The sequence below is a fragment of the Emys orbicularis genome, chromosome 6 (assembly GCF_028017835.1).
Source record: "Emys orbicularis isolate rEmyOrb1 chromosome 6, rEmyOrb1.hap1, whole genome shotgun sequence".
Taxonomy (NCBI): Eukaryota; Metazoa; Chordata; order Testudines; family Emydidae; genus Emys; species Emys orbicularis.
This window is the reverse complement of record NC_088688.1, coordinates 50,300,051-50,367,466: the sequence shown is the minus strand read 5'-3', so window position 1 is coordinate 50,367,466 and position 67,416 is coordinate 50,300,051. Positions and strand designations below refer to the sequence as shown.

The 67,416-nt window shown below is 42.2% G+C and overlaps 3 protein-coding genes across 4 annotated transcripts; 2 read left to right on the top strand and 1 right to left on the bottom strand.

The window, feature by feature from the left end:
* Positions 1–8,802: 8,802 nt before the first annotated feature.
* AK6 (adenylate kinase 6) lies at positions 8,803–14,439 on the bottom strand. Its single transcript, XM_065406689.1, has 5 exons — positions 14,335–14,439; positions 13,333–13,425; positions 10,015–10,073; positions 9,226–9,371; positions 8,803–9,075 (listed from the first exon to the last, which is right to left on the bottom strand). Exons 1-5 carry the CDS (start codon positions 14,360–14,362, stop codon positions 8,886–8,888), a joined length of 516 nt encoding a protein of 171 aa, XP_065262761.1. The 5' UTR covers positions 14,363–14,439; the 3' UTR covers positions 8,803–8,885.
* Positions 14,440–14,580: 141 nt separating this feature from the next.
* RAD17 (RAD17 checkpoint clamp loader component) lies at positions 14,581–52,965 on the top strand. 2 transcript variants are annotated; one of them, XM_065406143.1, is made up of 17 exons: positions 14,581–14,732; positions 15,357–15,464; positions 17,440–17,709; positions 18,388–18,471; positions 21,506–21,662; positions 22,182–22,315; positions 24,679–24,731; positions 24,827–24,952; positions 25,043–25,112; positions 25,507–25,618; positions 32,129–32,323; positions 35,203–35,288; positions 35,488–35,634; positions 36,139–36,285; positions 37,219–37,339; positions 48,084–48,141; positions 51,957–52,965. In XM_065406143.1, exons 2-17 carry the CDS (start codon positions 15,420–15,422, stop codon positions 52,222–52,224), a joined length of 2,073 nt encoding a protein of 690 aa, XP_065262215.1. In that variant the 5' UTR covers positions 14,581–14,732; positions 15,357–15,419; the 3' UTR covers positions 52,225–52,965. The 2 variants fall into 2 exon arrangements, with proteins under 2 accessions (XP_065262215.1, XP_065262216.1); XM_065406144.1 differs by lacking the exon at positions 14,581–14,732 and having other exon boundaries at positions 15,033–15,464.
* Positions 52,966–55,331: 2,366 nt separating this feature from the next.
* On the top strand, positions 55,332–66,369 carry MARVELD2 (MARVEL domain containing 2). The gene is made up of 6 exons (XM_065406750.1): positions 55,332–56,477; positions 60,762–60,794; positions 62,933–63,069; positions 63,700–63,871; positions 64,317–64,367; positions 66,253–66,369. Exons 1-6 carry the CDS (start codon positions 55,332–55,334, stop codon positions 66,367–66,369), a joined length of 1,656 nt encoding a protein of 551 aa, XP_065262822.1.
* The last annotated feature ends 1,047 nt before the right edge of the window (positions 66,370–67,416 follow it).

Sequence of the window (67,416 nt, the reverse complement as noted above, 5' to 3'; positions counted from 1 at the left end):
TTAGTCATAGATCACCTTCATTCTGTGTATATTATTTTTAGCATGTTGAAATGTCAACACCAGCTGATTGGTAACATTTTCAACACTACAATAGTTGCAAGCTGATGTAAACATTTCTAAATCATATCCCACTAATTTGGACTTTACCTCTCTTAATTTTCAATATGATGTAATAATAATTTGATAGCTGTTGGAACCACTAATCCCAGGATTTTTTTCTAAGAAAGGGGAGGTCACCATTTATCTTTTAGGCATTTCCATTGTGCCCATCGCCATAATGTCTAGCACTAGAAATTAAGAATCGAAAAACAATTTATCTCCAACCTTCCAAACTCAACTGCTGCTACTTATTTGGTTTACAAACTCAATTCTTCCTGCCAACCCTGTCTCCTTATCTTCTCTCATGGAAGAAACACAGTGATAGATAGTCCTGGATTATTGTAATTAACAAAAGTGTGTAAACTCCAGTCACATTTTAAATATATTTTGAATTCCTCCCAGCTGAAACAGAGCATCCTGAAGCCAGGAAACACAGAAGATCATGCTGAGACTGCAAGGCAAGAAAATCAAAGGCCAAATTCTGCCTCCAGGTATACTGGTAGTGCAGAGCTTCATCCTTCCTTGTGAGCAGAAAATAGCAACACAGACCAAAACAGATACTCTAGAACAGCAGTTCTCAAACTGTGGGTTGGAACCCCAAAGTGGGTCGCAACCCCGTTTCAATGGGGTTGCCAGGGCTGGCGTTAAGACTTGCTGGGGCCCAGGGCCGAAGTCAAAGTCTGAGTCCCACCGCCCAGGACCAAAGCTGAAGCCTGAGCTCTGCTTCAGTTTTGGCCCGCCTGCCTGGTTTGGCAGGGCTTGGGCTCTGTCTTTGGACCCCCACCTGGGATAGCGGGGCTTGGGCGGGCTCAGGCTTCAGTCCCTACTCCTGGGGTCATGTAATAATTTTTGTTATTAGAAGTGGGTCATGGTGCAATGAACTTTGAGAATCACTGCTCTAGAATCAATAATTCAGACGGACAGCCTACTGGATAGTGTGCATACTGGATAGTGTATGAATATTGACTCAAATGTTTATTCATTAGCAAACCTAATTAAATTTCTATTCACAGTAATTTTTTGACAGACTAATGGATTATTTTTTTCAGTAATGTTAGTTGAGTGGCCCACTAAACAAATATGTAAAGTTTAAAATTGCACCACGCTGCTTAGAAACTCATCTATGTGTTGAAAAATAAACACTCAACATACACCTGGCTGTTTGAAAGAGGGTAATCAGCAAAGTCTGTGTCTAATCAGTTACTTATTAGACTCAAATTTATAAGACTAGAACAGATACACTATATAGGGTAAATTCCTACTCTTTACACAAGGACACCTAGAAAGATAAAATGATACTTAGATATTATGGTGAAGGGCACATTAGAAATACCACAGTGAATAAACTGTTGTGACAGTGCTGTGATGAGATCCAGTACAGCATGTATCACAGAGCTGAAACTGCCCAGTAATCACAATTGAATACTTTAGCTGGTTACAAACCATGATTTATACCTATTGTGAAAGAGGCTTATTTAGAATGTAAAAACAACCTCTGAGAGCCATCCGTAAGCAGCCCTCTGTATATAAGCAGCTATGTTAAGAACATGATAGCTCATTTTTCTACTATCAGACTGAATAAAAATATTAAAGCTCTCAGGTCATTGTAAGTCAGTTGTAGCCAGTTACTGTTCAGTTAGTGCTTATGTGCTGTAGGAAGTTTCACAAGAGGTGCACAGACAACTAAAGATTTTTTTAAAACCAGGTGTGTGCACTTTTTTGCACTTTATAATTTATAAAGGTCAAAAGGCATTTTTAAAAATTCTTTTTCCTCTGCCTGTTTTTACACTAAAAATTCAAGTCATGTCTAGCCTAAAGGACTATATGGCTTTGTTTACATTGGGAATTAAAGGTCTGAAAAATCCTAGCTGTGTAGCTCCATCACCAGTGGAATGGATGGAGGCTACAGCATAGACAAGGCTCAGGCATTTTTACAGTAAGCCCATTTTTAATGTCTGAGCCTACCTAAACTTTGTCTACACTACTGCTTTCTCTGCTGCTCCTGAGGGAAACCACTGGTATAAAAAAAAAATCCAGCTAGATACAAGGAGAGAGAGTCTTCCAGTCTAAACATGTCCCGATTTCTAATTTTAAAATATAGACAACTGTTAACCTTTTCAAGTCTTCTTTATACATCCTAACACCTAAAAAAGGATTACAAGACCAGTGTTTCTCCTTTTGCAGGATACTTTTGAATAGCAGTAAGATATTGAAAGTCAGGGCCAAAAAGGTATTCTGGTCAACCTGCAGGAGTGAAAAAAGTAGATGGCTCTAGTGATGAAGCACCTAATTCCAGGAAGTGGGCGATGCCATTAACTAACACTCAAGAAATCAAACCGTTTGCTCTCCCCTGTGCACACGTGTGATTTCTCCTAGGGAGCGAGGAAAGAAATCACACCTGTGTACAGAACGCAGTCCCCGCACTCAAGCTCTGCAGCATCCCCCTAGGCTACCCATCAGCCCTGACCCCAGAGCGCCTGGCAGCACCTGAACCCTGTGCGCGTACACACTCTACCCACAGCACCCAGTGAGTATTGCTGCTTCAAGTTGTGCAAACCTTGTTTTATTACCAAACCCACCCGCCTGCACCCCACCCCCAACAAGACCTCTGGCCTTCCTCCTCCTGTCCCCAGTTCCCCAATCTTTCCCCTCAGCAGCCTCCCTGGAGCGCCCAACCCTGCAGCCCAGCCGCACCCCTCGCAGGCTCCCGTGTGCTGCATTCCCAGCCCGGGGGAACCGCCCCAGGCGGCGCCGCTGCTGCTGCCCCTTCCAGCCAGGATGCGAGGGCCCGTCCGAGCCCGGCGGCGGGAAACCCCGCGGAGCTCCCCGCACCCGTCGGGACAGGCCCGTCAGCAGCCACCGGGAGGCTGCGACCACCCCGCGGCCCACGAACCTGGGTCTGTAGGCTCCGCAGCCGCCCGCGTTTCCTCGTCCCCCGCCTGCGAGTACCTGCAGCGCGGTCCCTCCCTCGGGGGCAGGGCCTCAGTTAGGGCCGCCCCCCAGCCGGCGCTCTGCATGGGTGCGCTACAAGCTTTCCGTGTGGGGCCTCAGCCAGAGTAGGAGTGGGACAGGGCGGGAGAGAGAAAGCACCGGGGGAGGGCAGGTCGTGATGCTTCCCACCCCGCCCCCTAGCCCTGGGTAAGCCCACAGGCAGAAAGCAACCAGGTGGCAGTGAGTGCATGGGCACAGCTCAGCCTGGCACCCAACTGCCCTCTTAATGTAAGGGGCAGGGCTGGCTCTATGTATTTTGCCACCCAAAGCACGGCAGTCAGGTGGCTTTCGGCGGTGCGCCTGCGGGAGGTCCGCTGCGGATTCGGCGGCGTGCCTGCGGGAGGTCCACCGGTCCTGCGCCTTTGGCGTACCCGCCGCCGAATTGCTGCAGAAACCGCGGGACCGGCGGACCTCCTGCAGGCATGCCGCCGAAGGCAGCCTGACTGCCGCCCTCACGACAACTTGCAGGCCGCCCCCCGCATGTGCTTGGTGCACTGGTGCCGCCCCTGGTAAGGGGACTGTTGTCCCCTTACTAACATTCAGTGGGGGTGTTTTGGTTGGCTAGCTCCCAGCACTAAAAGAATGGGGAGAGGCTAATGCTCCAGGTCAGCCTCAGCCTCTGAGCCTGATTGACAGGGCAGGCAGGCTAAACAGGGAATCAGGAGGCCAGTGGGGTCCTGTCCTCTGTGTGAGCTGGAATTGCCTGGGTCAGACAGAGAGAGGCCGAGCTAAGGAGAAAGCAGGAGGCTGAGCTGGGGAGCAGAGCCATGCCAGATCCAGAGGGTCCAGAAAAGCAGAGTTGGGAGCAGAGTCACAGAAGCAGCCCAGGGAGAGAGCATATCCTGTGCTGGGAGCAGAGCTGCAGCCACAGAGCCAGGTTGGTGAGCAACTGGGGCTGGTACAGGGCCCAGCGCAGAAAGATACCCCCAGCCAAGGGTCCTTGCAGGCCAGACTGGGAGGGGGATCTTAACCCGACGAGGGGGCTGATGCGGGGAAGGGTCCCACCACCCAAAGCCCGGAGGTATGTGGCCACCACCATTGCAAGTGTCCAACCCACAGCATCCCTGCAGCACAGGCAGGGCCTGAGAAGGAGACCTGGGACCTACAAGGAACAGACTGTAAAGTGCCCTGATGTCCAGAGACACTGTTTGTAATGTTCCCTGCCACCAAGCAGGGTAATGTGTTTTCCTTTAACTTTTCCCATTTTTTCTTATTTTTTTAAAATTGTTAATTAAACAACTTGTATTTGCTTTAAATTGTATGAAATGATCAGTGGGTCAGGGAGGTGCCCAGTTCAGAGAGAGTACCCCAGAGTGAGGACACCCTAGCCCCTGTCCTAGGTGACCACAGCAGGGTTGGGGGTTGAGCCCCCCAGGAATCCTGGGCCCAGCCTTGTCTGGGTTATGAGGACTCTGCCAGACAGGAGAGTGGAAGGGCAGGGAGGCCTCTGGGTAAAGGAAGTGGTAGTGAGGACTCAGATCCTTTCACTAGGGTAGTGCAGAAGCCAGGAAAGTTCCCTACAATACCGGGACCATTCCCCTGCCTACATTAGCATTTATTACCTTCTGTGCCGTAGAAGAGACGATGAGCTTTATACACAGAGATGGGGTATATGCAATTGCTGATACTTCAGCTCAGAGCCGAAAGGGGGTTAAAAGTTCCCCCTGCAGAGTGGATTCCCTAACTGACTATTGTATATATGGCTTCTTATAACTTCTAATGCATGTGGAGCTGGCCCCTTTCAGAGACTGGATTCAACACTGGGTGAACCATTGGCCTGATGTCCTATGACAATTCTTATAGGGCAGGAGACATTGATGGAGCATCCCACTGAGTTCAAAATATTCAATGAGCTATTAATGGTTAGTGATGTTTGCACAGAAGATAAAAGGCTAAACTAGATGTAGAGGTATATAAGTTACATGTTTGTACCAATCCACTCTTTTCCTGAGACTATAGTTCTAGATGTTACATTCCACAAATCTAATACAAGTAAAATAGACCAATTAACACTTTTTATATTAATGTACTTTAATTTTCATGTTCAGAAAAATACTTTACCAAAAATACTTTACCAAAAAAAAAAAAAAAAAAAGCCAAAATTTGCTTTATGGAAGTACACACAGAACTTGTTTGCATTATAGTCCTTCAAATCAATCTGAACAACCAGTTAAGACATTTTTCCTCTTCCAGCAGGTGATAAGTTTAAGCAACTCTGGCAGTTTCTTACTCTTCTAAGATTCTGTAGTCTTTATTCAAGCAACACTCCCATTGTGTTCAGTGGGAATGTAACTTGCAGGATCTGGCTCAGAGAGCTCACAACCCACCATGAACAAACAAGATAAACCCATCCAAATTAAACGCTATCCTTTCACACAGATCTTTGTCAACAGAGTCCAATCACATCATTTCCATGCACCCAGGCCACTCAAACAGTTACAGTGAAACCTATAAATAATGACGAGCAAGGAGCCTGCTAGTATTGTAGCTGTAATAACAGCTGGATGCATAATGTAGTACAATTAATAAAGAGGGATTCTTGCAGGGACTGACATTTAACTCGCCATTATGACAGGTGACCACAGGCACTGAAGCTCAGGTTTCACTGTAGTCACTTACATCTGTCTTCAAACAATAATTCACATTCCCCTTTCCACAAAATGATATAGTGCTGCTTCTTTAAACTTTCCATTCACAAAAACTTTAAAATTCACCCAAAGTGAATAAAATAATCAACATAAAATGAGCAATGGTTTACGTTAGGGAGAAATATTTGATGATATGCTGCTATGAAGAAGCTTCTGCTGTTTTAAAATATCTTAGTATTTGAAAACAGCTCACAAAAGTCATGCATTTCACATACCTACCATGAACATAAGCTTTCAAATATATACTCACTCCATTGTAGCCTGGAGCTTTCTCTAATGTAAGAACAGCCTGTGTGTGCTCCTGATTTCCCTCTATAACCATTTTATAATATAGATGCCAGCTCCTCTCAGTACAAAATCCATCCTTCAGTGGTTGGCATTATTTTAATTTAACCATATCAGATTCATCAGTATGATCAATCATTATTATAATTCCTCAGTTTTTCTCAGATTAAAAAGTTACACTGGTTTACAATTTTTGAGAAGTCGTCTGCTTCAGAGATAAAATGTGCTATTTATTATGTATTTTGATGTGCTGAATTCAAATATGACAATTAAAACAACTGATTGGCTACTGTTTCTAAGATATTTAAGTTTTTACATTTTATGTCTATGTATATTGTGTAGATAGTAGAGTTTTAATCATAAATTGTAAACCTAGGTCTTTTCCTGTGTTTATGGTTGCTTTACATGATAATATTTCACCTGTCCTGTTTATGTAACACTTTAAAAATCAGCAAAAGGGTTATATAAATAAAATTTATTATGAAACAAAAGGCAAAAAACTATTCTGTACATAGTTTAGTCCTATTCAGTGTCTACTCGGCGCTTCTTGGCTTGTCTCTTGTATTCATTAAATGGAGCATCTCTTGTCACTGTCCAGCAATAGTCTGCAAGCATTGATGGGCTCCATTTGCCCTGATAGCATTTCTCCATTGTTGCAATGTCCTGGTGAAATCGCTCGCCGTGCTCGTCGCTCACTGCTCCGCAGTTCGGTGGAAAAAAATCTAGATGAGAGTGCAAAAAATGTATCTTTAGTGACATGTTGCAACCAAGGCTTTTGTATGCCTTGAGGAGGTTTTCCACCAACAACCTGTAGTTGTCTGCCTTGTTGTTTCCGAGAAAATTTATTGCCACTAACTGGAAGGCTTTCCATGCCGTCTTTTCCTTGCCATGCAGTGCATGGTCAAATGCATCATCTCGAAGAAGTTCACGAATCTGAGGACCAACAAAGACACCTTCCTTTATCTTAGCTTCACTTAACCTTGGAAATTTTCCACGGAGGTACTTGAAAGCTGCTTGTGTTTTGTCAATGGCCTTGACAAAGTTCTTCATCAGACCCAGCTTGATGTGTAAGGGTGGTAACAAAATCTTCCTTGATTCAACAAGTGGTGGATGCTGAACACTTTTCCTCCCAGGCTCCAATGACTGTCGGAGTGGCCAATCTTTCTTGATGTAGTGGGAATCTCTTGCACGACTATCCCATTCGCAGAGAAAACAGCAGTACTTTGTGTATCCAGTCTGCAGACCAAGCAAGAGAGCAACAACCTTCAAATCGCCACAAAGCTGCCACTGATGTTGGTCATAGTTTATGCACCTCAAAAGTTGTTTCATGTTGTCATAGGTTTCCTTCATATGGACTGCATGACCAACTGGAATTGATGGCAAAACATTGCCATTATGCAGTAAAACAGCTTTAAGTCTCGTCTTCGATGAATCAATGAACAGTCTCCACTCATCTGGATCGTGAACGATGTTGAGGGCTGCCATCACACCATCGATGTTGTTGCAGGCTACAAGATCACCTTCCATGAAGAAGAATGGGACAAGATCCTTTTGATGGTCACGGAACATGGAAACCCTAACATCACCTGCCAGGAGATTCCACTGCTGTAGTCTGGAGTCCAACAGCTCTGCCTTACTCTTGGGTAGTTCCAAATCCCTGACAAGGTCATTCAGTTCACCTTGTGTTATGAGGTGTGGTTCAGAGGAGGAGGATGGGAGAAAATGTGGGTCCTGTGACATTGATGGTTCAGGACCAGAAGTTTCATCCTCTTCCTCTTCCTCGTCTGACTCAAGTGAGAATGATTCTGGTGCATCAGGAACCGGCAGTCCTTCTCCGTGGGGTACTGGGCCTATAGCTGATGGAATGTTTGGATAATGCATAGTCCACTTTTTCTTCTTTGACACACCTTTCCCAACTGGAGGCACCATGCAGAAGTAACAATTGCTGGTATGATCTGTTTGCTCTCTCCAAATCATTGGCACTGCAAAAGGCATAGATTTCCTTTTCCTGTTCAACCACTGGCGAAGCTTTGTTGCACAAGTGTTGCAGCATATGTGTGGGGCCCACCTCTTATCCTGATCTCCAATTTCGCAGCTAAAATAAAGGTGATAGGCTTTCTTAACCATAGTGGTTATACTGCGCTTTTGTGATGCAAAAGTTACTTCACCACAAACATAGCAGAAGTTATCTGCACTGTTCACACAAGTACGAGGCATCTCTGCTCACTTTGGCTAAACAGAAATGTGTCCCTTTGCAAAATCAAACACTGACAAATAAGAGAGCACGACACTGTATGATTTCTAGAGCTGATATAGGGCAATTTGTTCAGCAGAGTGATGTAAGCTTCGTTATTATTGCATCATCCATGACTTCTAGGAATAACATGATGCAATTCATATCATATATGATGCAATACCAGCTTCAGATTGCATCATTCATTGTTTTGCCTAAAAAGCAAGTACTGTCCAAACCCAGTCATAGATTTATTCATAGATCCAGTCAAAGATGTATTTTAGTCATTTCTGGTTTAAATTGAGATCCCTTCCCTTTATAACTCACTTCCTCCGCCATTCCCAAGTCAAGGGTCGTATATACTGACCCAATAGCATATCTTGAAAACTAGAGCCAATCAACAATTTTAAGCATCATTTTCGTTCTCAGTGACCCAGAATTAGTAAAGTTTGACTACATTTATTTCAGAAGCATTTTGGCTGTAGAGCAGTGTTATCATTGTTCAATTGCACTTCAGTGACTAAAAAAGGTTAGTTTACCATGCCACAATTACAAATTTCATTTATTGAATGGCCAGAATAACCTGGAAAAAAAAAAAAAAGTCCAACATGTTCCTTTTTCCTCAGAATTCAGTTGTTGTCTTTCATCCACTGCTCAATCCACTGTATAATCTGATCTAAATTCCGCTCCAGGTCCTCTGGCGTGTTACTAGGCAGCTGGTGTACAATTTCTTCCTTATAAGATGACATTGCCTCTTCATAAATAGTCTGGAAAATCTCACATTGAATGTTGTCCTGTAGTTTTTTCCCTTTGTACCCTCTAAACACAAAAACAAAAAACACACACACATTTAAAAAAAAAATAAGAGGACTTTATATCCTTATTTTATACAAAACCCTGAATTTATACTCTTGAAAGGCTCCTGTGAATCTGCATGACAATTCACCTTCATTTACTCCACTGATTTACCTGCTTTCAAGTCTGTCGTACAGAAATGAGTTTTCAGTGCGAAGTACAAATACTATATGAAACCAGCGTTCTGGGAAGAAGTCACAGCCATGATAATCAACAATAACTCCACCTTCATTCATTTTGTCTTCTAGTTCATCAATTACCTACAGAAAAGTCAGACAAAGGCGCAAGAAAACTAGATGCAGCTTCTTTGTACAGTAAAAGCTTTGTTATCTGGCAATGTTGGGGGAAATGAGGGACTGCTGATAAGTAAAAAATTCTGATTAACTAAGAGGGAGGGAGTTTGGGGCTGGGGGTTGGGGCCTGGGAGGGGGTGCAGGGCATGGGCTCTGGGAGCGAGTTTGGGTGTGGGAGGGGCCTTCGGGCAGGGGTGCTGGATCTGGGCGGCGCTCACCTTGGGCAGCTCCCCGCAAGCAGCGATGTGTACCTGCTGCTCCTAGGTGGAGGCATGGCTAGGTGGCTCTGCACGCTGCCTCCCCCTGCAGGCACCGCCCCCACAGCTCCTAGAGCCCGCGCCCTGCACCCCCTCCCACACTCCGAACCCTTCGTGGCCGTTCCTCTGCCTAGGAGCAGCAGGGACATGTCGCTGCCTCCGGGGAACCACGCAAAGCCAGATAGGAAGCCTGCTGGCCCCACACCAACCAGACTATAAACCAGACTTTCAATGAAGATCAGAAATGCCGGTTTACAGAGCTTTCCAGTTGGTAAAGTGCCAGATAACACAGCTTTTACTGTAATTAACCCCACCCCCATCTTCAATATGCTAGATTTTTAAGTTGGACTCACTCGGTCTTCATCCAAAATTGGGCATTCATATTCCTCATCAAAGCCTTCATATAATTCCCCTATAGAAAAAAAAAAAAAGAGTCCACATTATTTTGTGAGATAATGGTAGTACAATTAAACACATTTATGTTAATCTGACACTGACAGTCAAAAGAAATTGTTTATTTTTCAAATTCTTTAAAATCTATTGTATAGGATTTTTTCAATAAAACAAATGCCATGGATAAAAGCATTAGCTTGAACATTAAAGCCGGGTGGATTGATTTAAATCAGCAAACAGGAAACCTGGATTTAAATAACTGATTTTAATCATGTTTTGCATTTGAACTTTTTAGTTATTTTCCTAAAGAAAAAAGTTGATTCTTCTTGGTTAGTACCAATTAACATACTGATTTTCAACTAAATATGGCCTTTACACTAAATTTGGTGCTTCTTTTTGCTAACCAGGAGGACACTACATCTATACAAATGTATTTAAGCAATTATATAGCTTAATTTACATTTATACAAATTCTTGATTTTTACAGTTATTATTTTAGAATATGGTTAATGATGCATTTCTTATTTACTAGATGATTAATTTATTTGTGATTTATGTTAGGCTCTCTTTAGATTAATATTTATTTAATAAAAATTCTGTTATTATGCATTTTTAATTGAAGTACCTTAAGATACATAAGAAAAAGGTTTATCAAAACATGTTTTGCACTTAAAACTAACTAATATATTAAACAAAGGATTACTCTCTGCACTTAGTGAATCAAAATGATTATTTCTGGCCTCCATGTCCTTCAAGATTTTAGAACTAGTAGATATCATCCTGTTGCAGCTAGTTTTTGATTCATAGATTGGAAGAGGAAAACAAGTGCTCCTTCTTTTTCAACTTCCAATTGGTTTCCTAATTTTGTATGAACTAGTTGAATAAACTGAAAAGAAGAAAATATTCTCTCTGCACCTCAGAAGAGGCTACAGCTGTCAAAAGCTGCAACAAACCCCGGTGCCAACTCTGCCCACATATCTATTCAAGGGACACAGTCATAGAACCTAACCACATCAGCCGCACATCTACCAATGTGATATATGCCATCATGTGCCAGCAATGCCCCTCTGCCATGTACATTGGCCAAACCAGACAGTCTCTACGCAAAAGAATAAATGGACACAAATCTGACATCAGGAATTATAACATTCAAAAACCAGTAGGAGAACACTTCAGTCTCCCTGGACACTCAACAACAGACTTAAAAGTGGTAATTCTTCAACAACAAAAACTTGAGAAACTGCAGAACTGAAATTAATTTGCAAACTGGACACCATCAAATTAGGCCTGAATAAAGATTGGGAGTGGATGGGTCACTACAAAAACTCATTTCCCCCTGCTGATACTCACACCTTCTTGTCAACTGTTTGAAATGGGCCACCTTGTTTACACTGGCCTCATTAGCACCACAAAAGTGATTTCCACCCCTTCTTGTCAACTGTTGAGAATAGCCCACTTCCACCTTAATTGAATTGGCTCATTAGCACTGACCCCCCCACTTGGTAAGGCAACTCCCATCTTTTCATATGCTGTGTATTTATACCTCCCTACTGTATGTTCCACTCCATGCATCTGATGAAGTGGGTTTTAGCCCACAAAAGCTTATGCCCAAATAAATTTGTTAGTCTCTAAGGTGCCACAAGGACTCTTTGTTGTAAAAGCCGGTTTAGCACTTCAGAGAATTCTGGTTCTAGGTGCATAGCCATTGACTTCCACCAGTTCAGTGGTCTGGGGTTTCTTTAAAACTTGTCTGCAAATATGTACTGCTTCATATTATTTCTGGTATTTAATTTAAATGACTAACAAATTATCATAAGTGTAGACCTTTACATTGACAACCTATTTCAAGTTTAAAGTTTATTTTTTAAAAATCCTGTTTTTAATTTAAATAAAAAATCCAATTCATTTTAAAAATATCAATTTTTATCCACACTTTATTAAAAAAATCTGTCATACCACAAGCCTCTTAGTACCGAATTATGCCTCCATATGGCAAAGCTGCTCAGGGAAACGAGGACACGAGGTGCAATTGTATAAGGGTGGGAAGTATGGTGAGCAGCTGGTCGTGCTACACCTTTAAAAAGGCACAGTTAACACTTTTCCAAGTGTTTATCTTTCAGCTGTCTCAGGGCTTCATCCTGCAACCCTCATGCCTGTAAGCAGTCCTCACTGATGCAAATAGTCCAACTGATTACAAAGGCCTGATCTTGCACCTGAATCTACACAAGCAGACCCCCATGGGCGGTGGGTATCATAGGCTGGGGAGGCTGTGCCTCTCCAAACAGCCAGGTGTGGCCCTGCCCCCATTCCGCCCCATGCCCTCCCTGCTTCAGGGTTCCCCCTGTGCAGTGGCCCTGGCTTGGCCTGGGACCACGCCACCCAGCACGCTGGGGGAACTAGCCTAGGCGAGGGCCAGCGGCCACAGTGTAGGAGCTCTAGGTTCCAGCAGTTGTGGAAGAGGCAAGACCTTGTGTGGAAGGGGCAGGGCTGGGGGATAGCCTTCCTCAACCAGCAATTCACATGTCAGCCATGCAGACTCCTGTATCCACATGGGTCCACTTGAAGGAGAGGGGCCAGAGGGGCTGTTTGCATGAATGAGGATTGCAAGACAGAGCCCGGAGTTTGTAGAAAAAAAAAAATCTTTTATTTGAGAAATGGCATATCACATAATTAGACTGGAATGTAATGCCTATGCTCAAGGGAGCAGAGTTAAGGTTATGCACGAGACTTTGACTTTAGCATCTCCTGAGTGCCTTATTGTGCAACCTTAATTTTTCTCATAATGTAGTTCTTTAGATGGAACAAATAAATACAGTACTGAGCACTAAATCACGCTCTTGCTTTTATACTGGTGAGGAAGATAAATAAAAAGGAAGGGGAGGGGTGTAGGCTGCCAAAAAAGAAGTCATTTGCTAATATCCCTATTATTCTAACCTGGCTTGTCAGCACTAAGGTAGGACTTTGCCTTAAAATATAATCAAATCACATTTGGAGAGATTGAGAAAAGAAAGAAAACAGGGCAAAGTGTAAGAAAAAATGTGTATAGTGGACATCGGTCTGAACTGTAGTTTGTAAATGCACTCAGTATGAAGGACAGATACATGGTCAATATGGTGGCATCCTATTAGATGATTCATTTAACAAGGAATACTTATTATTTTAACAGGATTTACATGAACATAAGTCTAGTATTTATCTCAAAAGAAATTATTACAAGCTCTCCTAAGAGTATCACGCCCATCAACCCACCAAAAAAATATATAATTTATACAACATACCTTCTTTTGCCAAATCACCCACATTAACGTATGTTGCTCCTACTCTTGCTGCAAGCTCTTTGCCCAGTGTAGTCTTCCCTACACCAGGAGTACCTATAAAACAAATTATATAAAGTGATATGTTATTTAAATCAATGCCATTCATATAATGTATTTGTATCATACCTAACGTAAGTACTTTAGCAAATAAATACATTATGGTACATCACAACCATAAACTCACTGATAAACAAACACAATTATGTTAAAATGACTTAAAAATAAAGTTTAGATTTAAAGAAACCAAGTCAGCTGTGCAGATCTTAAAGGCCACAAATGTTTCTTTAAATAAGTCAGCCAGATAAGTGCACCAGAAGACCCCACAACAAAATAAGCACCACCAAACACCCGACTCCCACAGAATAACAGAGGAGAAGGGGGAGAAGAAAGTTCGGCAAGAAAATACAAATCTGAATGGCATCAACAAATAAAAGTGAAATCTGCTCTACACTATGCAACTTAAAACTGACCCAAACTGACTCTGGTATCATATGGTCATGGTAAAGTCCTAGCAACACTCTGCCGAAACCCTAAGTTTGAAAGCCAGTTGTCAGACTACTTGTGTGAATGCATCACTGCCATTCACGGCAAAGAACTGATGGGAAAAAATTCCTCCGTCAGACCGTGACGTATCGAAAGCTGATAATGGATCTAACAAAATTAATGAAACATGCAATGGGATCACTAGCCTTTGCAATCGTTAAGCCACTTAACCCAAAGCAGTTCCCTAGTTTCACGACCACTCCCAGATCCCCACTGGCAGGGACAAAGGAAACGAACATTTGCAGACTCGGCTGCAGTGTCGCTATGAATCTCGTACTGATCGCTCAGGCCAGCAGCGAACCCCTCTTCGCTCAGTAACCATGTGCAACGTGGGGACCAGCGGCTCAGCCAGCCCAGGGCAGGCGGCGGGGCGGCCCCGCAATGCTCCGGCGCACGGGCACGGCTCTCACGGTCTCTTACCCGTAAGCAGGATGTTGGGCCGCCGCATGTCTGGCGTCTCGTCGGCTGTTGGGACTAAAGCAGCAACTAGTCACCTAGGAGACACGTGAGCACCTTGCCGGGGCCTTCCCTAGCCTCCAGGCTCGGCGCACACTAAGGTCGTCAGCAGCTGCCCCACCGCCGCTTGATTTGTTTGTGGTGGCTCCCTTTGGCGAGGGTGCGGGGCAGGCGCTGTGCGGGCAGCTAAGTGCCGCGGAGCGCGGGAGGTCCCTGCGGTAGTAGAAGGCTGGGTCGGTCTTCCCTGCGCTGCTCTTCTCTGCTACGGAGAGGCCTCGGCGGCTGCGCGCCCCTGGCCTGGCCGGTACCTCCCCCTCGCCGGAAGCGGGTGGCCCAGCGGCTGAAACGCGCTGTGCCCAGGTGTTAGTGCTGTAGGGTCCCGCGAGCTCGATCTCCGCCCGAGCCCCGCGACGGGTCCGAACTACAGGGGGAGAGAGCAACTCTGTCCGCTCGCCCGCCCCAGCACCCGTCTGGGACCGTGACAGCAGCGGGGAGGGGGCTCTGAGTTTACCGGGACTGGGCCCCTCGCCTGGTGCAGGCGGGGCTCCTGATTAGCCACGGATGGGCCCGTGTACACTGCAGCAACAAGCGAGTCAGGGGAGCTGGTATCGACAGCCAGACTGTGCCCGGACACGGTTACAGCCAGTGCCAGGGAAAGCTTTACGCTGAGTGTCTCTGTAACCGGGTCACTGCCCTTGGGCAGGGTAGGGCATAACCCAATTACAGGAATGTAGCTCAGTCCCGCCCACGCTACAGCTGGGTTGTAACCGCCCTCGGCCCCCCACCCCCCGCTCAGTCTCCTTTGTAGAGCAGATAGGATGTATTTTTAACCTTGTATTTGCATATACATTTGTTTAAATATCACTTAGTAATTCACATAGGTTTCAGTTAGATGACTAGTTAATCTTGAATGGTTATAAATGCTTTAGATTCTTTTCCTCAAGAAGGAAAGGGTTATTCTAAAGGTCTGTTCCCCCACTTTTCAGTTTCAGGTCACTTTCTTTAATGTGCTACTGGTCGTACACTGTGGCTGGGAATGATAAAGGCTGATGATGTCAAAAAATTCTTCTAGAAGAAAGATAGTGCCAACTAAAGTAGGTGCTAGATAATAAAAAATATTTAAAAAAATTAATTGTTTTGGATTATGTGTGTAAAGTGGAGCTTTACTCTTGCTACAGCACAAGCACATCTTGATACAAGTGTGTGTAATTAAATATAATTTTATGATATAGCAACAAGCCATTCCTACCCGTATATCTTAATCAGAAACCTAAGTGAAGGCAAGAAAGGGGGGGGGTGAGGCAAAAAATTATTTGCACTATATTCCTTGTTTTTATGCTGAGTTTATTTCAGTGTTCTCTTGGAATGGCTTAATTTGTTTTTTATACTATATGACAGTTTGTGTTAAATCTGAGGTTAATTTAAGTACTGATAGCTTTGTACCATCTTTCTTATACCTGAATATTGTTTTTGCCATCAATGTGGCTTAAAGTGAGCCATTTAAAGGAAGCCAATTTGAAAGCTAGCCTTAAAATACTACTGCTACTGCTAATAATAATAATGTAAAGTACTTCCAAGTACTGCAGGTGTTCCTTAATCTCTGTGCCACTATTTGTTATCCAGACACATTTTCCGATACAAAAAGTTTTTTTCCTCTCACTGATGCAGAGTGAAAAATCCACATGAATCAAAGAGATTACTGACTATTAATTCACACTATGCTGACAAGTGCACAAATTTATCTGAAAAAAAAATCAGTTTTGGTAATCTTAGATGTTACTTGTCTTTATTTTAAGCTTCAAGTAGTTTTTAATTGCACAAGTCTGATTTTCTTTTTCCAGTTGATATCCCTTTCACTCAGTGGAACATTTTTAAGCCCTCTGCAAATATGTGTTGGTTTTGTAAAAATCGTGTAGAGTACTGAGTATGCAGGAACCCTCTTGATGGGGATAATATTGATTTAATTAATTCTTATTAGGTTCTTTCAGGCAGGGCTCTGTATTGTGCAGCTATAGAACATGTGATGGATTTCACCCGCGTCCATGGAATTGTTCTTTAGAATCTAAGTTTTCATTTTAAAAAACGGTTCTAGCCCAGTGGCTGTGAAGATAACCTTGAAAATGTGGACAGAATGTAAACTGTGCAGTGTTGTCATTGAGTGTACATACAGTTTGAAAAAGAGCTCTGAGTTATGTAAACTTCCCCACCTGTGTCAATGGGCTATTAAATCTAAAACCTAAAGATAAACATTTTAATGTTAGCTTTCTTAGCTATTTCATTGCTGATCATCACTGTAGGAGAAACTTCTGGTAAATGTGCTTGACCCATAATCTCAAATTAGTTTCCATATCTCTCCATTTAACAAAGCCCAACTGTTTTCTACTTAGTTGCCAAAACCTTCTGTTTCCCCTGCCCTCACCCCCCCACACACACACACTTAAATTTGTAAATACAAAAACGTGCAGCATATCAAACATTGAAAATATAGAGGCAATGTAAAATAAATTGAATAATATAAAAATACTAAAGAGGCTATTGCATTTTTTTTTTATTTCATTTCATATTTAACTCATTCTAAACCTTGGCTCTTTAATAAAGGAAGCTGCCCCAGAATTTCCCGTGTGCTGCACCAGAGTGCTGTGATACAATGTCCTTGCGATGGAATTAAGGTTCAGCTTCTTGTGGTGCATAAGAGGCTTTTATCGTAGAACTTAAGTAAGGGTGAGCAAGCCAATATTTGTTTATAATTATCAGTACCTACTGAGGACTTCTAAGAGCTTCTTTTCAAATATTAAATGGACATGTTGAATGAGATATCTTTTGGACCAACTTCTGTTAGTAAAAGGGACAAGCATTCAAGCTTACTCTTCAAATATTTTTCAAATACGGCATTTCATTATATTTTCATAAGGGAAAATGATTGGTTGTTACTGAAAATATTCGAGATGTAAATGTATATATTTGATAGATAATGCCAAGTTATTCAGCATCAACTGCAGCTGAATATAGAGCACACAAAAAAAAGTGAAATTCTGTTTGGCATTAACCTTCACAAATTTGTTTTGTCAGGTAACCGATTGGGTGGCACCTTCATTTGAGGATTTCTTTGGGAATACAAATATCTTATCTAGTACCCTTCTTGTGAAGTCATCTGGGGAGACTAATCAGCATCAGAAGAGAAAAGATCATTCCTCTGTGCCAGAAAGTAGCAAGAACAAGGTTCTGGCCAGAATCAAAGGAAAGTCATCTTCAATAGATCACATTTGTGAACACTCTAAACAAAATCAAAGCCAGTCTCAAAATGAACCATGGGTGGATAAATACAAACCAGGAACACAGGTACAAGAAGTATTCTAAGTGTTAGATGTGGTAAGGGATACAAAATTTTTGTGTAACTTATGAATTATTCTATTTCTGCAGATTAGTCCTACCCAGAGTGTAGCTTCTAAATGTTAGATTGTCTTGCACCAGTGCAAAATTTGAATGATTAGTTGACTGTGCCAACTATCTGTAGAGAAGATCCTGAACAAACTCCGGTTTCCACAGCTATTTATCCACAGAACTTGCATTTTTAGTGGTGCATTTCAAATATGTTAGTGTGTGTATTAACTTATTACCCTCACAATGAGGAACCTTGTGGTATGAACTACTGTGGAGTAGTAAATTAACATTCTTATGCTTTTAAAATAATCCACCTCTGAAATAGCTTTGTTGGTATGTATGTAAATAATAAACAACTCTACTTCAGGGATTGTTTCAGGGCTCATCTTTGATTCTTGGCATTTGGAAAATTGGTGGGGAATTGGAGTTGTTAAAGGAGGAGATTTGTGATGGATTACTTTTAATTGCTGTGCTTAGGATATATTTAAATTATGTTAAGGGTGGCTAGGTCATTCTAATATACAAGCACCTTGTTTGGCATTTTTACAAACATAAATACTATTCTTGAACTGTATCAATAAAAGCTCATAAATTAGAGCTTATATGCATTTCTTGTATCCTTTCTCCTCATTCTAGAATGAGCTTGCTGTACATAAGAAGAAGATTGAAGAAGTTGAAAGCTGGTTAAAAGCTCAAATATTTCAAAGGCAGCCAAAGCAGGTAGTCCCATAAATTCTTTTTTTTAATTTTTTGATTTAATTAAGTTGTAAGAAGTTAAACTTGCAAGTAATCATACAAATGACACTACAGACCTTTTTTAGCTTATATACAGTAGACTCCACGTCACTGAAATAGAATGAATTATGTAAGGTTCATGGGGTTCATTTGGATAAACAGGATGTTAATGCACAGCTGAAGACAAAACCAAAATTGGCTTAATGGGGTTTGAAGTAAGAGAGAGCCTCTGTATTTTGTTTGGGAGACACCGTGTTTACACATTTAATGAAAAAATGGATCCATGTGACTGACCACTGCAATTTGAAGGAGCTCCTTGTGAGAAGGTCATTACACCATAAACAACGACACACATTTGAAAATATAACTTCTAATTTAAACTGCTGTGTACAGATGCTCAGAAATGCTCATCTTGTTGAAAATTGAATATCTCGGGAGTTTAATATAATGCACAAGGTAGTTCGCATTCTATTTTAATATTGAAAGGATTGTGTTGACGTTATAATATTGGTATAAAATTATTCTAACAATGTAGGTGGGAGCTTTACTTTTCAAATTTATCTATTCTTATATCCCTTCAGAGTCTGTATACATCAGAGAAACAGAACTGGATTCTATTTCTCCTTTACCAACAGAATTATTTACTAACTTCTGGTCAGTTTACACCTGTGCAATCCCATTGAAGGTAATGGGGTTGCACAGGTGTCATTGAAATCCTAATTTATTCAGCAGAACTTTTGTTATTGACGATATGTTAGTGTGCAGGAACTAAGCTTGAATTGTATAATGGCAGATTGATTTTGTAGAACTGGTGCTTGTAAAAGGATGGCTTTTCTTCATAAACTGAGAACACTTATGAAGAATCATTTGAGACACAATTAACATGTAACCTCGGATGTTGTTTCTGGTCACTTTTCAAAAAAGAACCAAACTATAAATGTTCTACCATTTCCTTAGAGGAAATCTCAAAATGAAATGTTTAATACTAAACTGGATGAAGCCCTAGACACACATACAGCTGGGGAACAATTTGACGTGGTCAAGGGGGATGGTCTAGAGAACCTGAAAAAGGCGCTATCCTGTTTTCCTTGTACACCCAACATTCCCATTGAAGCCAAAAGGGAGTTTTGGTAGTTCATGGAATGGAGGACTGGGCCTCTACTAGGTAATTTTCTATCTCATTTTTAAGATTTTTCTGTGAAGGCCCATTTTAAAGCAGGACTGATGTGTAGCATCCTATTGTGGGGGTCTCAAATTGTATCTCCTGTTAGCAAAATCTCATTGCAAACAATGGGTTCTATAATGTAGATTAATACTTTTATTTTTCAGAATTATTTCACATTTTATCTATGGTGAAGTGCTACAAGGCATGTGAACTTTCAGATTCCCTAACTATGGGTCATTTTGCTCAGTGTTTTAAAACGTCAAATCCACACCTCCTTTCTTACCGTCACAGTCCAGAGAAAAATACATAGAATATATTTATGATAAACTGTCATTTCTCCTCTGTCCACTAATTATGTAGTGTGGTGAATATACAAAGTGTGAGTCAGATCATTGAGAGAGAACAGAAACGTGCATACAAATGCTTACTGATAGTCTTCACAAGGTGGAAACTGAGTGCCTGAGTCTTCAGTTCACTAGATCAGTGCTGTACCAATATATTATTAGAACATTAACTTGACCAATATTTTTAACACTGAAAATAGGACTATAAAACTTGTCATATCAGACCAGACCAGTGGTTCAACTAGTCTGGTAACCTACCTTTGCCAGTTATAAATACTTTAGATGAAGGCAAAATAAAACCCCTTCTAAAGCACCTACTCAACTTGTTCCAGCAAAGTGTTAAAACTCAGTCTACTTTGAATTTATCTAAAATGTAAGGTGTTGAAATTATTTATTAATATGGGAAATCACCAAACATCAATTTAACAATAAATTCCTTTATTAAATCCAAAGGCCAAATGTTACTTTATGTAGTTGCTTTAAACGTGCCTAAAAAGCCTAAATAATAAGGCTTACTACATCCAAACAGTAACAAAACATTTATATGCAGTTGATCAAGATATTTACAAATGGGCTAAACGCAGGGGTCTTAGACCCATATTGGTTGGCTCCAATATAGGGAAGCAGGTATTAGCAATGAACTCTTAAAGAGTTTACTTTTTATACTCTCTAACAAACGAGTGATGTCATTGCCAATTACTGACTTCAGCTAAAAACCAACTGGAGACAGTTCACCCTTATTTCTAGTATTAATCCAGATAAGATATACAATCTCCTTTTTCCCCAAGGCCTTTCCTCCCCTCCTTCTTGGTGTGAAACAGTTTTTCCATTGCACCTGGGATTACATGGGCTTTAACACTGGTGTGAGAGTTGGGTAAAGGCCGTGTTGGCTCATTTTAAGACACATTCTCTTTGTGATTTTAAAATCATCTGCAGTCACCCCTGGTGGTCAGAGGCCTTCTTTTTATAAATTTCCCCTTATCTCATTAGTTATTTGTTGAACCAGAGATGTCCTCCCTATTTTATTCCTTCTGGCCTCATCACTTTTTTATTTTCAAGGCATTCCTTCTACTTGCTAATCAGGGCCTTTCTTTACATCACACACATTTCCTTAACCAAACTTCAGCTAACTTTAATTCTTTAATTTTATACTTATCCTACATAAGGTAAAACAATTTAAAATTGTTGTGTTGGTGTGTTGTGTTGGTTTTTTTGTCATTCATGTTAGAACCTTTACTACGCGGCCAGATCTACTTAGGCTCTGCATTGGGATCCTTTAGCATCCCTGGTGTACCCATGAGGAGTCCTTTTGACTTAGAGTGGATCTCAAATGTAGAATTGAGGCTTAAATATTGCATGCAGTATGTATAAAACTAACATATTTTCCCATTTTAAAAATCAGGTTTTTAATAAAGCAGTGATACAATACTCCAAAATAACAGAAACCTTAACCCAGCATTTCTCCTCTATCACATTTGAGTCTTGGCTTATAGTGCTCTTTTTGTTATAGGGTGGCTCTGTTTTAGTGTTAACTGGACCCCCCGGTTGTGGAAAGTCTGCAACTATACAAATATTAGCTAAGGAACTTCATGTTCAGGTGCAAGAATGGACCAATCCAATATCTCTAGACTTTAGGAAAGAAGATTTCAAGGATGCTATTAACTATGGTAATTTTCCCCCAGTTATTTTTAAAGTTTCTTAACTGTAAAGTTTTTTAACATCTAAAAACCATTAAATAAGGAATAACTAAATTTCTTTCTGAGAGATTTGATGCTAGAAAACATGCTTGACAAAAAGATTGTTTTATGTATTTGTTTGATGTACGATGTCAAATTAAGGCCAAAATGCAATGTTCTGTTTTTTAGTTTTCGTTTGAAATGTGAATTTGTTTTTTTTAAAAGGACTGTTCAGCTGATGGGTGAAATTCACTTCAATTTAGAGGGGCTGTATAATGTCCTCAGCGCTCCATAAGTCCTCTAAGTGAGACTTAAATGTGTCAGAGGGCCTTTGGCAGACCCGTTGCAATGGAGTCGACTTTATCCTTTAAAAAAAGATTTGGAATATATTTGACAGTAGACTGTTAAATAGTCATTAACAGAAAATATCAAGGGGATATGATGGCTCTTGTATGTATTTATAATATTTGATATAATATGGAACATTTTTTAATGAATTTTCCTCTTCAGAATCAAGTTTTCAGATGCTTCCCAGTCAGGCCCAGACAGCTCTCTTTCAAGACTTTCTGTTAAGAGCAAATAAGTATAACAAACTTCAGATGCTAGGGGAATCCACAGAGGCTGATAAACTTATTCTCATTGAAGTAAGTAAAAACTCTTGAAATTATTATTTACTTGTATTACCATAGGACCTAGAGGCCCTCATCGTGGACCAGGACCTCCTTGTGCTAGGTGCTGGAGTACAAACAAAGGACAAAAAAACTCTCCCTTACCCCAGAGAGCTTACATTCTAAGTATAGGACAGGAGATAAAAGATGATTCAATACAGACAGTACAAAGAAACACTGAAACAGCATTGGTCAGGGTGAAGGTTGTGGTCCCAGCACATTAGCATCCTAACCATTGTCATGTTTTTGTAGACATTGCAGCAGAGAGGATGAAGGAGGATAATGAGGGAGGTTTATGGGAGCTTCTCCCAAGCATGAGGGGCAGCACAGGAAGAAGCACGAAGCTGCTTGTTTGAAAATTTAACAGGGGGTGATGGAGGCTGACATCAGTTGCCAATTGAACGCAGGAGTCAACATGTTGACAGTGAATGAGAGAGATGTAGGGTAAGGATAGGCTATCAGAGCCTTTAAAATGAAGACAAGTAGCTTATGTTTGATACAATAGAGAAGGAGGAGCTAGTGGAGGAATACAAAGAGAGAGGAGACATGCTCAAAGCAACAAGATATGAAAATGATCTTTGCAGCATCATTCTGAATGGAAATGAGTGGGGCAAAATTGTATTTGTGAAGGTCAGTATAAAATATATTGCAGTAATCGAGTTAGGAGATGAGCGCCTGGATGACGGTTTTAGCTGTATGGGTGGATATGATAGGTTATGATGAGATTATCGGCCTGAGTGACAGGCAGAATGGTGGTGTTTCCGCAGTAATTGAGAGAGAAGGTAGCAGGGAGGACGTGGGGGAGGGGAAGATTAAAGGGCTCTGTTTTAGCTATGTTGATCTTGAAGCAGATGGGTAGACATCTGTGAGGAGATGTTAGAGAGACAGGCTGAGATATTAGTTAAGGCAGAGAGGTAAAACTGAGTGGTCAGCATAGAGAAGGAGTTGAGTTGAATTTGTGTTTGCAATGAGATTATCAAGAGAAAAGGTGTAGAGGGAAGAGACAGGGACCAAGGACAAATGTGTATGGAACCCCCACAGAAATCTAGAGGGGGATGAGGAGACTCCTCTGAAGGAGCTATTAGAGAGGTAGGAGAAAAACCAGGAAAGGAAGCCAAGGGAGGGCAAGATTTCAAGAATAGCATAGCCGACTGTGTCAGGTCATAGGAGGGGAAGTAAAGATAAGATGAAGGGACAGAGAAAGTTACTTAATATTTGTCAGTTTTCTCTTGGAAGAAATTGAGATCCCATGCAGGGAGAAGTGGAGACACGAGGAGGCGTGGGTTTGAGGAGTGAGTCTAAGGTGGCAAAACGGTGCTATTGGAAAGCTGTGACTCATGATCATTTACATTTACTTGGTAAACATGATATTAAATGGATATTATGTTTCTACGGGGTTATGTACCGCAGACCAGAGTTCTGCAGTCTTACACAGGTTCAAGGAACTGGCTTTAGTTATACCCATGCGAGTTGATTGGAAGGCAGAAATTGCTTTAACCTCTGGCCATAGAAGTAAGTGAGGGTGCTACCAAAAGATAGCTCAAGACAATGTTGAAGAGCAGTGCTCACACTCAGTTCCCATATATAACTTTAAAGGTAGCCTGAAAAGTGAAATTATTTGTGGTTGTACCCTCTTTTTTGTTGCATTATGATGTATGAAGAGAGCCTGAAAGATTTGTTTTTTAAAATGCTTTAATTCTGCTTGTTGTTCTCCTTAGAAATATCAAGGATGTAAAGTCTAGTCTTCCTTGTTTTGTTGTGGGACGTTCTTGGAGGGCTAAGACATGTGAGTGTGGATCTTTCACTGCCCTCACTAGAAAGGGCCAGGAGACTAGTCCTTTCTTAAACAAAAATGCCTGAACAAATAATTTGAACACCTATTTAAATCCATTTTAAACAGTGTGAATGGAAAAATCACCTCTTGTCAATAATGTTTCTCTGACATGATCTTTCTGAGCTCGTAAATCTCCTAGCTCTCTAGTCCTCCGTAATCTCCAGGAAAAACAAAGTAGACAAGATTTGAATTCCTAATTTAAAAAAAAAAAAACACAAGAAAACATTTTTGGAATGCAGGGAAATTTTCAGGCCTCTTAATCCATAATAAAGGAGAAAAAGGGCACAGAACCACTATTTTCTTCTGCTGCTCTGTTCCTATATTGTTTATTTGAAAAATTATTTAACTAGACATTTATGCAGCTTATCTAACTACATGTTGAATTTTGCTTGAAGCCAGTGTGGATTGGAGAAAAACTGTCTGTTTTCATAGAGGGCTTTAATTTTCAGTCCACTAGCAGAGAACAGATACACTTGAATTACAATACTTCATTTGTTTTCACTAGGATATGCCTAACCAGTTTTATCGTGACCGTGACAGTTTACACGAAATTCTGAGGTGAGTTGTAAGTAATCTGCTTATGGGCTAAAATCCTTAACAACTGCCAGTAAACTAGAGTTTGTGACCCTTGTTATGCTTATTTTGTGTTTTAGGAGGTTTGTGCGGACAAGTAGATGTCCCCTTGTATTTATAATCTCAGACAGTCTCAGTGGAGACAGCAACCAAAAGTTATTATTTCCAAAGGAAATTCAGGAAGAACTGTGTATATCTAGTATTAGGTAAGAGATCATTCATTGCATAAAATTAACCAGAAGGTTAAGTATAGAACCAATAGTTTAATGAAAACTTTTTCTTATTGAATTTGATAGTTTTAACCCTGTGGCTCCAACAATGATGATGAAAGTTCTTAATCGAATAGCTACAGCAGAAGCAAGTATGGTAAGTCATCAAAAACTGCTTGACTTCCACATGGTGCTAGGTGCAAAACATTTCAGGCTGTTAAATCTAGAGTATTAGTTTTTGATCATGTTGTGGTTTCATCCCTGTGTTGTTGTAATCCGGGGATCAAACTTTTGAAAGTGGCTTGTTTGCCAAAAGTAGTGACTTTGGATTCATAGAGAAGGGTCTGGTCTAATTCCTGAGGTGACTTTTGAAAATTCTTCTATATGCTACAAAAAGCACCTGCTAAAGCATATGAAGCAAATTATTTTCACAATGGTGATATCGCAGATGGACTCCACACTGGCAGTAATAGTAGACCTTGGGTATGCAGTAAAAATGTGAAAGTTGTTTTTACTTCAGATATTGCAATTATTTTTGTTTTATCTTTTAGGATGGAGAAAAAATTGCTGTCCCTGATAAAACCTCTTTAGAGTTGATTTGTAAAGGCTGTTCAGGTGATATTAGAAGTGCAATAAACAGTCTTCAGTTTTCGTCTTTGAAAGGTAAATATATAGAACTTTCTCAGCTAAAAAATATAGGATAGTTTCTAACCAATTCTGTGGCAGAGACTTTTTTTTTTTTTTTTTTTTTAAACCCAATTATGCCAACCTTGCAGAAAACCCTCTCCAGATGCACATTGCCAGCAGGGATAGGAGGAAGGAATTATTTTAATACTGTGGTTGAGTGTCTTCAATGCCTTACCTTAATATTAGTATAAGAGCAAGAACTTTTCTTAATATTAGCCAACTAGATTTTGAGTTAATACATAGCTTTGGAGAAGAGAAGGTGGAGGTTAAGATTTTTAAATTATTATGCTCTTTCTTCTTCCTGACTCTTGATGTGCTTTCCTTTTGTTTATGATTTTACCAAGCAAAACTTTCATGACACACTACTTAATCTGGAAACAGATGTTTTCCCATCCCCAGAGCGCAGCTCCCACTCACCCCTGTACCCCAACAGCCCTGATCAACTGGCCGGGGGAGGGAGATGGAGAGAGTAGTGAACGATGAGGGGGGGAAAGAGGAGCAGTGGGCAGGGCTTCAAAGGAAAGAAACGGAGCAGGGAGCATGGCCTCAACAAAAGAGGCAGAGCAGGGTGCAGGAGAGGTTCCAACGCTCAGTGTCTGGTTTTCACACATTAGAAAGTTGGCCACCTTACCTGCTCCTCACTCAGAGGGTGATCAAATAATCCTTCAATGTCCAGTCTTTTGCTGCTGAGGGAGGGCAATACTAGACCTGACTTAAGCTAAAGGTTGCCAAGTTTTATTTTAAATATGCCATTTACTTAAAGGAGAGAACTTCCAGGAAGTAATGTACTATTTTCTACTGAACACTTCATTTAAAATGAAATTTTGTACTTAAAGGAGACCCAAATATATATTTCCATATCTCCGTGGAAACTCTGAAACAGATTAAAATTTTTCAAGATCTCTCTCGCACACAAAAAATATGACCTGGGCATTGTAAAAGTGAAAATTTAGGAGTTGCGGTTCACTTTAAGAACCAATAGATGGTGCTAACATAATCCTTCAAATTAAAAATATAGGTGCTGGCTTGGTAGTCAAGAGGTGGTTTATCTGAATATAATAAACATAATGATAGGCCAGACCTGAAGAAGATATCTGTGTAAGCTTGAAAGCTTGTCTCTCACACCAACAGAAGTTGGTCCAATGAAAGATCTTACCTCATCCACTTTGTCTCTGGAGTAATAGACTTGTCACCGTCTGTTCAATTATTTTCTACCATCTCAAATTTAAAATGCATGTCGCTTCATGTGTGTTCAGCGACAGTGATGGGGCAGTCAGAGCTACAGCAAATGCCACAAGTTGCGATTTTCAAAAGCTCACTGTGTTGGAGGCCAGTGTTGAATGCTCTAGAAATCCCTCCCATAACAAACAAAAAAAAATAAATGTGATAGTTCAGGGTTTGTGCACATTAATTTGTTTTTGTTAATTTTACTTTCTGAAGGATTTGCATAATATCTTAAACATTTGATTTTGTAATTTTGTTTCTAGATTGATAACTCAGAGTTTAAATTTTCTTATTTCCCCTTCTGGATATTATTGATTTTCATATTAAAAGTTAATGTTTTTGCCTCTAATATATTCAGTTTGTGTCCGTTTGTGGTGGTTTGTATAAAGTGTACATATTTTTACAGGGAAAAAAACCCCACTGAATATATAAGGAAGGCGGGAAAGTAATTTTTCAGTATAAAGTTACCCTTATTTTTACCAGCTAACAGTCTGAGATTAGTAGTGTACCAGTAAGTGGGTGATAAGTATTTGGAGAGTACCAGAAAAATGTCACATAAGTTCTGAGATTCACTAATAGGCTGCAAGAGTTGGTGCTGAAATATGTGCTGCAGGTTATTTAAATCTTCTTAAAATTACAAGCTAATGTGTCAAGTATCAGAGGGGTAGCCGTGTTAGTCTGAATCTGTAAAAAGCAACAGAGGGTCCTGTGGCACCTTTAAGACTAACAGAAGTATTGGGAGCATAAGCTTTCGTGGGTAAGAACCTCACTTCTTCAGATGCAAGTAATGGAAATCTCCAGAGGCAGGTATAAATCAGTATGGAGATAACGAGGTTAGTTCAATCAGGGAGGGTGAGGTGCTCTGCTAGCAGTTGAGGTGTGAACACCAAGGGAGGAGAAACTGCTTCTGTAGTTGGATAGCCATTCACAGTCTTTGTTTAATCCTGATCTGATGATGTCAAATTTGCAAATGAACTGGAGCTCAGCAGTTTCTCTTTGGAGTCTGGTCCTGAAGTTTTTTTGCTGTAAGATGGCTACCTTTACATCTGCTATTGTGTGGCCAGGGAGGTTGAAGTGTTCTCCTACAGGTTTTTGTATATTGCCATTCCTGATATCTGACTTGTGTCCATTTATCCTCTTGCGTAGTGACTGTCCAGTTTGGCCAATGTACATAGCAGAGGGGCATTGCTGGCACATGATGGCATATATAACATTGGTGGACGTGCAGGTGAATGAGCCGGTGATGTTGTAGCTGATCTGGTTAGGTCCTGTGATGGTGTTGCTGGTGTAGATATGTGGGCAGAGTTGGCATCGAGGTTTGTTGCATGGGTTGGTTCCTGAGTTAGAGTTGTTATGGTGCGGTGCGTGGTTGCTGGTGAGAATATGCTTAAGGTTGGCGGGTTGTCTGTGGGCGAGGACTGGCCTGCCTCCCAAGGTCTGTGAAAGTGAGGGATCATTGTCCAGGATGGGTTGTAGATCACTACTGATGCGTTGGAGAGGTTTAAGATGAGGACTGTAGGTGATGGATAAAACCACCCTGACATTATCATCAAAGAGGCTGATAAAGGAGGTGCTGTTGTCATCATGAACAGGTCTGACTACCAGAAGGAGGCTGCCAGACAACTCTCCAATACCAAATTCTACAGGCCACTTTCCTCAGATCCCACTGAGGAACACACTAAGAAACTGCACCATCTACTCAGGACACTCCCTACACTAACACAGGAACAAATCAACATACCCTTAGAGCCCCGACCGGGGTTATTCTATCTACTACCCAAGATCCACAAACCTGGAAATCCTGGACGCCCCATCATCTCGGGCATTGGCGTACTCACTGAAGGACTGTCTGGATATGTGGACTCCCTACTCAGACCCTATGCCACCAGCACTCCCAGCTATCTCCGTGACACCACAGATTTCCTGAGAAAACTACAATGCGTTGGTGACCTCCCAGAAAACACCATCCTAGCCACCATGGATGTAGAGGCTCTCTACACAAACATCCCACACACAGATGGAATACAAGCTGTCAGGAACAGTATCCCTGATGATGACACAGCACAACTTATTGCTGAGCTCTGTGACTTTATCCTCACGCACAATTATTTCAAATTTGGTGACAATATATACCTTCAGACCAGTGGCACCGCTATGGGCACCCGCATGGCCCCACAATATGCCAACATTTTTATGGCTGACCTGGAACAACGCTTCCTCAGCTCTCGTCCACTCACGCCCCTTCTCTACCTACGCTACATTGATGACATCTTCATCATCTGGACCCATGAGAAGGAGACTCTGGAAGAATTCCACCATGATTTCAACAGCTTTCACCCCACCATCAACCTCAGCCTGGACCAATCTACCCGGGAGGTCCACTTCCTAGACACCACAGTTCAAATAAGCGATGGCCACGTTAACACCACCCTATACCGAAAACCCACCGACCACTATGCCTACCTTCATGCCTCCAGCTTCCACCCCAGACACACCACACGATCCATCGTCTACAGCCAAGCGCTGAGGTACAACCGCATCTGCTCCAACCCCTCAGACAGAGACCAACACCAAGATCTTCACCAAGCATTCTCAAAGCTACGATACCCACACAAGGAAATAAAGAAACAAATCAACAGAGCCAGATGTGTACCCAGAAGCCTCCTGCTACAAGACAGGCCCAAAAAAGAAACCAACAGAACTCCACTGGCCATCACCTACAGTCCTCATCTTAAACCTCTCCAACGCATCAGTAGTGATCTACAACCCATCCTGGACAATGATCCCTCACTTTCACAGACCTTGGGAGGCAGGCCAGTCCTCGCCCACAGACAACCCGCCAACCTTAAGCATATTCTCACCAGCAACCACGCACTGCACCATAACAACTCTAACTCAGGAACCAACCCATGCAACAAACCTCGATGCCAACTCTGCCCACATATCTACACCAGCAACACCATCACAGGACCTAACCAGATCAGCTACAACATCACCGGCTCATTCACCTGCACGTCCACCAATGTTATATATGCCATCATGTGCCAGCAATGCCCCTCTGCTATGTACATTGGCCAAACTGGACAGTCACTACGCAAGAGGATAAATGGACACAAGTCAGATATCGGGAATGGCAATATACAAAAACCTGTAGGAGAACACTTCAACCTCCCTGGCCACACAATAGCAGATGTAAAGGTAGCCATCTTACAGCAAAAAAACTTCAGGACCAGACTCCAAAGAGAAACTGCTGAGCTCCAGTTCATTTGCAAATTTGACATCATCAGATCAGGATTAAACAAAGACTGTGAATGGCTATCCAACTACAGAAGCAGTTTCTCCTCCCTTGGTGTTCACACCTCAACTGCTAGCAGAGCACCTCACCCTCCCTGATTGAACTAACCTCGTTATCTCCATACTGATTTATACCTGCCTCTGGAGATTTCCATTACTTGCATCTGAAGAAGTGAGGTTCTTACCCACGAAAGCTTATGCTCCCAATACTTCTGTTAGTCTTAAAGGTGCCACAGGACCCTCTGAAGCTAATGTGTATGTATATAAAACTTCAAATGCAATGAATTCTGCATACAAATGTACATTTATGAAAAAATGAGAGAGGGTTACAAAGAGAACTTTGGAGAAATGGCAGAAAATCTGGCACAAGGAATGACAACTTCTATTTGTTGTTCAGTACAAGAAACGTACTTGAGTCCTTTATCAAAAGGTATCCCACACTAGTGATTACATAGTTTCACTAATCCCTGTTGTAGAGAATATGAAGAGAAGAGCAATTGTTTGTATTTAGTGGGAATTTTTCAACCATTCAGGTATACTGGCTTAAAATTAGATTGAACAGATAACAGCCCTTCAGTAACTTTACAGGAACTACAACTCCACATTAGACTCTTCATGACATCCAGAATTCTGTAACAAATTATTGTAGTAGAAAACACATCATACCCAAAATTGAAATAATACAATTTGTTAAGTAATAGTAACGGAGATATTGATACACCTGGAAAAAAATAGACCAGAGACAGCAGATAAATAAATATAAATCTGGCTCTCCTTTATTGTTTGTATATAGAATGTTCACCTGCCACCAAACTGAATCATCTATGCAACTCTTAAGTATTAGTGAATTTGAATAAGGCAGGGGTGGCCAACCTGTGGTTCCGGAGTCGCATGCAGTTCCTCAGAAGTTAATATGCGGCTCCTTGTATAGGCACCAACTCTGGGGCTGGAGCTACAGGCGCCAACTTTCCAATGTGCTGGGGAGGTGCTCACTGCTCAACCCCTGGCTCTGCCGTAGGCCCTGCCCCCACTCCACCCCTTCCTGCCATGCCCTCGCTCCTCTCCCCTGCCCCCCAAGCCTCCTGCACGCCACGAAACAGTTGATTGGGAGGCACTGGGAGCAATGGGATGGAGCTGATGGGGGGGCTGCTGACGTATTACTGTGGCTCTTTGGCAATGTACATTGGTAAATTCTGGCTCCCTCTCAGGCTCAGGTTGGCTACCCCTGGAATAAGGGGCATTTTTTCTTTTCTTTTTTTTTTCTTTTTTTATGGTTCAGGTCACTGCAGAAGCAGTAGACTGTTGGAAGACACACCAAAAGGACAGTCAGTCAAAGAGTCAGTCTCTCTCTCTCTCTCCTCTCCTCTCCTCTCCCCCTCCTCCTTTCCCCCACTTCTCCCAGTTGGACTAGGATATTACACAGAAGGTTCTTATATATGATACATTGATAACTGAACAGAATGTGACTGACCCATTGCAAATATGATTCCTGTGACATGTTAACAAGAAGATAATGTCAAATAGTGTGTCTGGGAGGGATTTTGTACTTGTTCATATATGTGAAAGGTTCTATTAAAATAATTACCAAAAAAAGCAAGCTAGGTGACTTGGGCACATTTTTCAAAACTTGAGTAAGTTTGAGTGTTTAGTTTTTGAGGGCGCATTCATCTTGACACTGAAACAAGCATTTTGTCACTTCAGTATTAGCCTAAAGTATAAATATGGAACAGGACACTGACTTAGGTGCATATATACCATCAGAGTAAATGAACTTGGTACATGTGTCCATTACTTATTAATAAATAGAAAACACATTTAAAATCTGTGAAATAGAAGATTTATTTGTTTCAAGATGAAAATCAGTCACTCGAGGGTTAATATAGTTCTGAAAAGTGACTGTTCAGGAGCTCTCCCTTTTTAATATTAATACCTGCTTTATTCTAGTTGTCTTGTTGCTTTGATTGTTAGAGTACTCATCAGAGAACAACTTGTGGTCAAGGAAAAAAGGGAAGTCTACATTAAAAAGTAATACAGAAGTATCCAGAACCAAGAAGAAAAAGAGAGCTGATAAGACCTTAGAAAACCAGGAGATACAAGCTATTGGTGGCAAAGATGCCTCCATCTTTCTTTTCCATGCTTTGGGGAAAATACTTTACTGCAAAAGTAAGAGGACTTTATTTACCTATTATTCATTGTCTAAATGAGAAACAATTAATGATCTGTAGATGGTCACTGGATTTGCAAAACTATTTCTTAGAATTATCTGTAACTCACCTATTGGTTTAATCATTAGTGATAGTGTAAAGAGGCTACTAGCCGTTGCCAACAGCAATTTGTTTCTCATAGCTTAGACTGTCGTTGGCTGTACACATCCAGTGTGTAAATAATGCACACTTCAGAAAAGCTTTACTGTGTGAATATACTAAAATTACGTGGTTATAATTCCATCCAGTGATTCAGATGTCATCATAAGCCATGAGGGATAATTGGGATGTGTAGCCTTCAGAACTCTGTGATGAGATAGTTGCCTTGTAATATAACAGGGGTGGCCAACCTGTGGCTCCGGAGCGACATGCGGCTCTTCAGAAGTTAATATGCAGCTCCTTTTATAGGCACCGACTCCAGGGCTTGAGCTACAGACACCAACTTTCCAATGTGCCGGGGGGGGGGGGGGGGGGGAGTGCTCACTGCTCAACTCCTGGCTCTGCCACAGGCCCTGCCCCCCCTCCACCCCTTCCTGCCCTCTCCCCTGAGCCTGCCATGCCTTCGCTCCTCCTCTTTCCCTCCCTCCCCCCCCCCCCAGCCTCCTGCATGCCACGAAACAGCTGATCAGGAAGCACTGGGAGCAGGGGGGGTGGAACTGATTGGGGGGGGGGGCTGCTGACGTATTACTGTGGCGCTTTGGCAATGTACATTGGTAAATTCTGGCTCCTTCTCAGGCTCAGGTTGGCCACCTCTGTAATATAAAAACTACTTTTTCGTATGATAGAAGATGTGGAGGTGTGCTCCTTGTAGTGTCTCCATGTCTTCTTAATGCTGCCTCAATTTTCCTACTCCTACCGAAGGATCCTGCTACCTTCAATCCACTGCTATTTCCCTGACACTTATGCAATTGTTGCTACCTTTCCCTTCCCACCTCCCCGCCCCTTGGCTCTTGCCTGCTACCTTTCCCTTCCCTTTTTAAGGATTACGTTTGCTGCTTCTTCTTCTCTGGGCTCTTACCCTTTTTCCTACCTCCTCGTTACTTTTTCTGCCTTACTACTATTGAGACTTTTGCTTTCTATACATGCAGGCTCACTCAAACTTACTTTCTTTTCGATCTCTACACTTAAACACTCACTGGTCTTTCCTTCTTTGCTAGCCACTACAGTTCCCTGCTGCCAGAGTAGCTTTCCTTTACTCTTATGGTGGCTCCTCTTTAACCTTCAGGGGAGCAGTTTTGCCTCTTGCTCATCTATTGGAGTAGTTTGTCTACTGACATGGCAGATTGGTTTGACATACCATTTTCAAAAAGCTGTTATTTATTTAACACTTTTATACTGGTACCTCCTAGAGATCTAATTGGTCAGAGCCCGGTTCTGCTAGGTGCTGTACAGACATAGAAAACCAAGTCCCTGTCCAAAGGGATTATGAGAGAATGGTGAGAGGCAAGAAAATACTTTCTGCAAGTGGCTGATGACATCACAATTAACCCATAATGAGGGCTGTCAAGCGATTAAAAAAATTAATTGCATGATTAATCATGCTGTTAATAGAATGCCATTTATTTAAATATTTGTGGATGTTTTCTAAATATATTGATTTCAGTTACAACACAGAATACAAACTGTACAGTGCTCACTTTGTTTATTTTTATTACAAATATTTGGACTGTAAAAACAAGAGGTGGTGTATTTCAATTCACTTAATACAAGTCCTGTAGTACAATCTCTTTATCATTAAAGTTGAATTTACAAATGTAGAATTATGTACCAAAAAAAACTGCACTCAAAAATAAAACAATGTAAAACTTTAGAGCCTGCAAGTCCACTAGTCCTACTTCTTGTCTGAGCAACTGGCTGAACAAGAAGTAGGACTGAGTGGACTTGTAGGCTCTAAAGTTTTACATTGTTTTGTTTTTGAGTGCAGTTATGTAACAAAAATATCTACATTTATAAATTGCACTTTCACAATAAAGAGTGCACTACAGTACTTGTGCAACGTGAATTGAAATACTATTTCTTTTATCATTTTTACAGTGCAAATATTTCTAATCATAAATAATATAAAGTGAGCACTGTACACTTTGTATTCTGTGTTGTAATTTAAAATCAATATATTTGAAAATGTAGAAAAAATTAATAAATATTTAATAAATTTCAATTGGTATTCTATTGTTTAACTGTGTGATTAAAATTGCCATTAATCGTGATTAATATTTTGAGTTAGTCGTGTGAGTTAACTGATTAATCAACAGCCCTACCCATAATATAACTAATTAACCTATACTACACAGTCAGCAATATGGATCTAAACAATAATGCTTGGATCAAGCATTTCCTGGCAATTCAAGCCAATGATTCTTGGTGATTAGTTCCAGGAAATACCTGATGAAGAAGAGGCCATTGTTACTATAAATCATGAAAGTGTGAAGCAAATATAATCTTGTTTAGGTACTAAAGTTAACAGTTGTACTGCCTGTTTCCATGGATACATTAAATTTACAGAACTGGGGCCTAATTCACTAAAAACGTAAGGGGGTGCAACTCTGCTTTTGCCAGCAGTGACTTTGCCTCTAGACTTTTCCTAGCAATTAAGAACCAACGTAGTAACCAACAGGAAAATAAGACTTCATTCTCAGTATTCTAATAAACTGATAATTGCATCTTCTTATCATTATACATCGCTAGCATTACCCCCACCCCTTCTTTCCCACCATAAGTTTAAATATGAAGTATGAGGCTTGATTTTATTCCTGATTTTTGATTAATGTTCAGTACAAACATTAAAAACAATGCTATGTTTAATATTAAAGACTGTGGCACTATTTAAATTGCTTATAGGAGAATCACTATCTGATTCAGAATTTCCTCGGCTACCTTCTCACCTATCTGAATATGAAAGAGACACCTTACTTGTCCAACCTGAGGTAAAGGTCTTTATTAATCATTTGATACCCATTAATAAGACTTACTGGTATTTATGCATTTTGGGCACAGCAGTTTTGTCATTTACTGTGTGTAATTATAAACAAAATAGACTTATTAATAACAATTACATGACACTTCTCTTTGTGCAGAACATAGACTAATTTGTGGGTTTTTTTGTTTGTTTTGTTTTTTAATTAGGATATTGTAGAAAAGTCACACATGCCTGGGGACCTATTTAATTTATATCTTCACCAAAACTATGTAGATTTTTTCACTGATATAGATGATCTTGTGAGAGCCAGTGAATACTTGAGTACTGCTGACTTCCTCTGTAGTAACTGGAATGTAAGTTTGATTCATTTTCACTCTTAATTTTCATATCCTGCAGCCACATATCTGTACATTCTTACTGATTTATCGTAAAAGAAAACAATGTAGGTTTTTACCATTTATAAACATTTTAGTTTATCTACAGCTATGTAAGTCTAACTCTCCTGAAAGTGTAGGCATAATTGTTACTACATCCTAAACTATGTGTACATTTTAACCAGCTGTACACATTTTTGGTATGCTTTGTAATAATATTTCCTACAACATACAATAGTGTGTACAAAATACTTGCCAGAAATGCTGTCCTTTTAGGATTATGGTGAATTCATACTAAAAATTGATTCAGAGAATATGCCTTTCACTTGAAATAACTAAGCCAGTTAATGCTTTCATCCTTTAATGAGTGTTCCAAACATGGATGAGTAGCTGCAAATTTACAGCAATATTTGCTCACCTTTATAATCTTCCACACTGACTCTGCAAACTTCACAATTTGCATAATGTCATGTTTTGTTTTAGTCACGACCTACACTCAGGGAATACAGTGCATCTGTGGCCACAAGAGGTGTGATACATTCAAATACCGCTAGAGCCTTTGCCCATTGCCAAGGAGGAATGGGTTTTCGGCCTTTTCATAAACCCCAGTGGTTCCTAATCAATAAAAAGGTAAATACTTCACATTTAAGGTACTTTTGTTTAAATCTGGAAATCTAACTGCTATGGTTTATAGTGTTGTTTATGGGACTATTCATGTTAGAAACAGTATATTAAACAAATATAGACGTGTATGCAAATACCTTTTAAAATCCGTTTTCAGATATGGACTTAAAAACTTATTTTCTACTAATTAGAAAATAACTAGGGGTCCCAGAAAACAGACTGTTTTCCACCCAAAATTAAGAGATCGTACTACAGGATTTCCAAGATCCTTGAAATTCAAGTTAATACAGTACTAAATTAGTGCAAAAGAAATATAATGAAGTGTGTTGTAAATGAAATCAAACTCATGCCCCTTAAGCCGTCTTAGTCTCATTTGTAAAGTGGACAATTATTGATTCCCTTACTATTGCCTTGCCTTATGTGTTTGTGATCAACAGCTCAACTATAAGATTACAAGGCTCTTGAAAAAAATTGTACTTCATTTAAAAGGTGCCTTATCCTGTCTGGAAAGCCTGAATGAGACATCCTGTAATTCAATTATAAGAATCCTCAGGAAACTTGCAAGAGAAACACAAGACAGATTTGAAGGAAATCAACTTAATGTTGTTGTTTTTGGGTTTTTTTTTTTTAAATTAAACCTGGTTGCTTATCTTTTGTCTGAACCCTCACCCCTTAATGGCTGTTTGAAGAACAATCCACTAGGCTAGGGCAAGGCTTATTATGCTGTTTTGTATTATGTGGAATGTTTGGGTGAACATTCATTACAGCTTTTAACATATCATAGTAACCTACATAACTAAACTGACAAAATAACAAAGAGCCAAAACATGGATTCTTTGGTTTCTTTGGAGCTTAATTAAGCTTTCAGGTAGTATGTTTTCTCATTTGTGTTATTTTGTTTTTTGTTTCTCTTCCCCCCCCCGCCCCCCACTCTTATAGTATCAAGAAAACTGCCTTGCTGCAAAATCTCTATTTTCAAGTTTCTGTTTACCACCTTTATGCCTTCAAACCCAGCTGTTGCCTTTTCTTGCCATGCTGACAAATCCAATGAGAAACCAAGGTAGTGTAAACATAAGTTCTTGTTTGTTTGTTTTTTAATTAAAAAAAAAAGTTTAAATTTCTATCCATAATACATATGGAAGGTCCTTGTGAGCCAAAATCAGAACACAACATGCAGTGTTGCCTAGATAAGAAAACTGCACATTGTGGAATAAATACATATGTGTAAGATGTCCAGATCTATTTTTAGCAACATCATTTCAACCCACAATGTGGTAGGAAAAACACCACAGCGGCCCAACACTGTAGCATTTAATTTCAGAAAGTGGAACTACACAAAAATGAGGAGGTTAATTAAACCGAAATTAAAGGGTACAGTGCCAAAAGGGAAATCTCTGCAAGCTGTGTGGAAACATTTTAAAGACCCCCATACTAGAGGCTCAACTTAAATGTATACCCCAAATTTAAAAAACATAGTAAGAGAACCAAAAAAGAGCCACCATGGCTAAACAACAAAGTAAAAGAAGCAGTGAGAGGCAAAAAGGCATCCTTTAAAAAGTGGAAGTTAAATCCTAGTGAGGAAAATAGAAAGGCGCATAAACACTGGCAAATGAAGTGTAAAAATACAATTAGGAAGGCCAAAAAAGAATTTGAGGAACAATTGGCTAAAGACTCAAAAAATAATAGCAATTTTTTTAAGTACATCAGAAGCAGGAAGCCTGCTAAAGAACCAGTGGGGCCACTGGATTATCGAGGTGCTAAAGGAGCACTCAAGGACGATAAGGCCATTGTGGAGAAACTAAATGAATTCTTTGCATCGGTCTTCACGGTTGAGGATATGAGGGAGATTCCCAAACCTGAGCCATTCTTTTTAGGTGACAGATCTCAGGAACTGTCCCAGATTGAGGTATCATTAGAGGAGGTTTTGGAACAAATTGATAAATTTAAACAGCAATAAGTCACCAGGACCAGACTGTATTCACCCAAGAGTTCTAAAGGAACTCAAATGTGAAATTGCAGAACTACTAACTATAGTCTGTAACTTATCATTTAAATCAGCTTCTGTACCAGATGACTGGAGGATAGCTAATGTGATGCCAATTTTTTTTAAAAGAGCTCCAGAGGTGATCCCGGCAATTATGGGCCTGTAAGCCTGACTTCAGTACTGGGCAAACTGGTTGAAACTATAATAAAGAACGATATTGTCAGACATATAGATGAACATAATTTGAGGAAGAGTCAACATGGTTTTAGTAAAGGGAAATCATGCCTCACCAATCTACTAGAATTCTTTGAGGGGGGTCAACAAGCATGTGGACCAAGGGGATCCAGTGGATATAGTGTACTTAGATTTTCAAAAATAACAGGAGTACTTGTGGCACCTTAGAGACTAACAAATTTATTAGAGCATAAGCTTTCGTGGGCTACAACCCACTTCTTCGGATGCATATAGAGTGAACCATATATTGAGGAGATATATATATACACACATACAGAGAGCATGAACAGGTGGGAGTTGTCTTACCAACTCTGAGAGGCCAATTAAGTAAGAGAAAAAAAAAAAAAAAACTTTTGAAGTGATAATCAAGATGGCTCAATACAGACAGTTTGATAAGAAGCAAGTGTGAAAACACTTACAAGGGGAGATAGATTCAATGTTTGTAATGGCTCAGCCATTCCCAATCCCTATTTAGCCCTGAGTTGATTGTGTCTAGGCTAATAAGCGATGGTCACATAAATACCACCCTGTACCGGAAACCTACTGACCGCTACACTTACCTACATGCCTCCAGCTTCCATCCAGGACACACCACACAATCCATTGTCTACAGCCAAGCTCTAAGATATAACCGCATTTGCTCCAATCCCTCAGATAGAGACAAGCACCTACAAGATCTCTATCAAGCGTTCTTAAAACTACAATACCCACCTGCTGAAGTGAAAAAACAGATTGACAGAGCCAGACGAGTACCCAGAAGTCACCTCCTACAAGACAGGGCCAACAAAGAAAATAACAGAACACCACTAGCTGTCACCTTCAGCCCCCAACTAAAACCTCTCCAGCGCATCATCAGAGATCTACAACCTATCCTGAAAGATGATCCTTTACTCTCACAGATCTTGGGAGACAGACCTGTCCTCGCTTACAGACAACCCCCCAACCTAAAGCAAATACTCACCAGCAGCCACACATCACTGAACAAAAACACTGACCCAGGAACCTATCCTTGTAACAAAGCCCGATGCCAACTCTGTCCACATATCTATTCAAGTGACACCATCATAGGGCCTAATCACATCAGCCATACCATCAGTGGCTCGTTCACCTGCACATCTACCAATGTGATATATGCCATCATGTGCCAGCAATGCCCCTCTGCCATGTACATTGGCCAAACCAGACAGTCTCTACGCAAAAGAATTAATGGACACAAATCTGACATCAGGAATCATAATACTCAAAAACCAGTGGGAGAACACTTTAACCTGTCTGGCCATTCTTTGACAGACCTGCGGGTGGCTATCTTAAAACAGAAAAACTTCAAAAACAGACTCCAACGAGAGACTGCTGAGCTGGAATTGATATGCAAACTAGACACAATCAACTCAGGGCTAAATAGGGATTGGGAATGGCTGAGCCATTACAAACATTGAATCTATCTCCCCTTGTAAGTATTTTCACACTTGCTTCTTATCAAACTGTCTGTATTGAGCCATCTTGATTATCACTTCAAAAGTTTTTTTTTTTTTTTCTCTTACTTAATTGGCCTCTCAGAGTTGGTAAGACAACTCCCACCTGTTCATGCTCTCTGTATGTGTGTGTATATATATCTCCTCAATATATGGTTCACTCTATATGCATCCGAAGAAGTGGGTTGTAGCCCACGAAAGCTTATGCTCTAATAAATTTGTTAGTCTCTAAGGTGCCACAAGTACTCCTGTTATTTTTGCGGATACAGACTAACACGGCTGCTACTCTGAAACCTGTCATTATGCAAGGCATTAGATTTTCAGAAAGTTTTTGACAAGCCTCACCAAAGGCTCTTACGCAAAGTAAGCTGCCACAGGATAAGAGGGAAGGTGCTCTCATGGATTGATAACTGGTTAAAAGATAGGAAACAAAGGGTAGGTATAAATGGTCAGTTTTCAGAATGGACAGAGGTAAATAGTGGTGTCCCCCAGGGGTCTGTTCTGGGACCAGTCCTATTCAACATATTCATAAATGATCTGGAAAATGGGGTAAACAGTGAGGTGGCAAAATTTGCAGATACAAAATTACTAAAGATAGTTAATACCCAGGCAGACTGCAAAGAGCTACAAAAGGATCTCTCAAAACTGGGTGACTGGGCAACAAAATGGCAGATGATATTTAATGTTGATAAATGCAAAGTAATGCACATTGGAAAGCATAATCCCAACTATACATATAAAATGATGAGGTCTAAATTAGGCTACATCTACACTACAGGGGGGGGTCGATTTAAGATACGCAAATTCAGCTACGCGAATAGCGTAGCTGAATTCGACGTATCGCAGCCGACTTACCCCGCTGTGAGGATGGCGGCAAAATCGACCTCCGCGGCTTCCCGTCGATGGCTCTTACTCCCACCTTCGCTGGTGGAGTAAGAGCGTCGATTCGGGGATCGATTGTCGCGTCCTGACGGGACGCGATAAATCGATCCCCGAGAGGTCGATTTCTACCCGCCGATTCAGGCGGGTAGTGTAGACCAGGCCTTAGTTGTTACCACTCTAGAAAGAGATCTTGGAGTCATTGTGGATAGTTCTCTGAAAACATCCACTCAATGTGCAGCGGCAGTCAAAAAAGCGAACAGAATGCTGGGAATAATTAAGAAAGGGATAGATAAGAGGACCGAAAATATCATGTTGCCTCTATATAAATCCATGGTATGCCCACATCTTGAATACTGTGTTCAGATATGGTTACCCCCTCTCAAAAAAGATATATTGGAATTGGAAAAGGTTCAGAAAAGGGCAACAAAAATGTATCGAACAGCTTCCGTATGAGGAGAGATTAATAAGACTTGGACTTTTCAGCTTGGAAAAGAGACGGCTATGGGGAGATATGATTGAGGTCCATAAAATCATGACTGGTGTAGAGAAAGTAGATAAGGAAGTGTTGTTTACTCCTTCTCATAACACAAGAACTAGGGGTCACCAAATGAAATTAATAGGCAGCAGGTTTAAAACAAATAAAAGGAAGTATTTCTTCACACAACGCACAGTCAACCTGTGGAACTCCTTGCCAGAGGATATTATGAAGGCCAAGACCATAACAGGGTTCAAAAAAGAACTAGATAAATTCATGGAGGATAGGTCCATCAATGGCTATTAACCAGGATGGGCAGGAATGGTGTCCCTAGCCTCTGTTTACCAGAAGCTCGGAATGAGCAACAGGGGATGGACCACTTGATGATTATCTGTTCTGTTTGTTCCCTCTGGGGCACCTGGCATTGGTCACTGTCGGAAGACAGGATACTGGACTAGATGGACCTTTGGTCTGACCCAGTAGGGTTATTCTTATGTTCATATAGCAACAAAACTTTATATTAGAAGTTTGATTCCAATATACTTCCCCATGTGAGTAAGTGGCTATAGATATATCCCAAATGTTTTTAAATGACAGGACATTTGGGTCTCTTTCTTGTGCTGAGGTAATGCACATATCCATAAACAAGGTGATTCATTTGAACAGGAGTTCTTCGGGTGATTGCTCATGTGTATTCCACAATAGGTGTGCGTGCTCGCCACTTGCACCGATGACAGAAGTTTTTTCCCCTAGCAGTACCTGTAGGGGAGCGCTCCTAGCGACCCCTGGAGTGGCGCCTCCATGGCGCGGTATAAGGGGCGCTGCGCATTTTCTCCCCCCCTCACCCCCCCCACCTTCAGTTCCTTGTGAAGGTGCTTTGGAACTGCTCTGCCCCAGCTTTGCTGTAGCTCGTCCCCAGAACTCTTGTTCGTTCAGTGTATGGTACCTGTAGTTAGTAGTTTGATTCGTTTTAGTTTAGTTTAGCTAGTGCGCCCGGGCATGCACCGCGCCCTGGGTTTTAAGTTGTGCGACACTTGTAGGCGACCAATGCCAGTGAGTGATCCGCATGCGGACTGTTTACACTGTTTGGATGAAATCCATCTCCGCGATCGCTGCAAGATTTGCAAGTCGTTTAAGCCTCGGACCGAGAGAGAGAGACATTAGGATCTGGATGGAGTCTGATGCGACACCCCCCCCCCCCCCCCCCGGCACCATCTGCCAGTCGGCACTGCTCCCCGTGCACGGGGCACGCCAAGAAGGCTAAGAGGCCATCTCTGCCGTGGCACCGGAGCAAAACGGGCGGAGAGGCTAGTCCCATGTTGGGCAGTCCTCGGTCCCCATCGGCCTCCAGGCCTCCGACTCAAGTCGAGCGGAGTAGCCCAGCCCATTTGGAGCAGGCTTCCCCGGATGTCCGGATCCCCTCCACACCAGAGGCCCTGCAAGCGGCCCAGGACGTTATGTCCATGCCGATACCAGGAGCACTGCCAATGTTGGCCGCGCGGTCCAGAGGCAAGCCACCGCTGGGATCTCTGGAGTCGCCTCCGACTTGATACCGGCCTCGGTTGAGGGAATGTTCCCGACGCCATTCGCTGCTCAGCGACCGTCCCGTGCATAGTCCACGTAGGTCGCCGTCAACCCCCATCATGTTGTCTGGCTGGGTTCCGTCTGACAGAGACTCCAGGCACCACTCCTCCTTGAGGAGCGGACACCGACGGGACCAAGGCGGATGATGCCGAAGGTCCTTGTCTCAGAGGGGCTATCGTAGCCAGTTACGACACAAACGTCGACACCGTCCCCATTCGCCATCTCGCTCCAGGACCCCGCCACAGCACCGTTTCCACAGCCCCGGGCATCGATCACCGGCACTTCGTCATTGCGGATCCACCTGCCGGAGCCGATCACAGAGCAGCTGCTACCGGTGGTACCGTTCCTTCACGTTGGGGTCGCGGTCCTGTGGTCGGCACCGCTCCTGGCGCCACCGCCTCTCCTCCCAGTCCAGGGACAGTGGCAGGTCGTATGTCGGCCTGGCTGGCCTGACCCATCGATGGACGAACAGTCTGCTCCGCCGGTGCCACAGCAGGTGCAGTGGCATCGGGCCCCGTGGCCGGCACAATGGTACCAGTGGGCATCGTGGCCCCAGATGCAGCCCCCGGTGGGAGCTCGCTCGGTGGCTGGAGCCTCGGAACGACCATCGGCCTCCCTCTCCCGGCCTCCGAGGAAGGAGTCGGTGGGGCGTTCATCTTTGGCGCCGTGCCTGGAGAGCGACCAGGTGGTGGATCCTCCGGTGCCGCTGGACACACAAAGTACTGCGCCTGCCTCCTTGCCCTCCCCTGATGAGACGATTATGGCCCCTCCGTCCCGCAGGAGGACTCTAAAGCCCCCTAAGAGCTATTGAAAAGGGTGGCATCAAACCTCAACCTTGAGGTGGAGGAGCCCTCAGACTCCCTTTTTGCCACTCCACGAAGGGGTGGCGAAAATTTCAAATGCCCTGTGCCAAACCCCAGCCTCATTGGCCCGCATCTCTGAGAGCGGAACGCAAGTATTTTGTGTCCGCCAAAGGACATGAATATCTATATACTCGCCCTGCCCCTAACTCCCTGGTGGTTGAGTCGGTCAACCAGAGGGAGTGGCAGGGCCAACCGCCCCTACTCCGAAAAATAAAGATTCAAGGAGGCTGGATTCATTTGGGAGGAAAATGTATTCGTCCTCGAGCTTCCAGTTACAGGTGACGAACCATCAGGCTCTCCTGAGCCGGTATGAGTTCAATCTGTGGGGCTCTTTACGCAAGTTTGAGGGCTCCCTCCAGGAGCATGACAGGAAGGAGTTCAAAGCGCTGGTGGAGGAGAGTACAGCGGCTGCCAGGGCAACCCTGCAGGCAGCGTCGGATGCTGCGGATACGGCCGTGTGGTCCATGGCCTCTGTGTTGTCCGTGAGAAGGGCGTCATGGCTTCTGCTCTCTGGGCTGTCCAGTGAGGCGAAGACCTCCTTGCAGGACCTCCTGTTTGACGGCAAGGCTCTGTTGGTGGAACAGATGGATATAAAACTACATAGCCTGAAAGACTCCCGCACTACACTACTCTTGGCCTCTATGTTCCGGCTCCAGCTAGACCTAAGTTTAAGCCGCAGCAGGCTCCCGCCCAGGCCCCACACTCTAAATACGAGCCCTCTTATAAAAAGTCGCGAGACTATAAGTGCCCGCAGAGGCAGTCTCGGTCTGCCCCCCAGCCTGGGTCCTCCAAGGGCAAACAGGCTGAGAAACGGCAGTTTTGACAGGACGCCTGGGGGCGACCTACCAGTTTTCATCAGGGATCCACCCATAATAAAGCTTCCCTTCTCCAACCAGTTGTGTGCTTTCCTCCCAGAGTGGTCGTGGCTGACCTCCAACCGATGGGTCCTCAATACCATCTCCCGGGGTTTCACCCTCCAGTTTACCTCCACCCTGCCCAACCACTCTCCACCCCTATCCCTCCTAAGGGACCCCTCTCACGAGGCTGTGCTCGATCAGGAGGTGGGGCGGCTCCTTGGCCTAGGAGCAGTGAAAGTGGTGCCAGCGCAGTTCAAATGCAAGGGGTACTACTCCCACTATTTCCTTATCCCAAAGGCCAAAGTGGGGCTCAGGCCCATCCTGGACCTGCGAAGTCTGAACCAGTATGTGGTAAAACTCAAGTTTCGCATGGTCTCCCTGGCCTCCATCATTCCCTCCCTGGATCCCGGGGACTGGTACGCCGCCCTCGATCTGCAGGACGCGTACTTCCACATTCATACATTCAAGGGGGACAGACGCTTCCTCCGTTTCACGGTTGGGCAGGAACACTACCAATTTACAGACCTCCCGTTTGGCCTGTCCACTGCCCCCAAGGTATTTACAAAGTGTATGTTGGTGGTGGCAGCCTACCTCAGGCGCCATGGGGTCCAGATCTTCCCCTGTCTGGACGACTGGCTGGTCAAGGGCAGCTCCTGGTCGCAGGTGCAGGATCACGTGGCACTCCTTCTGTCCATGTGCGACAGTTTGGGCCTGTTGGTAAACGACACCAAGTCCACATTAGTTCCGGTACATTGCATATTGTTTATCAGGGCAGTCCTGGACGCCACGTTGGCCATAGCCTCCCTCCCACCGGACAGGTTCGAGACCCTGAAAGGGCTCATCGACACAGTCCCAAGGTTTCCAGTGACAACAGCCAGAGCGTGTCTCCAGCTCTTGGGTCACATGTCGGCGTGCACATATGTGGTCCATCATGCCAGACTCAGGATGAGGCCCCTCCAGCTCTGGTTGGCTTCGGCATTCTCCCAGGCCAGAGACAGGATGGACAGACCCTTCACTGTGCCCGAACCGGTGATCGCCTCCCTATGATGGCGGTCCTCCCCGGGGAACGTGCTCTGTGGGGTCCCGTTCAGAGGTAGGCCCCTGGCGATGGAACTAGTGTCCGATGCCTCGAACCTGGGGTGGGGAGCCCATGTGGGAGACCTTCAGACCCAAGGTCTGTGGTCTGCACAGGGTCTGTCCCTCCACATAAACATTGAGGGGCTCAGGGCGGTCTGGCTGGCGTGCATGGCCTTCCGCTCGCACCTGGAGGGCCGGGTGGTCAGGGTTCTCACAGACAACACAGCCTTGATGTTTTACAACAGGCAAGGCGGGGCCCAATCCTCTGCCTGGAAGCTCTCAAGCAGTGGGACTTCTGTATAACCCACGACATTTGCCTACAGGCCTTCCACCTGCCGGTGCAGGGGCACACGGGTATTCTCCCATGCTATGACTGGCCGATTCCTTAAGGGATTGGATCATCTCTTCCCGTACGTTAGGCCCCCACTCCTGCAGTGGAACCTGAACTTGGTGCTGGCCCGCCTGACGGGCCCCCCGTTTGAGCCACTAGCTACGTGCTCCTGGTCGCACCTCTCGTGGTGATCATGTCAGCTATGCGAGTCTCGGAACTCAGGGCCCTGACCTCCGAGCCCCCGTACACGGTGTTCCATAAGGATAAGGTCCAGCTCCGCCCACATCCTTTGTTCCTCCCGAAGGTGATCTCCACCTACCACATGGGTCAGGACATTTTCCTGCCAGTCCTCTGCCCCAAGCCCCATGCGTCTAGCGAGGAGCGCCGCCTCCAGATGCTGGATGTGAGAAGGGCTCTTGCCTCTTACCTGGAGCGGACTAAGCCGTTCAAGACGTCCTCGCAGCTGTTCATCGCCTCGGCCAAACGCATGAGGGGTCAGCCAATCTCCACTCAGCAGCTCTCCAACTGGATCACCTCGTGCATCCGTACCTGTTATGACCTAGCCGGAATCCCCCCGCCATCAATTGTGAGAGCGCACTCGACTAGGGTTCAAGCCTCCTCAACTGCCTTTTTAGCCCATGTCCCCATTCAGGACATTCGTAGGGCTGCCACGTGGTCTTCGGTTCACACATTCACCTCGCATTATGTGATCGTCTCTCAGACCAGGGAGGACGCCGGGTTTGGCAGGGCTGTGCTCTGTCCCGAGAGTTTGTGAACTCCTACCCACCTCCAACAGGTATAGCTTGGAATCACCTATTGTGGAATACACATGAGCAATCCCTCAAAGAAGAAAAGACAGTTACCTTTTCTGTAACTGATGTTCTTCGAGATGTGTTGCTCATGTCTATTCCACATCCCGTCCTCCTTCCCCTCTGTCGGAATTGTCTGGCAAGAAGGAACTGATAGTGGGGGGAGCGCGCAGCGCCCCTTAGACCGCGCCATGGAGCGCCACTCCAGGGGTCGCTGGGGCGCTCCCCTATGGGTACTGCTAGGGGAAAAACTTCAGACACCGGTGTGTGTGGCGAGCACGCACACCTATTGTGGAATAGACATGAGCAACACATCTCGAAGAACACCAGTTATGGAAAAGATAACTGTCTTTTCCTTACTTTTGTATGGCATCTCCAGATTATGTATTGCTATTGAGGTTTTGTACTGTAACCTAATCCTTAATCCAGTTCACTTCATATGGCAAATACTGTTAGTTTTTTCCCAATGAGAGATGTATTTTAATTGCTTTCATTGCCCCTCTGCATTCTTTGACAATACTTCCATTTACTAGTGGATAAACCAAAAGGCTGAAGGCAGAGTATCTTATCGAAGTGCAGAAAGCTGATTATAACATAATAGGAAATCAGAGAGGGTCATGATACTGCTGTTATAGTAGAAGTTTAGCTGCCCACTTTATTTGAGGTTTAGACAAAATAAGTTGTATCTTCAACAATTCCATGTTTTTCATTTCTGGCAGGTTTAGGAAACTTTTTTTCTTCCATTTGTATGGAGAGAGTATGGGAAATATGAGTCCACTCAGTTCAGGAAGTTGATGGCAATCTCAGTCATTTTATTTAGAATAAAATGACTTCTGACATATCACAAAGTTAATTGTTTGGAAAACAGGGTCCACTTATTAGATATTGAACTAGATGCCTTTAAGCATACATAAAGCTGAGATAAGGCCTTTCCAGTTTCAAGATGAAGTCATCCTGAAGGCTATCTGAATTGGTTACTACAACATATTTACAGATGCATACATAAGATTAAAAAATCCCAGCCACTTTATTCACTGCTATTCCCTAATTTGATATAGAGTTGTTATGGCATAATACATTGTGAAAATTCATGATAGGATAACTTTAACTACTGTACCAAAAAATCTTGCAGACATTTACAAGATTAGTGAATTACATTTTATTTTTCTTGTGTGCTTTATTTTATGTGCATTATGACCAGTCCAAGGTGACAGTGATTCTATATTTTGTTCTCAGCTCAGATTGCCTTTATCCAGGATGTTGGAAGGCTTCCCTTGAAGAGACACTTTGGAGGGTAAATGTAAATCTTATTTGCGTTAGAAAAGCACCATTCATGTTTATATATTGAAAATCAAAGATACTCTACAGTGCATCATCTTTCCTGCACAACATCTCCAAGATGAGCTATTTCCTTTCTGTTCACACTGCCAAAACTCTCATTCAAGTTCTCATCATCTCATGCCTTGGCTACTGCAACCTCCTCCTCTTTGGCCTTGATGTCTGCAACCTGTCACCACTCAAATCCATTCCAAATGCTGCTGTTAAGATCATCTTGCTGGCTTGTCACTCTGACTGTATCCTCTCTCCATTGGCTCCCTCTCTTCCACTGCATCAAATGCAACCTTGTGCTGTGCCTACTACCATGGGGACCTGACCTGGTTGAAGCCTGTGTTACTAAATGTTAAATGAGTACAAATTAATTTATGAAAGCCAAAAAGAAGAGTAAAAGTTATTCTGTCCTTTTACTCCTCACATACCATGAGATCACCCCTGACATTTTGACAGAGCACTATATTAGATGCAATATTAGATGAGCAAGAAAGATGATATAAAGCAGAAACTATTCTTACCTTCTTTGAAACAGTTGTACATTTATAAAATTATGATCTATTGAGAAAGTGATTTTAAAGTATTCCTATTACTCTGAAGTTAAAAACATGATTTTTTTTTGTCTCATGGAATTTTATACTATTGCTCTGGGAATACTTGGGGACTATTTTTATTTAGTATAAAATAGGCATAAGTTAATTTATAGCAGGTTTATGATATGTACTATGTATGCAGTTATGAATTTCCACGGTCTGTTTTTTAAAAATCCTTACATAAGGGAGCCAAACTGACAGTCAGAGACCAAAATCCTACTTATCCACAGAACATGTAGAGCTCAGACAGTGACACTGCAGCCTATCCCATACTTCGATATCATTGGGCCTCAACTAAAGGACCCATTTCTAGGGGTAAGATGACAGTTAAGTTTCCATAACCTCTCAGTCCTTGATCTTTGAGAGACCAGCAGGAGTTTTAAATGTGATGTGTTGGTGTGGTTTTGTTTTTTGTTTTTTGTTTTGTTTGTTTGGTGATATGAGAACTTGACCACAAGAAACTGGAAAGAGATTACCAAGTCACTTCACCTATCAAACTGTTGGTCACTGAACAGATCAGATGGTTATGACTTTGACCCTCTATCTACTTTAACTGAATTTAAAATAGTGACTCTGAAGTGAAAGCTCCTATTCCCATGTTTCCCAAGAAATTTAATTTTAGAAATAAAAGCCATTTAAATTAAGTAGATTACAGGAAAGGCACCCTTGCATTCCCACTGACCAAAATTGAGAAATGTACTGTTCTCAAATTATTTTTAGACTTCTCTATGGAATGTCTCTGTCTGAAGCAGACTTAAGAGAGTGATAATCCATTAATACCTGCATTATTGGGTATTGCTGTAGTATTTTGAGAAGGGTTTCACCTGCAGGACCACTTCCTCTTGATTATAGCTCATTAAATATTTTTGGAGATGGGGCAAGGGGAAAAGCATTGGTTTACCATTTTAATGCCATGAAATAAATATATAGTAGTAATATATATATTAGTAGTGTTGTAGCTTTGGTCCCATGATATGAGAGATACAAAGCAGGTGAGGTAATACCTTTTATTGGACCTTCTGTTGGTGGGAGACAAATTTTTGTCTCTTCCAGCAACAGAAGTTGGTCCAATAAAAGAGATTGCCTCACCCACCTTGTATGTCTCATTAAATATATTGACACTGGTAAAGCATTTGGTACTGTCATGAAATCCTAACATAAGAACAGCCATACTGCGTCAGACCAAAGGTCCAACAGTGGCCAATGCCAGATGCTTCAGAGGGAATGAACAGAACAGGTAATCATCAAGTGATCCATCCCTTTTTGTCCATTCCCAGCTTCTGGCAAACAGAGGCTAGGGACATCATCCCTGCCCATCCTGGTTAATAGCCACTGATGGACCTATCCTCCATGAGTTTATCTAGTTCTTTTTTTGAACTCTGTTATAGTCCTGGCCTTCACAACATCCTCTGGCAAAGAGTTCCACAGGTTGATTGTGTGTTGTGTGAAGAAATACTTCCTTTTATTTGTTTTAAACCTGCTGCCTAGTAATTCTCATGTGGTGACCCCTAATTCTTGTGTTATGAGAAGGATTAAATAACACTTCCTTATTTACTTTCTCCACACCAGTCATGATTGTATAGATCTCTATCCTATCCCCCCTTTGTCATCTCTTTTCCAAGCTGATAAGTCCCAGTCTTAATCTCTTTTCATATGGAAGCTGATCCATGCCCCTGATAATTTTTGTTGCCCTTTTCTGAACCTTTTCCAATTCCAATATCTATCTTTTGAGATGGGGCGACCACATCTGCACGCAGAATTCAAGATGTGGGCGTACCATGGATTTATGTAGGGGCAATATGATATTTTCTGAACCTAAAAAGAAAACTAATTCATGTTGCTTAGGATAGGAGCACTGTCATGGGTAAAGACTGTAACATAAAGAGTGACAATATATAGTAGTTTATCAGTTGGAAGTGTCTAGTGGGTTACTGTGGGGATAAGCATTAGGACCAGTCCTGTCAACATTTTTTATGATCTGGAAGAGGTTAAAAACATCACGTTAATGGAAACTGGCGATGATATTAATTGGTGAAAGTTATGAACACCAATCATGACAAAGTAGGTTTCAGAGTAGCAGCCGTGTTAGTCTGTATCCGCAAAAAGAACAGGAGTACTTGTGGCACCTTAGAGACTAACATTTATTTGAGCATAAGCTTTCATGGGCTACAGCCCACTTCTTCAGATGCATAGAATGGAACATATATTGAGGAGATATATGCAAATACAGAGACCATGAAAAGGTGGGAGTTGTCTTACCAACTCTGAGAGGCCAATTAAGTAAGAGAAAAAACGTTTGAAGTGATAATCAAGATAGCCCAGTACAGACAGTTTGATAAGAAGTGTGAGGAATACTTACATGGGGAGATAGATTCAATGTTTGTAATGGCTCAGCCATTCCCAGTCTCTATTCAAGCCTAAGTTGATTGTATCTAGTTTGCATATCAATTCAAGTTCAGCAGTTTCTTGTTGGAGTCTGTTTTTGAAGCTTTTCTGTTGCAAAATTGCCACCCTCTTTCCCTTCCCCCTTTCTGATTTTTATATATATATATATATATATATATATATATATAAATAATTCCTTAAGGGGCAGGGAACAATGCCATCTTTTATGTTTGGAAAGTGTCTAGCACACTATAGGCATTGCTAGAAATAAATAATTCAACTTGTAACAGTTTACATTTTTCTAAGGCAAAGTAATCCAACCACAAATGCGTCATGGCAGGGAAAAATCTAGAAGCAGTAATGCTAAAAGAGACTTAAGGGGTGATAATGAGCAGCAAATGTAGCAATGTGATATCCTTTAAAACCAGCCATTTGTAGTTTTGAGCTGCATATACAAATGCAGTACTTAAAAAGAGCAGGGAGCGAGTACTCCTATACAGCTCTGGTGTAAGTGCACTTGCAGTGTTGTGTTTAGTTCTGGGCGCCAAATTTCTGTAACTGGAGGATGCACAAAGAAGAGCAATACAAATTAGAAGTACTGATTTAGGAAGGAGGAGGATGTATATTTTAGCTATGGTTATAACAATGCAAATATTTTGAAAGCTGTAAATACCAAAGAAGAAAAGGGATTATTTAGGGTGATACGTGGGTGACTTATTCCATTTCAACTTCCATGATCTTGTGAAAGAGAGTGCTTCATTTTATTTTTTTCTTGTTACTGATCGTTGTTATGATTTTGCAGGTTAAAGCTTGAAACTCTTACAGATAAAGATCTTGGTATGCCAGGCTTTGAAAATATTGACGAAGGAGACCTTTCTGCCATGCGGCCTCTGGAGGTGTTTGTCCAATTGGAGAAAAACCAAATAAATGAGACTGAGCCAGATGAATTTCCTCTTATTTCCAGCCAGGCTAGTGGAAGTGAACTACCAGGTAGTCAACCTCAGCCTATTACAGCACAAGCAATCATGGAGGAAGATGAATTAAAAATAGATGAATATGATAGCGACTGAGTGCAACAAAATTTTGTTTAACAGAATTTTTTTTATTTTGTGGTAAAAGATTCTTCCTTGACTAGATTGTAACAAAAGCATCAATGATGTATTAGAGTGGGCCAATTCTATAGTAATTCTACCTTAATATTCCTGTGACTAATCCCATGAGTATGCTACAGGCCTAAGCCCAGTGTGTACTGGGGTAGTATCAAGGTGCCAAGTTTCCTTAACTTCCCTTGATGTTGCAGTATGGAGGCCTAAGTGTGTGTACTTAATCAAAGGTGTTGCTCCCTGCCTGTCCTGAGCCATCAAAGTAACCTATCTTTAAACAACATTAAAATTCTAAATGATGAGCTGAAATATTTGAAAGAAAAGTAATGGTGAATAGTAAATCACATTTTTATTTTTTTACTTTTTAATTTAATCTTGCAGTTTCTGGGTATACCTTGTATACTTTTTGTCAACATTTGGAGGTTTTACTAAATCTCACATACTGTTGAAAACATTTACTATTGTTTGGAAACCTTTTGCGGGAAGGAAGAATAACATGTAAATTGTAAAAAAGTTAGTTCAGTATTGATGTAAATAATCTCTTACTATTACTTGTTAAAATTTTGTACTTCTTGGGCCAGATAGCTATTTTATGTATGTTTATAAACAGATGCATATGTTGTATAGTAGATTTTAGATTTTTTTTTGAGATATTTGCATAATTTCTCAAGGAATACATCATTAACATTAAAGTGCTTTGTACTCTTTAGGAAATCAATAGTTTATTGTGAAGACATTCTTTTCCTCTAAAAGACATCTAAATTTAGATGTACTTTGCAGAAGGTGTCTGTTTAAATAAATAAAATCCTGTGGTACTGATAAAGGATGAGATTATAGGAATGTAAGTATTCTCCATGAATAGACCATAAAATAGCATATGTAGGTAAAAACTTTGTATATCCTTAGTATGGCAGTAAAGAATAGAGTTGTTCGATCTGTTCTTACACTGAAATTCCATTTGGCTATCCCTATAATCTTAACAGTGGCCTAATCCTGCTGTCCATATTCAGTGGAAGTTGTGCCTGAGTCAGGACTACAGGATCAGGCTCACTTGAAGCGTGGCAAAGTTTCAGCTACAGCAATAAACACAGAGCATATCCAAGAGCATGTATTCACTCATGGTGTTCAAAGGCTTACCATGGTCTGTCTTTGCCAAATCATAGAAAATGAAAGTTTTCAATCAGCAACTAGAAATCAGCTGTACTTCACCCCTTCTCTAAGGCTACGTCTGTACCCAGCCGCTAGTTCGGCGGCTGGCAATCAAACTTCTGGGTTCGACTTACCGCATCCAGCCAGGATGCGATAAGTTGAACCCAGAAGTGCTCGCCGTCGACTGCGGTACTCCTGCTCAGCGAGAGGAGTACCGCGGAGTCGACGGGGGAGCCTGCCTGCCGCGTGTGGTCCGAGATAAGATCGAACTAAGGTACTTCGAACTTCAGCTACGTTATTCACGTACTTGAAGTTGCGTACCTTAGTCCGATTTGGGGGGTTAGTGTAGACCAAGCCTAAGTGTTATGGCTAGCTTTAAATGGTGGAAAACACTGTCTATTTTTATCTTAAAAATAGGAAAACAGGACTGAGTCTATTATATGACAGTTGTCTCCTTTTCTATTTAAATAGAAACCTATAGCTCTTCAGAATGTAAGCAAACTTGTCAGTAGCGTAATGACCGTGAATGCAGTAGTCTATTACATCATTAGTACTACACTATGTTTCTATGGGCAGGGACATGAGCTACTGGCCCCTAGTGCTGATGTTTTGCTCCGTGGTAACTTGAAGGCGGAGGAGTGCTGCTGCTGAAACTCAAGCCAGTAGCAGCTATTGGCCACGCAATCTTCCCTCTCAGCTCTTCCCCGCTCGCAAGGCATACCCCGTCCCACCCCTTTAAATGGCCGTAAACATCTTTATCTTTCACCTGGCCGTTAGGCAAAGGAGCCTGGGGTTAGTTGGCTGCCCAGGGTAAGGCACAGCTCAGGCAGGCTCCCTGGCCTCGCCCGCCCCTTAGCAGTTGGGATTTGCTGGCGTGACGACGGGTCCGTAGGTCTCTCGCTGCAGCTGCAGCCCGGCAGGGGGAGCGGCCCCGCCTGCCCCGGGAGCAGAGCGCTGCCGTTCAGCGTAAGTTAGCGTGTCCGCCCCGAGGGCAAATGGCGCAGGGACGGGCCAGGTCGAGCAGGGCGCAGGTGCCCGCGAGGCCCGGGCTGGAGGCGGGGCCGGCAGGTGAGTTCCCGGGGCGGGGCTGGAGGGGACGTGCGGCTGCCTGACTCCGGGGGCGGGAGCGGTAGCGGCTCGGGCGGTGGCGAGCGACCCAGGCGAGCGCGGATCCAAGCGGAGAACGGCGCCCTGCCCAGCGCGGAGCGGCCCTACCCACCCGCGCGGCTGGGCGTCGTGCGCCCGTACCTTGCGGGGAGCTGAGAAGTTGCTGGCGGGACGCGGAGGCTTGCGGTGAGCGGGACGGCCCTTTGTCTGGCCGGGGGGAGAGGAGAGGGGGGGAGGGTGTCGGGAGCCGGGGATCCGTAGGGCGGCGGGGGCCGCTCTCTGCAGATCCAGTTGCAGAAGCGGGGCCCAAGAGCCCCCTGCTCCCTTTTCCTGGGACTTGGTGAAACAGCAGCCAGAGAAGTGCTCCGTGCCTCTCTGCGCGTCACTTGATGGAGACGGGCTCGGTATAAAATCCCTTGAGTTTAGTTTATAGGCAATTAAAAAAATTCCCCACACTTCGCTCTTAGACCTTGTATTGTCAACGTGAAATGGCTGCTGCGGTCATTGTTAGTTTCTCTGCGTTACCTTCACTGTAACACCAGAGGATAAAATATGAAGCATGATTGTTTCCAGATGGAATGGGTTTATTTTTTTTAAAGTGTTGACTTTTCTTTGAAGAATGCACCAGTTTTGGTGGGGTTGTAAGCTCCTCCAGGAATAATTTTTATTTTTGGCTTGTTCAATGCTGAGCCTGTTGTTGGTATTTAACAATTTCTTCTCTGATGTTTGTAGGAAATGCAAATAAAGTGGGAAGGGGATAACTTATAAATATTCATACAATTATCTAGGTGTTCCTAGAACAGGAGATCGAATCACAAATGTCTTCCAGAAGTGCATTGTCGCAGCACAGATCAAGGCAGCATGGCAGATCTACACAATACGATGAAGTATATGTGGATTCCTCTTTTCTAGAAGATACAGCAAGTCCACCTCAAAGTTCACAAAATGCTGAACTGCTACTGAGTGTGGATCGCTTGCCGCCACCACCGCCTCTCCCACTGCAACCACCTCTCGGCCCTGAATTTTACCCAAGTGATAGTGAAGAACCCTCTGATCTCAAACCAGTAAGACGGTTCATTCCAGACTCCTGGAAGAACTTCTTCAAAGGGAGAAGAGAAAATCCAGAATTGGATAAGCCAGTGTCAGATATAAAATACACTTCGGGTGGAGCTGAGTGTTCTCCACCAGCATCTCCAGTACAGCAAAATCACAAGTCAGCTGCTAGTTCCTATAAAGACCCATATGGAGGGTCAGGTGGAAGCTATAATTCACGCAAACAAGCTGAAGCCATGCTTACCCAAGATCCTTATGACTCCCTAGAACGACATACTCAAATGGCTCTAACTTACAGTGAGAAGGTGGAAGCTTATAATTTGAGATACTCCTACATGAAATCATGGGCAGGTTTACTCAGAATTCTGTGTGTTGTAGAGCTGCTTTTAGGTGCAGCTGTCTTTGCTTGTGTCACAGCCTATATACACAAAGATAATGAATGGTACAACATGTTTGGATACTCACAGCCATATGGTTTTACAGCAAACAGTATATATGGAGGCTATTATTATAGTGGCCCCAAAACCCCTTTTATACTTGTAGTAGCAGGCTTGGCTTGGGTAGTGACTATAGCACTTCTAGTGCTTGGCATGTCAATGTACTATCGAACTATTCTTCTGGACTCAAATTGGTGGCCTTTAACTGAATTTGGAATTAATGTTGCATTATTCATTTTGTATATGGCTGCTGCGATAGTCTATGTGAATGATGCTAACCGAGGTGGACTCTGCTATTACCAATTATTTAAAACACCAATGAATGCATCATTTTGCCGCATAGAAGGGGGACAGACAGCAGCAATGATCTTTTTGTTTGTCACAGTGATTGTCTATCTTATTAGTACAGTAGTTAGCCTAAAGCTATGGAGACATGAAGGAGCAAGGAGGCATAGAGAATTAATGGAACAAGAGGTAAGTCAAAAACTATCAGATCAAACTGATTGCATCAATTTTCTTGTGTGCATTTAGAGTGTGTGTTGCAAAGTGGGATGAAGTAGTAAACATTGGGTTCCAGTTATTGTGCCTTGGGCTAACTGTCATGTTAGGCAAGTCGTCTTGGTACTAGTTTTCCCAAATATACAACAGGAATATTTACCCACTTTTGTAATATTCTGAGCTCACTAAAGGAAAGTGTCACATTGCAAGGTGTCAAGTATCAGAGGGGTAGCCATGTTAGTCTGAATCTGTAAAAAGTAACAGAGGGTCCTGTGGCACCTTTAAGACTAACAGAAGTATTGGGAGCATAAGCTTTCGTGGGTAAGAAGTGAGGTTCTTACCCACGAAAGCTTATGCTCCCAATACTTCTGTTAGTCTTAAAGGTGCCACAGGACCCTCTGTTACTTATTGCAAGGTGCATTCCAGACCAGTGAAGGGTTGTGTCACTGCCTGCCCTCAGTGCTTAATTTGTAATGAAAGAGGTGCTGGGGCCCACGCAATTTCTTTTTACTTTCATAACGATGTAGCAAGCCCAGAGGTGCCAGGGCAATGAACTGCCAAACCTAGAGGTGCAGCGAGCCACCCTGGCACAAATGAAGCACTACCTGCTCTGTAATCTTGGTTCCTCACAATGCTTTGCTGCTCTAGTTCCCAGCTACAGCAACTCACAAATAGCCAGACAGCATGCAGGTCACACCCTGAGTGTCCATCAGCTCAGACCCCAGCAGCCGGTCAGCAACATCCAGTCACACTCGCTTCCACCAGCCTTAGTTATTACTTGCAGGTGACCCCAATACATTTCCAGTCCTGAATTTTCAGATATTAAAGATCTATTGCCCCTGTAAAGGGTCAACATTCAACAGTTTGCTACTTTAACCGGAGTTACCAAACCGTTCAGTTTGAACACCGCACTGGATTAGTTTAGATTAAAAATAAAACAAGTTTATTTTAGTACAAAGAGAGAGATTTAAAGTGAGTATAAGGTATTAAAAGTATAAGGTAATAAAGTCAGAAATAGTTACAAGAGAAATAAAAATAAAATGCTTTCTAGTAGCTAAAACTTAACAAGCTAGACTTAGTTCAAAGTAAAATCTTTACCACGTTTCCAGCAACATGGCTGACCAAATTCTAGGTCAGAATCTCCGCCCCCCCACACCCTCCAATTCAAAGGGCTGGTTCCTTTGTCCTCTTAGGTGAGAGAGATTGGGGTGTGTTTGCCTCTCACTTTTATAGTTCAGTAATCCTTTGGAATGCATTTTCCTGAGGTTTACCCCTAGATAAAGTTCATTCCAGCTGTGAGAAAGGAGATGTGAAGTGAAAGAAGTTCCCTGCTGTAGTTTGCCGAAATGCAAGTGTCTCTGTGCCTGACCCTGTTCTTTGCCAGATTGCCAATCAACTTTAATGACACTTGGCTAAAGGTGTCTCCTTGTCCTTTATCTTTGAGAAACCAGTTACCCTACAGCAGTGGTTTTCAAGCCTTTTGTACTGGTGACCCCTTTCACACAGCAAGCCTCTGAGTGTGATCCCCGCTTATACATTAAAAGCGGGGGAGGGGGAGATAAATGTAATGGGGGCTGGGAGCTGTCAGCCCCAAGGAGCTGATAACTTGCAACCCACATGTAACCACCTTGCGACCCCCTGGGGGTCAAGACCCCCAGTTTGAGAACCCCTGCACTAGATTTGTCTTGTAAGCACATTGTTGGCATAATTTCAGTTTATGTTCGTAACTCTTAATATGCATTTCATACATACTTTACATAAGAAGATTGATGATTGTGTTATACATTTTTAAATGATACCCACAAGGCATATTTTGCACAATTATTACAATAGTGTGTAGGGTGTGAATACAGGGGTGGTCACAGAAAGGCACAAGCTAAGCACCTGATCCAGCATCCATTGAAATCAGTAGTAAGCTTTCCATTGATTTCAGCAGACCTTGGATCATGCAGTCACATGGAAAATATCGAAGTACTTTCCCTAAATCAGCTGGTCAACTGCTTCTTAGTACATACTCTCCTCTGAACAAAAGATAGGGAAGAATATAGTATAAACTGACTTATTTTAACACTTTATTAGGAGGCCTTAAAGCAAATAGGCTTTGGAGACACAACTTTCAACTTAGAAGTTAGTCAGAGATACTCTAAGGATGTAAGCAAAAAGAACAGGAGTACTTGTGGCACCTTAGAGACTAACAAATTTATTTGAGCATAAGCTTTTGTGGGCTAAAACCCACTTAATCGGATGCATCAGACTAACACGGCTGCTACTCTGAAATCTAACGATATAAGAAACTGATTTTGTGACGTGTGCAAAATACCAGACCGCCACTACTGAGTTGTCTGTGCATTTTCAGCTTTCCTCACACTACTAATTCAGCACTGTGTTCTTGGCTCTGAGAAGCCAAAGCCAAGCCTAAGTATTTGTTAATTATATAATGACATTTGTCTGATATTTAGAGTAAGAAAGGTTGCCAGTTTTTTAAATACAGAAAGCTAGATAATTGAGTACTGCTTTTTACTGGTTTTCTACATTCTGGATATTGTGCATGAAACAAAAAAAACTTTAATGCATTAGTCCTTAAATTCTAAATCAGTTTTCAGGTCTCTTCCTGCAGGCCCTTTCTCATTAGTGTATTTCCACTCACATTGTATGCCTCATAGCTCTTGTATTTAAAAAAAAATTCATAATTCTTTATTTCTAGTTATTTTAGCAATATTGGGCATAGGTGGAGTTGCTTAAGGCTTAAAAGGGGGAAAAAATCCACTGAAATAAAATATATTTTCATTATGCATCTTACAAATCTGCTATAAAGCATAATTCTATAACTGATAGAGTTCAGTACAAATTATTTATGCATGCAGTATGAATATCATACAAATATTTTACTGTATGTTGTAGAGGCTCTAAATATAAGACTGCAAGATCCCTTGTGCTCTGTTTCAACTATTTTGCAATTGCATTTGCAACATATTAGGAACATCCTTTATTATTAATTGCTTAATCTCATATCTGGTGGATGATAACGGAAAATCTGTTTTATTTTTGCTTTACCTATCAGCTAATGCATTCTAAGTGGGTTGTGCAAAATGTGATCAAATTGAAATTAACATTTTATTAAAACTTATAAAAATCACTAAAATATCACATTCCACAAAATTCAGAGGATATACTTGAGCCACACCTAAATAGGATTCAGTTTTTGATTTTCCTTTTCTCACTAGGGAGGAAGAACAGTGGATTTCCTCCACTTTCTAATTTCAAACTTTAATTTTTCCTTTGTAACATTCTAACTTAATACCTCTTTCTCCTTCAAATACACAGTTTCACTCATGACTTGTCCTAATTTTAAATTAAATGAGTATCTGTATGATTGTCTCACAATATTCTAGTTAAATGATTAATTTTATATTATAAAAATCTGAAAAAATAAGTTTTACTGAAGTTTATATATAAAATGGTCAGATTATTCCCACTCACCCTCCAACATTCTTCTACTCTATTTACTTGAAAATATTCCTAAATAGATTATTTTTATAGTGGTCAGTTTGACTGAACTGAGTATGATGGAAAATTGTTGATGGCTCAGTTATTTCCCAAAACAGATTTTTAAAAAAAGAATGATTGCTGCCCCCAAAGTGTTCATGGGTTAATATCGGACAAAATATAAGAGAGTAACTAAAATGGTAGGGAGGAGATTGAAGTATCTTATCTAAAAGTAGTAACTGAAAGCCTGTTCTTTCCCATGGGTGTAATTCTTTAAAGTTTTGTGTGTTTTGTTGTTTTTAAATAAAAGCCAAAAATGGCTCGGAACTAAACTGGATGGTAACAAACTGTGAATCCCAGTGATGGTTCAACCTGGTGATGAACCAAAAAAAAAACAACAACCTGTCAACCATGCTTGCAACTGTTTCTATCACTTCTCACTGACTCAGCAGACATCCTGGGCTGCAGAGTGACAATCCTGGAATCTTCTTATAAGATACTCCAAATAAACTGGTGTAAATTGTTAGTATTTTTTGAATTACTGGCTTCCCTCTTTAAAAATTGATTTAAAACTAATGACCCATACTGCCATACATAGCTTTCCTGAAAATAATACATTTACTCATATTTAAACATTAATTGATCACAAATACCCTGTGTCGTATGACTTTTATGGGGTTTAGGATATTAAAGGTTTGTGCTTTTGCAGAATACATACACGCTTCAAACCTTTGTTAAACAATAAACTCTGTTGTGTGGTTTTTTTTTTTTTAGATGAAAACACAATCTTTTCCACCAAAAAGGATGGTAAGAACCAAATTTATTCTCTCCTGTGTCTCTCTCTCCTAATTTTCTGACTGATATTATTATAGGATGGAAAGAGGTAAAGTTTTCCAAAGCGCTGGCCAGAATAGGTTAATTCTCTGTGTCAGATTCTCACATTAGGTCTTAGCTCCTTAACACAAGACTGGTGGAACTTCACTATTTCTCAACCTTTTTTGGTCCTTGAAGGAAGTAGTGATCAGGTAGAACTCAAGTAATACCCCCTTTGGAGTATATCAGTGTTGCCTTCTGAATATTCTGGTTAACTTCCTTGACCATGGTAAAGAAAGGAACTCCCTGCAGGAACTAGCAGCACCCATTGTTCCAGCTCTCCTCTAGAGCCTAGTGCTGCTGGTTCAGAGCTCTAAATTCTAATTCTTTGCCTCAAGTGTTTTGGTGCACCTGTGGTGCCTTTTTGTGTGTGTCTGTCAGTATCTTGTTTTCAGCAGACTTAAGACCATTTGGTGTATCAGTGCTTGGTCTGTTACATTTTTGAATATGCTTGGCTTCAGTACTTCTTGGCACACGTTTCTCGTGTTGTTCTGGTGCTTCCCTTGACAGGTCAGGACTTGGTCCTCCCCCTTGGTTTTTTGGCAAGTATGACAGTGAGGAAGAAAGACAGTTCAGTGTCTTCACATCTTGGCCACTTTGTAGGATGATACCCAATACCCAGGATTGATCACCATGTTTGTTTTGTACCTTGGAATCAACCATGATATGCAGGGTATAACTGCACATGTCATCTGACGAGCAAAGAAGTGTGGGAAGTGCCTCCAAACCCTTACTGAGGCACCCCAGAGAGAAAAGGCTAACCCGGAGCACTTTGAAGAGTAAATCCTTTACGCTGAACCCTGAGTTAACCAAGACTACTGTGCACTGGGATTCAGTGCCTTCACTGCTCAAACCCCTAGTTTACCAGTTTAAACTAAACCAGTTTAGTAAGACCAGGGCAGCTTTACCACAAAGTGCCTTGTGTAGTCATCAGCAAAGCTTTGCCAAGTGTTGGAATCTTGGGAAATTAAAGTCAAGGGTATTGAGCTGTGTCTCATCAGATGAGGCAGAGCCTCTGAGCAAGTGGTTGAATAAGGAGACAATGAGAGAAACTCTGCTACTCTCTAGCATGTCTGAATTGAAGCCTTATACTTCAGATAGCTCCACACTGAGATTTCAGGATTTTCCCCTCTTGTGTACCCAAAGCAGAGAAGCCAGTAATTTTGGGTAACTGTATGTGCTCAGTAATCTAATCAAGGGCTCGTGGATCTCTCTGGGGAAGCCCCAGAGCCCACAGTATCTATTTTGAGACATGCCTCTAACTGTGCATCAGCAAGGGCAGGATCTCTTGGTGCAGTTAGAACATTTTTTGCACTGAGGCAGATGCTCATGCCCAAAGAAGCTCTGCCTTAGACACCAATGCCCACAGCACTTCTTGTGCAGGGGCTCCCATGGTACTGATGCTCCCAAGCATACTTAAGGCAATACTTCCCACACAACCTTAACTCTGCCCCCATAAAAACTGCGAACTTCACAGTGCCTTTCTCCTGCCTAACAGAATCTGCCAGTTTCTCTGTGGCCACCACAACACCAAATCAGGATTCTTATTCCTACACTCCAGCAGCACCCTCAGGGAATGGAAAAATTGTTGCTGATTGACAGAGTTTAAATTAGACCCACTGAGCTACCTTTCTTCCTAGTTTTCTTGTTGCACAATCACAATTAGTCTAGTAATACTTTAGGGGACTTCCTTAAACTTTCCAGTTCTTCATTCAAGTCACACAAGACTAATATTTCCAAGCCCCCAAAAGAATGATATATAAAGGAACTGGTATCGCTACTGGGGCAGATTTAAGGTGGTTGTGTTGTGTGTGAAATCTCACTTTGTATTTCTTTATGCAGTGGTGGTGTAGCCATGTTGGTCACACTATATTAGAGAGGCAAGGTGGGTTGGTCCAATAAAAGATATTCACCAACTTTACACTTACCAATTTTCTAACTCATGCTTTGTTTTTCCTCTCTAATATTACAGTTGCATTCAGGAAGGCACAGGAGAGAGACCTGCAACTTTAACTCCACACTAACAATTATTTTGTGTTTTTTATATTTATCATTTTTACTTCTAAAATTAGTATGAAAGTAAAGACAGACCAAGAGAAGAAGTCAATTACAGGCCATTTAAATTGGTGGAAATGAAACCTGAACTACTTAATGGCCACATACCATCAGGGCACATTCCTAAGCCTATAGTGATGCCAGACTACTTAGCGTGAGTGTTTTTGTAACTTTCCATTGTTTGTTTCATCATAGAGGTGGTATTTTTTCTATTGGCTTATTTTAGTATCTAACAACTTTTTCATACTTCATACTCTACTGGTCTCCAATTTCTTAAAGACATTAATTTTAAATAAGAGAATGATGGCCTGTGGACGTAGCATGTAAATATTTAATATAAATGCATAATTTAACAAATCAAAATTTTGTAATGGATTAAATAATTAAACTATCTAACAGAATAATTACCATGGGGATGAGGAAAGGACATAGTGATACAAAAATAATTCAGAGAAGAATAAATGTACAAGCATTTCTTTGAATTTTTCTAGAACCTCGAATACTTATTCTTCTTAAACAGTCTGACTGACAAAATCAGAATCAAACCTTAGCAAAGGAAATTTAGACATGAGTAAAATTCACAAAAAGTAATAGTCTTTGCAAGCTAATAGAACTCGATAGTTCCATAAGGACATGTTTCAAATAATGCTAATTTGCATAACACTTAACTCAGATTTCAAAGTCTTATGTATAACCTGCTGAAGTTTGCATGTGCTCAAAAAGCCCCATTTACAGCTTTTTTGGAAAGTCATAACTCCAGCACTAATAATAATTTTTCTTATAGAAAATACCCAGCAATTCAGACAGACGATGAGCGAGATCGCTATAAAGCTGTGTTTAACGATCAGTTTGCTGAATATAAAGAGCTCTCTGCTGAAGTTCAGGTGGTCTTAAAAAAATTTGATGATTTGGATGCATTGATGAGCAAGCTGTCTCTTCATCCCGGAAACACACTGGTGAGTAGCTAACTAGATGCGTGTGTGTTTAAAAAAATAATTACAAAACCTAACTAATTTATTTTCAAGAATTGAGCACAATCTTAAACAGCTAGACTGCCTATAGGAAGAGAGAGACCTTATAATGCTAAAGATGAACAAACAAAATGGACTTGATCTCCTGAAAACCTATTACCTTCATATTACAGAAATAGTGAAACACTTCATAACTAGCTTCTACCCATATTTTCATCAGTTTTTATTTTAGTTATTTTCAGTTAGTTTCCATCTTAATTGAAAGTTTTGACTAATTTTAGTTGTTAGTGTTGACAAATTCAAACTAATGTTTTCAATGAAAACTAAGATGCATCTCAGTTCACACTTTTGACAAGTCTGGGTAGAACTTATGGAAGAACACTAACAACAAACAAGGTTTTTAAAATGCTTCACCCTTTTGTTTTAATAGGAACATGACAGAATTTCAAAAGTTCTGCAAGAATATAAAAAGAAGAAGAATGTGAGTATTTTCAGCTTTATATCCTAATACTAGTTTGCAACAAGGGTGTAGGCCCGGCGCTCCTGCCGGGGGGGCGGGGCACGGGCGGAGCGGGGCAAGCCCCTGCGCCCCAATCCCACTTCCTGGCAGGAGCGCCAGGCGAGGGGCAGGGCCGGCTCCAGGCACCAGCCCTCCAAGCACGTGCTTGGGGCGGCACCTGGAGGGGGGCGGCGCTCACCCGGGGAGAGCAGGGCCGGGCTCGCCACCCTCCCCCCGGCGCTCCGGCCGGCCGGGGAGAGCGGGGCCGCGGCCGGGCTCGCCGCCCTCCCCCCGGCGCTCCGGCCGGCCGGGGAGAGCGGGGGCCGCGGCCGGGCTCGCCGCCCTCCCCCCCGGCGCTCCGGCCGGTCGGGGAGAGCGGGGCCCTGGCCGGGCTCGCCGCCCTCCCCCCGGCGCTCCGGCCGGTCGGGGAGAGCGGGGCCCTGGCCGGGCTTGTGCCCGGCGCTCCGGCCGGTCAGGGAGAGCGGGGCCCCGGCCAGGCTTGTGCCCTCGCCCCGGCGCTCCGGCCGGTCGGGGAGAGCGGGGCCCCGGCCGGGCTTGCGCCCTCCCCCTGGCGCTCTGGCCACCGGGGAGAGCGGAGCCGCGGTGGGCTCGCCACCCTCCCCCAGCGCTCCGGCCGGCCAGGGAGAGCGGGGCCGCGGCCGGGCTCGGCGCCCTCCCCGCCAGGGGGCGGGGGGCGGCGGGAGGCTTTTTTGCCTGGGGCGGCAAAGTTCATGGCCACTGGGAGCTGCGGGCGGCCGTGCCTGTGGATGGTCAATGTAAACACTGTCTCGCGGCCCGCCAGTGGATTACCGTGACAGGCCGCAGGTTGCCCACCACTGATGTAAGTAGACAAAAGCAGCTTTAACAGTATGCACAATGTGTTAGTTAAGGGTATGCCAAGCCTTTGCATGTTGGGAAGCTGTTACAATGTTCTATGTACCTGTCACATAAAATGCTGGACACTTGAGAAAGTAGGTAAAGTTTGTTGCCCAACCCATTACAATTTCATGTTGGTTGCATCTTGTGATAGCACTAAATATATAAACTAGATTTAAAAAGAAACAGTTGACTTTCTTAGGCTAAAATGTTTTCCTGTTTGACAGTAGGTCCCATCTATTAATGGCTTGCCTTGAGAACGCTTGCTAACATTGGTTCCAAAAAAATAACTGAACAATCCATTTTCCATCCACACATGCAACAAAAAGCCAACATTCCTTGTCAGTGATAAAACAATGTGGTACATCTGCTTAATCTTGAAAGGAAGTCTCTCCATTTTCTTTTTAATCAAAAAAAATTTTTTGGGGGGTGGAATATATATTAGTTGCAGAATAACTATTGCTGGAATCCAGAAGGGGTTTTACTTTATTGCTATTAAGGTAGGTTGGTGTGTGTATGTGTGTAATTATTTGCATTCCAGTAAAAACTTGGCAATATAATCTCTTGATTTGTACCTTTTGGGTTTTTTACTCAATGCAAATAGAGGGTTCATATTAGTCTGTTTTCACTGTTTTGTCATTTGTTTTGTATATTTATTTATTTATCACCAGATACAAACCGTCAGAACACAAATATATAACTGAAACAGGGGAGCACAACATATTTATTTAAAATACAAATAAAATTGCATTACTTTACTAAATGTCTAAAATACATCAAAACCACAGCCCCTTTTCCACCCACCAAGAAAGCGGGAAAAGGGCAGGTTAAAGAAATTGTGTTCAAGGAAGAACAGCATGTGTTTGGAGGGCATGAACCCATATGCATATGTGCTGTCCTCAGCCAACTGCATTATTGATTGTTCTTGGAGGAAACTGAAAGATACATTGTATTAATATGAGTTGTTGATTTGCTTGTATATTTCCTACAGGATCCTACATTTCTGGAGAAAAAGGAACGTTGTGAATACCTAAAGAACAAACTTTCTCACATAAAACAAAGAATTCAGGACTACGATAAAGTTATGAATTGGAACATACAGACATAGTATCACTCTAACTTTATGTGGAAGCTACTTAGTATTTTGAAATAGAAATTATTTTTAAATATTTATCTTCAAAATTTATTAGCTTCCTAATGTGAAACCAATTGCTTCCTCAATCAATGCCTGTATGTAGTCTATTTAAATCTTGTGCGTTTCTGACAGGTTTTGTATGCAATCATATTTTAAATGCAATATAACAAATAAGTTATCAAGCTATTTTATGGCATCTACATTAATTGTATGCTTTATTAATAGATAAATGCCTAAATCTGTCCCTTTTTATGTAATCCTAGGTATGGTATTTTTACTCATCTGTTCTCCCTTTCTTCTGTCTCTCTTTAAATGTGTGCACCCTTTCCACCAGATCTGGTTCTTCTAGATCTAGTCAAGAATCTGTGCAGTAGTACTGTAACAACCTCCGATAATGACTTGGTGTATTTCCTGTATAGTTAGAGCCCTGCAAATCTGCAGATATCCACCTCATAGCCACAGACCATTTTTGCGGATTGGATGCAGATACAAATTTTGTATCTGTGCAGGGCTCTACATATGGTATTGGAAATAACTGGGCTGTTTTTTATGGCCCTGATTCAGCAGAGTATTTAAGCACTTCACTTCAAATAAATGAAACTGTTCATTCATGTCCTTACATGCTCTGCAGAATCAGAGCCACTTGTTAGTCCTTGCCCACTTTTTTTTCCCCTGACTGAAGATTGTTGCTTTCTATGGGGTGAACCCACAGATTTCTCAGAATCCACTGAGTGGTATCTGCCGGACAGGAAGGAGAGAAATGTGGTACAAGCCTCCTTACTGTTTGAGCCTGAATATTTATTTAATTCTTATATCTTTGTCTTTTCTCATGCAGAAGTTCTAAAGAAAGCAGTTGAAGTTTTGCCTGAATAAGGACTGCAGAACAGGTCCTATATTAGCAACCATAGCATAGCTTAATTCTGACCTCTGCCTTGCAGAGGTGAGGTAACTTATTCACATTCCTAAACCATAATAATATGGGAATGAAGAGATTATTGAACTCATGTCCAGGCTCAGCTA

What these genes read in the sequence shown, in the direction of transcription:
- MARVELD2 (XM_065406750.1), top strand. Translation starts at nt 55,332, where the DNA reads ATGTCTTCCAGAAGTGCATTGTCGCAGCACAGATCAAGGCAGCATGGC. An exon ending in GTGATGCCAGACTACTTAGC is followed by an intron (nt 63,070 to 63,699) that starts GTGAGTGTTTTT and finishes TTTTTCTTATAG; the next exon opens with AAAATACCCAGCAATTCAGA. An exon ending in TTCATCCCGGAAACACACTG is followed by an intron (nt 63,872 to 64,316) that starts GTGAGTAGCTAA and finishes TTGTTTTAATAG; the next exon opens with GAACATGACAGAATTTCAAA.
- RAD17 (XM_065406143.1), top strand. Translation starts at nt 15,420, where the DNA reads ATGATGTCAAAAAATTCTTCTAGAAGAAAGATAGTGCCAACTAAA. An exon ending in ATAAACTTATTCTCATTGAA is followed by an intron (nt 22,316 to 24,678) that starts GTAAGTAAAAAC and finishes TGTTTTCACTAG; the next exon opens with GATATGCCTAACCAGTTTTA. An exon ending in TCAGTTTTCGTCTTTGAAAG is followed by an intron (nt 25,619 to 32,128) that starts GTAAATATATAG and finishes TTTGATTGTTAG; the next exon opens with AGTACTCATCAGAGAACAAC.
- AK6 (XM_065406689.1), bottom strand. Translation starts at nt 14,362, where the DNA reads ATGCGGCGGCCCAACATCCTGCTTACGG. An exon ending in GCCCAACATCCTGCTTACGG is followed by an intron (nt 13,426 to 14,334) that starts GTAAGAGACCGT and finishes TTTGTTTTATAG; the next exon opens with GTACTCCTGGTGTAGGGAAG. An exon ending in TACGACAGACTTGAAAGCAG is followed by an intron (nt 9,076 to 9,225) that starts GTAAATCAGTGG and finishes TTTTGTGTTTAG; the next exon opens with AGGGTACAAAGGGAAAAAAC.